The sequence below is a fragment of the Bos taurus genome, chromosome 11 (genome assembly GCF_002263795.3).
Source record: "Bos taurus isolate L1 Dominette 01449 registration number 42190680 breed Hereford chromosome 11, ARS-UCD2.0, whole genome shotgun sequence".
NCBI lineage: Eukaryota > Metazoa > Chordata > Mammalia > Artiodactyla > Bovidae > Bos > Bos taurus.
The window spans coordinates 48,975,841-49,047,760 of record NC_037338.1 but is presented as its reverse complement, the minus strand read 5'-3'; the positions used below and the strand labels follow the sequence as shown (position 1 = coordinate 49,047,760).

Below are 71,920 nucleotides of genomic sequence, written 5' to 3'. Positions count from 1 at the left end.
CTGGTGTGCTGCAGTCCATAGGATAGCAAAGAGTTGGACAGGACTGACTGAACAACAACCTCAGCACTGAACCCATGCGCCTAGAGCCTGTGCTCTGCAGCAAGAAGCCTGTACACCACAACTGGAGAGGAGCCCACACACAGCAACGAAGACCCAGGGCAACCAAACAAAAAAAATTTTTTTAATAAACACATTAATTTTAAAAATGTGCCTAAAATAAGAAATGATGATATCAGCATAACAGTATTGTTTCTTTTTTTCTTTATAATACAATGAGCATCCATGTACTTTAAATTTTTTAAAATTAACTAATGTATTTGACTGTGCTAGGTCGTAGCTGGGGCATGCTAGACATTCTACCTTCCTTGTGGCATGCTGGATCTTTAGTTGCAGCCTGTAAACTCTTAGTTGTGGCATGTGGGATCTAGTTTCCCAACCAGGGATTGAACCCAGGCCCCCTGCATGGGGAGTTAGCCACTAGACCACCAGGGAAGCCCCTCCAGGATTGTTTCTAGGTAACAGATAATTCAGGTCGGATTGCTGATTGAACTAGAAGAGAAATTAACGTTGCCCAGAGATGGAGGCAGTGACTAGGGGAAACTGGTTTCTAATATTTTGTGGACAGAGTGAGTGTGTCCACAAAAGTGTGATGATGGTTGCCTCCTGCTGTCAGGGTGTCATGATCACTGCCACTCAGAAGTTTAAATATGGGTTGTACTGGGCTTCCTTCATAGCTCTGTTGGTAAAGAATCTGCCTGCAATGCAGGAGATCCAGGTGTGATTTCTGGGTCAGGAAGATGCCCTAGAGAAGGAAATGGCAACCAACTCCAGTATTCTTGCCTGGGAAATTCCACAGATAGAGGAGCCTGGCAGGCTACAGTCCATGAACTCGCAAGAGTCGGACATGACTTAGCAACTAAATCAATCAATCATGGATGCTGAGGAGCAAAGAGGTGGGCTATGCTGGGTCACGTGCATTGTCTCCTGATTGCTTGTCAAGACCATCATCTCCACTGCAGGGTCTGGAAATCCAAAAACCGTAGTCCCTGACTCTCCTGCCTTTCTACCTGTGAGGTTCTGGTGATGACGGGAGGCGATGGAGGGAGACTAGAAGGGGAAGATGGGAAAAGCTTTTTGGTGGGGTGGGGGAGCTACTGGGAGCAGCTCTCCAGGGGGCAGTGGTGGTGGTTCTTGTAACACTGTTGCTCTTGCTTCCTGCAGGCATGAATCTGTAAGTAGCTTTAACCTCCACTTTGTTCCTATAGCAATCCAACCCCTTTATCACTAATGCTTTGTGTTCAAGCCCCTCTGTTTAAAATATTTCCAGTGCTTTCCATTTTGCCCATTGGATTGACAAAGGTCTCATTCTTTGCTTTTTGTGCTCAGCTCTTTGATTTGAAGTTAGATCCATCTTGTAGCATCTACATCAGGTCTGGTTGCCTCTAACTGCTATGTGGTACTTCGTGGGGTGTACATGGACCACACTGGACCCATCTGCTCCTCCAGGGTGGACACCTAGATTGCATCCACCAACATGCTATGATACATATTTTTATACATGTTTATAAATGATATACAAATGTATAAATGATATACATTTTTATACATGTTTCCTTTTTGGACCTGTGTGAGAATTTATCAGCAATTAAATTATATACCCAGGATTGAAATTGCTTTGTCATAGATCAAAGGTCTCTGCTACTTTTGACTAAGCATTATAAGATCATGATCTTGAGTAGCACACTTCCCTATTAGATAATATTAGATAATTAGAATATTAGATAATGCTACAGATGTTGCTGTTTAGTTGCTAAGTCGTGTCTGACTCCTGTGACCCCACGGACTGTAGCCCACCAGGCTCCTCTGTGCATGGAATTTCCCAGGCAAGAATACTGGAGTGGGTTGCCATTCCCTTCTCCAGGGGATTGTCCCGATCCAGGGATTGAACCCAGGTTTCCTGCATTGGAGGCAGATTCTTTACCATCGGAGCTGCCAGGAATTTGTTACCTGTGAGATGTTGCCTATCAGTTGCCTAAACTGAGTCGTTTAGTGGAAGAGCCCTGGAATTTTCTGCATTTGGAGTCTGAGATCCAGACTAGCTGGGGAGGAGGTAATATCCAGCAGGAGACAGACATGCTAGGCTGTGGCTCTGAAGACTTGATGGGGAGGCCCCACTGCAGACCTGGGTGTGGGAGAAAAGAGAGCCAGTGTGACCTGTGAGAGAGGATGATTTCTCAGGAAGAGATTACAATCGAAGGGGAAAAGAAGAGAAGATCAAGAGCAGAGACTTGGAAGGGGGAAGGTGAACCCAAGGAGAAGTGGTCAGAGATAGTGCAGGAAGGAGGGAAGTAACCCCAGCTGAAGAAGAGGCCTGACCTGCACAGGAAGGGGGCCAACCAGGAAGGAGGGAAGTAACCCCAGCTGAAGAAGAGGCCTGACCTGCACAGGAAAGGGGCCGACTCCCTGCTCTGGAAGCCCAGTGCTCTGAGAGCTGCCATACACCATATAGACACAAGGTGGCGAGGTGGCGCTGCGGCCCATTCTACCAGCCACTCCTTTTAGTGTTGGGATTTTCTCCCTGTTGGGCTTCCAAGGTGGTGCAATGGTAAAGAATCCGCCTGCCAAGGCAGGAGGAGACACAGGTTCAAGCCCTGGATTGAGAGGATCCCCTGGAGAAGGAAAATGGAAAGCCACTGCAGTATTCTTACCTGAAAAATTCCATGGACAGAGGAGCCTCGGAGGCTACCATCCATGGTGTCACAAAGAGTTGGACGCAACTGAGCAACCACCCACAATTTCTTCCAGGCTACAATCCGTGGAGTTGCAAAGCACTGAAAGTGACTGAGCGACTAACACTTTCAAAGGGAAATTAATGTGTGCTGCCCTCCCCACAACCCTCCCTCCCCATGCCCTCCCCACAACCCTCCCTCCCCATGCCCTCCCCACAACCCTCCCTCCCCATGCCCTCTTTTTTGTTGTTCAGTTGCTCAGTCATGTCCAACTGCAGCACGCCAGGCTTCCCTGTCCATCACTAGCTCCCGGAGCTTGCTCAAACTCGTGTCCATCAAGTCGGTGATGCCATCCAACCATCTCATCCTCTGTTGTCGCCTTCTCCTGCCTTCAATCATCCCCTGCATCAGGGTCTTTTCCAGGAGTCAGTTCTTTGCATCAGGTGACCAAAGTACTGGAGCTTCAGATTCAGCATCAGTCCTTCCAATGAATATTCAGGACTGACTTCCTTTAGGATTGACTGGTTTGATCTCCTTGCAGTCCAAGGATCTCTCAAGAGTCTCCTCCAATGCCACAGTTCAAAAGCATCCTTTCTTTGGCGCTCAGCCTTCTTTATGGTCCAACTCTCACATCCATACATGATGACTGGAAAAACCATAGGTTTGACTAGACGGACCTTTGTCAGCAATGTTTCTGCTTTTTAATATGCTGTCTAGCTTGGTCATAGCTTTTCTTCTAAGGAGCAAGCGTCTTTTGATTTCATGGCTGCAGTCACCATCTGCAGTGACTTTGGAGCCCAAGAGAATTAAGTCTGTCACTGTTTCCGTTGTTTCCCCATCTATTTGCCATGAAATGATGGGACCAGATTCCATGATTTTAGTTTTTTGAGTGTTGAGTTTTAAGCCAGATTTTTCACTCTCCTCTTTCACTCTCATCAAGAGGCTCTTCAGTTCCTCTTTGCTTTTTGCCTAAGGGTGGTGTCATCTGCATATCTGAAGTTATTGATATTTCTCCCACCAATCTTGATTCCAGCTTATGCTTCATCCAGGCTGACATTTCGCATGATGTACTCTGCATAGAAGTTAAATAAGCAGGGTGACAAGATGCAGCCTTGACATACTCCTTTCCCAATTTGGAACCAGTCCATTGTTCCATGTCTGGTTCTAACTGTTGGTTCTTGACCTGCATACAGGTTTCTCAGGAGGCAGGTAAAGTGGTCTGGTATTCCCATCTATTTAAGAATTTTCCACAGTGTGTTGTGATCCACAGTCAAAGTCTTTAGCATAGTCAATGAAGCAGAGGTAGACGTTTTTCTGATGTTCTCTTGCTTTTTCTATGATCCAATGGATGTTGGCAATTTGATCTCTGGCTCCTCTGCCTTTTCTAAATCCAGCCTGAACATATTTAACAGATGAGAAACCCAGAAAAGGATGTAGTTTGTCCCAAAGCATACAGGGGTGTCACGGCCAAAGTAGGGCCGAGTTACTCACCAGGCCCAACTCTCCAGCACCACTTACTTTTCAGTCTTACCAGCAGTGAAATCACCTTTCTCGGTTTTTCCCATCCTTTCTGTTTCAGGGTTCCCCACCCAACCCACCTCCATTATCCTTCTACCTGCAGCCAGCCTCTAAGATATGCTTCAGTATAAACTGAAGCAGGTTGAACACACCACGAATACCCTCTGGTGGTTCCATCTCACCCTGATATTCATCCTACCCTGGCCCACAGGGCTTCCTGCCTCTGGAAGCTTGAGCCTGAGTCTATCGATGCTTGCCTTTTGGCTTTGTTCTGATAAAGCTGGTCGTGCGGTGCCACCTCCATCAGTCTGTTTGCTCTGTTTCCTGGCTCTTCCCCTCTCCCCCACCGACCCCTTTGGTCTCAGGCTGACTCCCTGGGCATCCCCTACATTCTCCACAATGCCCTCTCCTCTGCTCTACTGCCTGTGTCGTCATGTTCGGGTCTTTAACGTTTCTTTCCCCTCTAGACTCAACAGTGGGGCGGGAGGCCAGGGTCCATTCTGCAGCCTGCCCGTCAGGGTCCAGTCATGGTGCTAGGAAGGCTGTTGCACTAAGGGTGACTGTGCTGGCAAAGCAGAGATGGCTGGCACCAGGTGTCACAGGACAGGATCGTCAGGGGCCAGCCCACTGAGTACTAAGATACAGCCAAGAGCATCTGTCTGGAACCATGAGCAGAGCATCAGCTGTTTTCAGCATTTGACCAAATGGTGTTCAGTACAGAACAGTCTGCCAGAGTGGTTAGCCAGAGCCACAGAATCAAGTCGGCAGAACGACCCCTCACTGTTGGTCTCACTTTTGTATTCTAGGAGCTGGTATATTTCAGTGTGTATGAAAAACAAACAAACAAACTGAAACTTGGTTTCAATCCCAAGTTTTGGAGAATTTGGGGCTGCATCTGGAGCAGGTAGGAGTCAACATGGCCTTTGTTCTGACTTGGTCAGACCCTCTCCCAGAGATGGAGACAACAGACCCTTGACCCAGACAATGACGATAATGTGAAAGCATGCCATTGCTTGTGGACACACCAACTTTGGTCTGTTGGCCCATAGGATCAACACTTCAAAATATTTCCCTCTTCTTCCTCTCATACAACAAGGCTGGGAACTTTCCTGGTGGTCCAATGGTTAAGAATCTGGCTTCCAATGCAGGGGATGCAGGTTTGATCCCTGGTCAGGGAACTAAGATCCCACATGCCTCGGCGCAATTAAGCCTGAATTGCACAGCTAGAGAAATCCCACACACTGCAACCAAGACCCAGTGCAGCATCGCCCCTCCCTCTGCCACCAAAAAATAAAAATAAAAGAGCTGTATCAATGTGTGTTAATAGAGGTTTTACATTTCCTTAGTGCATAAGCCAGACAGCTGCAGGGTTACCACAACACAAGTTTGTTATGCAAAGGTCATACACAGAGACTTCAAAAAGGCCAAGGAAATAAAAAATGATCTAAACTAGCTTTTCTTCTATTTCATATCTCAATGCTAAATGATATTTAACATTGTTTTTTTATTCTTCCAGAAGTATCCAAAATTGGACAACATAAATCAGACAGTCCTTTGTTTCTACAGGAAGTTTTGACATTTGACAAACAGAAACAAGTCTGTGGTTTTTAAATCTGGCTCCCCACTCCAGGCCAGAAACTCCTCAGTTGTCAGCCCAATTCTGCCAGCTTCCTGAAGAGGAAGGATTCTTTCTAGTTGGAGAGATGCTAAATCAATGTTCAGTACAGGATGTGAACAGGAGGTGGGGTGGGCAGAGGAAAGGGAAGACAGGAAGAAAATCAGGACGAGCTCTTTATAGAGAGAGGTTTGGGGAAAATTCTGGAAAGACTTTGAAGCAGCTGCAGGCTGAGATGCAAGGGTCAGGAGAACCCTCTCTGAAAGTTACTCCAAATGTCTTGGCATCAGTACTTTGTGTGTGTGTATGCTTAGTCACTCAGTTGTATCCAACTCTTTGCAACCCATGGACTCTTGCCCACCAGGCTCCTCTGTCCATGGAATTTTCCAGGTAAGCTACTAGAGCCAGTTGCTGTTTCCTATTCCAGGGGATCTTCCCAACCCAGGGATCAAACCCAAATCTCTTGCATCTCCTACACTGGCAGGCAGACTCTTAACCACTGCACCACTGGGAAGCCCCATAAATACTTTTTAAAAAACAAAAAATAGGTCACAAGGAATAAGTATATAAAACAATGAGTATGGTGATTATACTGTTTAAAGTCAAAATCAGGATATTTGATCTGCTAATTGGACAGTGTAATTGGAACTGAGACTGACCACCCCTTCCAGATGGGGGGCTCCAGGCTGGCATGCATGCATGAACCGGAAATGTTTGGCTGTAGAGCAAAAGGTCAACCAGATGGTTTCCTGTTCCTGATTAGGCTTCCAGATCATGCATGGTGGTGGTGGTGAGAGCAGGAGAGGTTAGTAAGAGGACAGAGGGTCTGTCCTGACTTCTCCTCAGCCCACCCGTCAGGACCACAGTGCACAGTGTCCCTAAATTTAGGTCAAATTTGCTAAGAAAAGTGACAAAAATGAGCCATGGGCGTGACAGTGAGGAAAAGACCGCTGCTGGGACATTCCTCTCAATCTTTTGTTTTGGGACAAGACTTTTGGTTTACACTGGAATCTACAGTTTTGCTTGTTTGGAGTATGTGTATGCATGTGTAATCTGAATCTCACTCACTCTTTATACTGAAAGAGGAAGCAGCTCCAGAACAAGACCTGAGTTAGAAAGCAGGTTTGTTTTTCTTTTTTTGGCTGCCCCTCATGACTTGTGGGATTTTAGTTTCCTGATCAGGGATTGAGCCTGGGCCCCAGCAGTAAAAGCGCTGAGTCCTAACCACTGGACAAACAGGGAATTCCTGTGTCCACCATTATTTTAAAGACTGCCCAGTTCAAAATGCGTCGTATCTTTCGCAATTTTCTTTTTTGTATATATTTATTCATTTGTCTGCCTCCAGTCTTACTTGTGACATGCCGGATCATCATTATGTCATGAAGGATCTTTCACTGCAGTGCAGGGACTCTCTAGTTGTGGTGTGTGGACTCAGTAATTGTTGCTTGCTGGTTTAGTTGCCCCATGGCATGTGGGATCTTAGTTCCCCAACCAGGAATCAAACCTAAGTCCCCTGCCTTCCAAGGCAGATTCTTAACCACTGGACCACCGGAAGTCACTATCATCTTTTAAAAATAATCTTTATCGAGTAAACCATATATAGTTTTTTTTTTTTTTAAGAGAAATGTGTAGGTAAAATAGAGATGTATTATCTTGGTTTCCAATTTCCATACAATAAACTCATTAAGATTGCCTTGACTGCAAATCATAGAACCTTTGATTCAGAAATTCCTGTTAAGAGTCAGAAACCCCAACCCACACTGTGATACATACCTCTCAGTGGGTCTTTGAAAAGATAAGTTACACAGATTAAACTTCTATTTTAGAAACTTCTGCAATAAATTGGTTTTCAAAAACATATGGACATGATACAGCCATTAAACAGACCTAATAAGCTTTTACATGTTCTTTAAAATATCATTTAAATCGTTAGGATAATTATATAAAGAAAAAGTGATATTATAGAACTCATGTCCAGCTGTTTGATGCTCAAAAATCAATATATGAGGACTTCCCTGGTGGTCCAGTGGAAAAGAATCTGCTCACCAATGCAGGGGACACGGGTTCAATTCCTGATCTGGGAAGATTCCACATGCCACAGGACAACTAACCTGTGCTCCACAACTACTGAGCCCATGCTCCAAAACAAGAGCAGCCACCACAGTGAGAAGTCTGAGCATCACAACAAAGAGCAGCCCTTGCTCACCGCAGCTAGAGAAAGTTCAAGAACAGCAACAAAGACCCAGCATAGCCAAAAATAGATATTTAAAAAAATCAATAGGCAAGACAGAGTCAAGTGTTGGTAGAAAGGAAAGTTACTTTTAGTTAGCGTGCCAGCCATCTGGGGAGATGTTGGACTCAATTCCACCCCCCAAACCATCTCCAAATGTTATGCTCGGCCCTGAAAGTTTTTAAAGGGAAAAAGGGAAAGTAATCTCAGTTAATCACTAAGATAGGGGGTCAGAGTCCTTGCCATCCCCCACGGTGTACAGCCTTGTTGACTTCTTGTGATTTTTCTTTAGGTGCTCTCTTGTTCACACAGTCTGTTCTCAAGATTTCTGCTTCTTTTATCAACAGAAAGAACCAACATGTTAGGTTGATCAAAAGAACTGAAAGGTGTGTGAGGGCTTGAGGTGAGAAGAGCACGGGTGGCGCCTGGTTTAAAGTTATTGCCAAGGCACCTCCTGCAGAGAGCTCTTTCCTGCCCAAAGCACTTACTGTGACCACATTTATTTCATTAATCACCTGTATTTCCCTTCTTTTCAGCATAAAAGACTTCCTTAACCCAGCTTATAGACCGAAGAGTTCACCGTTAACAATCTTAAACCATCAGCTGTCTTCAAATTCCATCAAAGATATCAAATAAAATCAAACGTATTTGGACTTCTCTGTGGCCACTTGACAGTGCAGGGGACATCGGTTCAATTCCTGGTCTGGGAAGGTTCCACGTGCCTCAGAACAACTAAGCCCGTGCCCAACAACTACTGTGCCTATGCTCTAGAGCCCTCGTGTTGCAACTGCTGAAGCCCATGTGCCTAGAACTCCACAAGAGAAGCCACCGCAATGAAAAGCCTGAGCATCACAACAAAGAGTAGCCTTTGCTAGCTGTAGCTAGAGAAAGCCCGTGTGCAGCAATGAAGATCCAGTGCAGCCATAAGAAAGAAAGAAAAATCTTAAAACATCAAACATATTTAATGCCTACAATAGGCAAGGTCTTCTTATGGGTGCTACGGTTTAGTCGCTAAGTCATGTCCAACTCTTGAGACCCCATGGACTGTAACTTGCCAGGCTCTTCTGCCCATGGGATTCTCCAGGCAAGAATACTGGAGTGGGTTGCCATTTCCTTCTCCAGGGAATCTTCCCAACCCAGGAATTGAACCCGGGTCTCTTGCATTGCAGGCAGATTCTTTACTGACTGAGCTATGAGGGAAGCCCATTGAGCTATGTGGGTGCTATAGATGGAATAAAGTATAAAATTCTGTCACTAGAGAGTTTATAACTTAGTTCCAGATGTACTCTCAAATTCTCATTGCTTTAGGACTGATAGTCAATTTCTTCCCACCCCAAATGAGTCATCCTGAGAGGATATCTGGATATGTTATAGGTAACAAAATGAAACTACTTTTGAGTTTGACTTTAGTCATTAATTGCTCTTATCTGCACATTCTATCTCTGCTAATTTGTTACCATCTGGTAGTTTAGAGAGGTATTTCATATCAAGGACCTAACCAACATTTTATGGGCTTCCCAGATGGCTCAGTGATAAAAAGAATCTGCCTTCCCATGCAGGAGACTTGGGTTCCATCCCTGGGTTGGGAAGATCCCCTGGAGAAGGAAATCGCAACCCACTCCAGTATTCTTGCCTGAGAAATTCCATGGACAGAAGAACCTGGCAGGCTACAGTCCATGGGGTCGCAAAAAGAGTCAGACAGGACTTAGCACACTAAACAACAACAAACCAATATTTTAAATGAACTCATTGTCTTTATTGTTTGTTTCGGCCATGCCTCAAGGCTTGCAGGATCTTAGTTTCCGACCAAGGATTGAACTATCACCCTTGGCAGTGAAAGTTCTGAGTCCTAACCACTGGACAGCTGGGGAATTCCCTCTTTGTCTTTAAAACCGATTTTCTTCGCTAAATATATACATTTATAAATTATATATATGTGTGTGTGTGTGTGTGTTTTGGTTGTAGGTAAATACAGATAAATTCCCTGTTCTGTGAACACAAAAACAGGCTAGCATGGCCTTGGGATGTAGGAAAGAAGAGAAATAGACTGAGAAATTTGGGTCAGGGTGTCTGGCCCTCCAGGGAAGGGCAAGAAGTGCATTGTGTCCTCAGTCCCTTCCCCTGGTGGTCTGTGCTTTAGTTCAAGAGCGGAGCATGTGGTCCTTCTTGAGGGTCAGCATCTGGGAAGCGGGTGTCGGTCCCACAAGCAGCTACCCAGGGACCTTCATTTGTTGTTGTTTGGTCACTAAGTCGTGTCTGACTCTTTGCGATCCCATATACTGCAGCTTGCCAGGCTTCTCTGTCCTTTACCATCACCCGGAGTTTGCTCAAACTCATGTCCATTGAGTCAGTGATGCCATCCAACAATCTCATTCTCTGTCGCCCCCTTCTCCTCCTGCCTTCAATCTTTCCCAGCATTAGGGTCTTTTCCAATGAGTCGGCTCTTTGCATCAGGTGGTCAAAGTATTGGAGCTTCAGCTTCAGCATCAGTCCTTCCAGTGAATATTCAGGGTTGATTTCCTTTAGGATTAACTGGTTTGATCTCCTAGCAGTCCAAGGGACTCTTAAGAAGTCCGTGGCTTGTCAGGAACTGGGCTGCACACAGGAGATGAGCAGCGGGTGGTTGAGCGAAGCTTCATCTATACTTATGGCTGCTCCCCATCACTTGCATCCCCCTGATCCGTAGAAAAACTGCCTTCCACGAAATCAGCCCCTGGTGCCTAAACGGTTGGGGACCACTGATTTAGAGCACGTACTGCCTGCTAGAAATGAAAAGTTGAGAGGCACAGACCCAGGGCTGACATTCGCTGAAATGAAAGCTGGAAAGTGCTGGACAGACTGCTTCCCAACGCTGGTGCAAGGCAGGGGCACAGGAGATCACACACACCCATAAGGTGGTGCACACAATACTTGGAAAGCTGTCCGAGTGTTAGGCCCTAGCTGCTTCTTGTCTTCTTATATAAACATCTGGGCTGCTTTAGTTTCCCAGCTGGCTCAGAGGTAAAGAATCACTTGCCATTGCAGCAGACACAGGAGATGCGGGTTCAATCCCTGGGTTGGGAAGATTCCCTGGAGAAATGGCAACCCACTCCAGTATTCTTGCCTGGAGAATTCCACGGATAGAGGAGCCTGGTGGCTACAGTCCATGGGGTCTTCTCTAAGTAGCCCCTGAGGATGATGGGGTGGAGATGCATGGTGCAGGCCTGGACCGATCTGAATCACAGGACAGATGCTGAGTCTCAATATTCAAAGCTAAGTCTCACCATTAAATAAATATATATATATATATATATATATGTATGTATATATATGTATATATTTTGTGTGTGTGTGTGTGGCTGTTGCTGAGTCTTTGCAGTATCGCAGGCTTTTCTCTAGCTGAGGCGAGTGGGGGCTACCCCATAATTGCAGTGCTCAGGCTTCTCATTGCAGTAGCTTCGCTTATGGGCTCTAGGCGTGCGGGTTTCAGTACTTGCAGTGCTCTGGGCTCTAGAGTGCAGACTCAATAGTTGTGGCACATGGGCTTAGTTGCTCCAAGGCATGTGGCATCTTCCCAGACCCGGGATCAAACCTATGTCTCTTTCATTGGCAGGTGCATTCTTAACCATGGAGCCACCAGGGAAGCACTTAAGTCTCACCATCTAAGGGGTGAGATGTGTCTTAAAGAGTAGAAAGCAAAATCCATAGAAAAATTTTAAGACACAAAATCAGAGAAATGCTATTTTGCTACTCAGGCCCTTCTGAGCTTGGCCCCAGGACCCTGGAGATCTGAGGGACTTGTTCAGGGCTATGATCCAGCTCTTTGCCTGGCCCAGGCTGAGGAGCTGGCAGATGTGGGAGCCACTGGCCTTGGCTGGGGGTCAGAGCTGCACCAGGGCTGTGGGTGACATGAGAATTGCAGGGGGAGGGGGCAGCAGTACCCAGGGAGCTGGAGAAGAGAGAGACGCAGGGGTAGCGGGAGGTCCCTTCCTCCCCTCTCCTCTGTCCCTATGGTGAGGTCCTGCCCGGCAGCAGCATCCAAGAAGGACATTTTACTACACTTATAAACTTCTTTTCTTAAAAAAAAATTCAAATTAACTAGCTCGTAAGAGTTCCTCAAAAGCTTTTATTCTTTTTTTTGACCGGCACACTGCCTGGTACACACTGCCAAATAGGCATTCAAGAAAAAATTTTTTTTAAATAGGCAACTTATAACACTGGGAAGACTTCATTTCAGTGTTTCGGAAAACATTCCTAGAAAGAGTGTATTCCCCTATGACTCTGGAGAACAGAGGTTTTGTCCTAATTTTTATAAGCCACCTCAGAGAAGACTGTGGAATAATTTGGATGAACACTTAAGTGTTTGGAAGGGCAAGTTAAAAACTCCCAGAAATCTAAGAGTTATCTTAATTGCAGGGAAGATCGTGGCTTCTGCCACCCAAGGCAGCTTTGCAGAACTCAAAGGACACTGAGAGTGTCTCAGTGTCCCTCCCTGACCAGGGGCCTCCAGTATATTTCTCCTGCTTGCTTCCTCTAAGACTTCTGGCGGAAGGCAGATCAAGAGAGAGGGACCATGAATTCTCCAAGTGGCCCAGGCCTCACGCACTAGCTTGGCCCAACCAGTGGTTTAACTACCGAGCATGTCACCCTGAAAGTGCGTCCGACATTCGTCCCACCAAATAGACTAACAGAGAACCAGAATCAGGCATTCGGGACTGTCATCAAAGGAGTCACCTCCCTTCTTCCACTTAATGACCTGGGATTCTGTGTGCAGTAGACAGGAACAGAGCTTTTACAAATTAAATAACTTCCTTACCATACAATAAAACATCATGACATACAATTCTCTTTGGAAAGTCTTTCCCATTCTCAAAATTAACTTACAAAATTTTGTGCAAAAACACTGGCCTCAAATAAATAGGGGGAGAAAGTGGGAAAAGCAGAACTTTTGTGGTTGCTTTTGTTTTTTAAATTAAAAGTTAAAAAACACTGGCTGCACTTCAAAGTACTTGCAGGATGAGATTCATCAAGAAGGCTGTGAAAAACAGCCTTCTGGGTCAGAGCTGCATTTTTTTCTTTTTTGGCTGTGCCTCACAGTATGCGGGATCTTAGTTCCCAGAATGGGGACTGAACCCGGGCCCCCAGCATTGGAAGCACAGAGTCTTAACCACTGGATGGCCAGGGAAGTCCCCCGGAGCTGCATTTTCAAGTGAGGTTTTTTGGGTTCAAAATTCACTATGGATGCCTCCGCTGAGATCTCTCACCACGCCCTCTCGGACCAGCTTCAGAAGGAAATTGGTCTCTGTGGTCACATTGTGCATGGTCTGAAAGTTCATGGCAGCCATGCAGAGATTGTCAAAGTAGTGCAAAGGGGTTCTGGGTTGGTTGAGGGCGTAGCTGAAGCCCGCCAAACTGACTTCATCACACAGATGTGTGGCTAAGACGACGGCAATGACACCAATCGTGGGGACATTCTGCAAAGGAGAAGAGACAAAGAAAAAAGGTCTTAGCACAAGTCATTGCTTTCCAGGTTCGCTACATGCTATGCAAAGTAATGAAAATATGTACTCAGGACTGCAACTTTATATATCACACCATTTTACAGATCACCCAATTCTAAAGTCTGACCTGCCATCCAAGTCAGGAATCTGGACTCTAAAACATGGTCTGTGATGTGAATTCTTCTTTTCTAAAGTATTTATTTATTTGGCTGCACTAGGTCTTAGTTGCAGCATGTAGGATCTAGTTCCCTGACCAGGGATTGAACCTGGGTCCCTGCATGGACTTCCATGGTGGCTTAGATGGTAAAACATCTGTCTACAATGCGGGAGACCTGGGTTCGATCCCTGGGTTGGGAAGATCCCCTGGAGAAGGAAATGGCAATCCACTCCAGTACTATTGCCTGGAAAATCCCATGGACAGAGGAGCCTGGTGGGCTACAGTCCATGGGGTCACAAAGAGTCGGACACGACTGAGCGACTTCACTTTCCCCTGCATTAGGAGCATGGAGTCTTAACCACTGGACCCCCCAAGGAAGTCCCGATGTAAATTCTTTGAACATATCAGCGAAAGGCAGCCTGGCAGGTCCTTTAAGCACCAAGCTAAAAGGTATTCTTTCTAAAACCTTCACCCACCAGCCCTACAAAGGATGACCATAATGGCGAATCAACCTCATGTCCTCTCTTACATGAGAAAAGTCCACATGGGCTGCTCTGGGATAAGTAGCCATAGCCCTTCTTGGGACATGGATTTTGGAGCCCATCCTGTCCTGACTGGCTCCTGGCTCCATACAGCCTCTGCCTGAGAACAGAGGGGACTCAGAACCTGCCCTGTGAAGACTGTGTTCACCCCTTACCTGCAGGTTAAGGCCCCCATCTGTTTTCCCGGCAAATAACGTCCCTAGGTCATTTTCACATGTCCTGTTGCTCAGTCAATTTCTGCTTACTCTCTGATCAAGCAAGTACATTTTTAACCTCAAATTATGGGCTTTCACATTTGGGTTTTTTCCCCCTCAAATGTACCCTTACTGGCTTTGGGCTAGAATGCCAAATGTCCAATTCTGAATTCTGACTGTATCACAGTTCCCTCTTCATGTCCGACATCTTGCCGCTAGTACACCTGGAAGCGTGCTCTCTGAATTTCCAATGCAGTTTGTAGATAAAGGTAACACACAGGGTGGCAGACAGGAATACAGAGAGCCCTCCTGGAGGCTACTGCCCATCTACTATTTGATATTCTTTTGCATCTACTAACATATTCATCTGAGCGGAGTCTGTGGCTTCTACAAGCAACTGTCCTTTTCTGTCAACCAGGACAACAGGGAACCCTTCAGAGTTCACAGATGAAGGTGGGATTCGGAAACATCCAGGGAGCCCACCATTCGGTAAAAACCGCTTCCTGGTCCCCAGTGTGCCGTGTCGACCTCTCAAGTCAGCCTCCCTTATTATAAAGGAACTCAACAGTCATTTTGCAGGTTTGCAAACAGAAACCAAGGGAAATTGATCCATAGAAAGCCTGCCTCTGGCTTGGGCTTAGGACTCTCAGGTAGTGTCCTGTCCTCTCCAACTGCAGCCAGCGCACACCCAGCAGGTCAAGAATTTGTTGTTGTTCGGTCACAGTCGCTAAGTTGTGTCCAGCTCTTTCGACCCCATGGACTGCAGCACACCGTGCTCCTCTATTCACTATCTCCTGGAGTTTGCCAAATTCAAGTCTACTGAGTCAGTGATGCTATCTTAACTATCTCATTCTCTACTGTCCCCTTCTCCTCCTGTCTTCATTCTTTTCCAGCATCAGTTATCTTTTCCAATGAGTCAGCTCTTTGCCATCAGGTGGCAAAAGTATTGGAACTTCAGCGTTAGTCCTTCCAATGAATATTCAGTGTTGATTTCCTTTAGGATTGACTGGTTTGATCTCCTTGCAGTCCAAGGGACTCTCAAGAGTCCTCTCTAGCGCTACAATTAGAAAGCATCAATTTCAATAGGCTATATTAATCCTTGGCTATTTGACCTTGGCTATGATGAACCACCTAGAATAGCCTTGCAGATTATCTCTAATTTCCTTATAATAAAAATTTTAGAGTCCTTCCTAATTTCCCTATTCATATTTTAAATTGATACATACATTGCCAAACTACCCTCCAGAAAAAGTGCCAACTTAAATTCTACCTACATTCCTGCCAAACAAGGACATTATCAAGCGTTTAAATCTCTGCTAAGAAAACATGCAAAAAATGTCATTGTAGCTTTAATTCCCTTTTATTTGATTACTGGTGAAATTGAACACTTTATCATCTATTCCTTGGCTAAATTAATTTCTTTTGTGAATGTCTGTTCAAATTCCTTTCCCATTTCTTTTTTGGCTCATTGTTCTCTTTTTGATTTAATAAAATCTTCCCTGGTGGCTCAGATGGTAAAGCGTCTGCCTGTAATGTGGGAGACCCAGGTTTGATTGCTGGGTCAGGAAGATCCCCTGGAGAAGGAAATGGCAACCCATTCCAGTACTCTTGCCTGGAAAATTCCATGGATGGTGGAGCCTGGTAGGCTACAGCCAATGGGGTTGCAAAGAGTTGGACACGACTGAGCAACTTCACTTTCACTTAATGTTTTGAGAGTATTTATTCCATTGTTTTTATGATAAATTTCCCCCCACTAACTTTGTTTCTGATACCCCTTTCTATTAGCAATTTCATATTTTATGTAACTAAATTTTTAAAGGTTATTTTTTAAATAAAATCGACCTGAAAACCAACAAATGAGCATTTGCCTGTGCTTAAAAAATACTATGGAGTAAAATAAAGTAAAAATACTCTATTAATACTATCTAATAAAGAAACCAGGCCATTTAAAAGATACAGAAATCTAGGTATATTTATAGTGAAATCTCTTATAACTTAGTTTAAGAGTCTTGCTGCAGTATGTTATCTTTTTTTAGAATAATTGTTTTGTTAAAAGTGATGCCAACAGGTTAAAAATTATAAGCCCACATTCTGGGGGACCGCACGTGCTCTGCATAGGGGAAGCCAGCTAGAGCCAGAGACCTGACAGTCACTGGTAGGGGATGGGGCTGCTTTCCTCTGAGAGGGAAAAGGCACCACGGATCTTGACCATGTTTCTGCAATGGCAGGAATCACATGGCCCTCCTGGGCTCCCCGTGGATGGAGGGCACAGCCCCCGAGGAAAACGGCGGCCTGTGAAGGGAACCACTTCCACCACGTGAACTGTTTCACCTGAGCTGGGTACCCAAGCCCGAGGCTGGAGCCAGAGTCAGATTCAGCTCTTACTGAAGATCCCCCCGAGAAGGAAATGGCTCCCCACTCCAGTATTCTCTCCTGGGAAATCCCATGGACAAAGGGAGGCTGTAGGCTACAGTCCATGAGATCACAAAGAATCAAACACAACTTAGCAACTAAACAACAACATTCAGATACTTACTTTCCTTAACAACCACAGAATTCTTAATTTAAAATTTACAAAGTTGTGTTAAATCATCTTTTTATTTAGAATTTGCTTCAAAGGGCAAATGAAAGCTGCTCATCTGTCTATTGGATGAGGACCCTCCGGGTCCAGTTCAGTGTTGCAAATTCCCTCCTGGATCAGTCCCAGCTCCTAGGAGGTATCTCAGGCCCCTGGTGTGGGTAGCAGAACCTCACATTAAAAAATTCCTTGCTCTCCCTTATATATAAATGCTTTGCTTAAAATTCTATTTAAAAATGATTTCCACTGCTTTTACAAAAGTTTTCTTTAGAGACACAGGAGGTGGCCCTAGTGGTAAAGAACCCACCTGCCAGTACAGGAAACCTAAGAGATGCAGGTTCGATCCTTGGGTTGGGAAGATCCTCTGGACAAGGAAATGGCAACCCATGCCAGTATTCTTGCCTGGAGAATCCCATGGACAGAGGAGCCTGGTGGGCTACAGTCCCTGGGGTCGCAAAGAGTGGGACATGACTGAGGCTACTTAGGACGGATAGTTCTTTAGATTATGAAGAAACAGGTGATAAAGGCATCTCTGACCAGAGCCACACAAGCTGACTGCAGGTAAAGAATCTACTGCAGTGAACCATCTGCAGCACAAAGGTTCTCAGAGTGGGCTGCAAAACAAAACTACCCAGGGAACTTTGAAAATCCCAGTGTACAGACGACAGCACAGACAGATGAATCGGAATGTTTGGGGTGTGGGACTCAGGCAGCAATGGAAAAGCACTGCTCGAGAGCAGGGTTCCCCAAGCTTTTTGGCACCAGGGACCGGTTTTGTGGAAGACAGTTTTTCTATGAACCTGGGGGCTGGGGATGGTTTCGGGATGATTCAAGCATGTTACATTTATTGTGCACTTTATTTCTATTATTATTATACTGGCTCTACCTCAGATCATCAGGCATTAGATTCTGGAGGTTGTGGACCCCTGATCTACAGAAATTGCCTATTTGCCATCACCTATGTATGTGTGCATGTGCATGCTGTCGTGTCCAACTCTTTGTGACCCTACAGACTGCAGCCCATGAGGGTCCTCGAGAGTGATGATAAACGTCAATTTTCTCTTAAGTGGCCTGTAGTGCTAAAATGTAGACAACTTTTCTGGAGTCTTGGAGTAACTTTTTATGGATTCCTGGAATAAGAATACCTTAAATAACATCTCAGTGATCAAAGTGCTAACTATACTAAAGAGATGAACCACTGGGGGTGAAAGGATTAAACAATGGGGAGCCTCTAAGGTCAAGATGTCGAGAGGTAAACATACACGGAACACAATGAGGTGTCATTTCTGGAAGATCCTCCTGGGTCTACAGCTGAGCCTAACTGAAAGGCGTATAGGCGGCTCCTTCCCAACACAAAGAGGAACAGTTAGGTATCAGCAGTGACAAAAATACCTTATCGCGGCCCCAGAACCTCGACTGAGGCTCTGAGTATTGAAGGATATCAAAGGCAGTCTCTTTGATAATAACTGGATTCAAAATCCTGAACTGTTTCGGCTGTAGTGGGATTTTTTCCGCCACCTGCTTCCAAAAGAAGAGCCGCACCCAAAATGGCTAAGGAAAGAGAGCAAGCAATCATTAGGGGGAGTTAATCAAGTTATCAGAGGAGGGGGAGAATGTGGCCCCTGCTAATGAGGGCAAAGCTGTGGGTGTGGCCCCACATGGGTTTGTGTTCTGCATTCTGTGGCAAAATCACAGAGCCATGCAATGGTAAGGATCTGATTCAGGAAGGTGGCACTGGACAAGGAAAGGAACTGCAGAAGCAACTCATCAGTTTGGGGAAAGAAGTTCTTAAGGTAATAGCCTCAGATGGTAGGTCTTTTCAGGATCCAAAGCCATCATTTCGTCCAGGGAAGATCAAGCAAATAGATTCAGTTTGAGGCCCACTTGTGCTCAGGCCCCACCACGCCCCTGCCCCCAGCCACTTACTCCACTTCCTGTCTGGTGATATCTCTTGTCTGACTATAAATCATTTCATATGTGCTCCATCTTTCAACTAGAAAAACTACCCAGAGGAAATCCAGAGGACCCCAATAAATTTTGGAGACACAAATTCTCCATCATGTGAAGCTTCTCTAAAGAGTTTGATATGTCCTATTAATTTTACAGTCAGCCAGATTGTACAAGTGCATATAAATGCACACACACTCCTTAAAAGTTGACCTCTAAAATTTATTTCAACATAATGGAGGGGGCCTCATAAAGTAGGGTGATAAATTACTGTAAAGAAAAACAAAAGGAATACGGAGCCAGGGCCATCTCATCCACATCTGCCCTTTTGAAACGCTGTGAATTGACTCCAACAAGAGAACCACCAATCAAAGCACTTTTGGAGACTCTCTTTGAAAAGACCCCTCAGAGAATTTATGGATATTCTTCTGAGCAGCCTTGATAATAATTTATACTCATGCACATAAGTCTAATTTCTGACAACAGCCAGAAGCCATGTAAATTCAAGTCTGGTAAATCAGCTGGGTGGTCAACCTCAATCATAGCAATTTTGGTCCCATGCTTTTCATTTCCACTAAGTAATGATACCGGTTTCCATGTGTGACTTGGGTTCTGAAAGCAATTTCCCAAGGGGAGTTCTGAGGGGCTTCAACAAAAGGAGTAGCTATTTGAAAGACAACACAAAAGCATGAATGTTAACTTAAAATCATTTTAAGTTAAACAAAAAACAAAAAAACAAAAAACCCTATAATTCCAGTTAGAGAGTCCTTCACTTTTTACAAAGGCACATCCAATGGATGAATTTCTAGTGCTTACCAGGGTTTCATTTTTGACCATTGCCTGAAGCCAGTTGAAGTCAACACTCTTAAATAAAACAGTAACAAACAAGTCACTGGAATAATATTCAAGGTCAGACAGAGGTGCACCTTCTGGATAAGTCATCCTTATAGTGGTTTTATTGCCAACATGCTCTGAATATCCTTCAACTGGTGCGTTGTTTAACCTATTAAAGTAAAAAGGACAAAGATAAACTGACATTAACCGCTTAATCACGTGCAAAATTCCTGCAGCATGTTTTCCACATTTTTCAAGGACTGGGAATGAGGGTATGGCTGGGGGTAGGGTGCCTCCCCTCCAGCAGCCCCATCACAGCCCCATCATCCCTCAGCTCTACCCTTTCCAGGTGTTGATGAGCGAAGTCTTCAGTCTGTGAACTAGCAACATCTGCCCGGATCCAATCTATGAATGACAAGCAATTCCATCCAGTCCTGCCATGTTAAGCCAACCTAAACACATTACACCGTGTGTGTTCTCTGGGCACTAGTAATGTTTCCTTGAAAGCTTTCCATTGTGCTTGGATATTAGTGGTCCTTGCCAGAATTTCAAAAAGATAATCAGAAAAGAAAACCTAGAAACCGCAGCAAAGCAGACACAAACCATAGTTACACAGACAGGGCTGGGCCCAAGGAGGGCACTGGGCCCAAGTGCAAAGTGAAGTGAAAGTCGTTCAGTTGTGTCCAACTCTTTGCAACCCCATGGACTATAGCCTATCAGGCTCCTCTGTCCAGGGTATTCTCCAAGCAAGAATACTGGAGTGGGTTGCCATTCCCTTCTCCAGGGGATCTTCCTAACCGAGAGATTGAACTTGGGTCTCCTGCATGACAGGCAGATTCTTTACTGGCTAAGCTACCAGGGTGCAACCTGGTCTTAAATTAAAGCAGGAGTTTGGGGTACTGACCACTGTTACATCGATGGAGGCTTTGCCAGTGTGGACGGTCTGGGGGAAACATTAAGAATTCTTTTTAAAGCAGTATCACTCACCCAGGTACATAGTTTTGAAATCTCAAGAAAAGTCTGTTTGGTCTTTTCCCTGTATTATCACATCTGTATAAGCTTTCTTTTCCATTCTACTTCTACTTCCTCTTCTAGATCTCAGATACCTAAGTCCTGGATTATTAAAAGATATTATTAGACATGACAACTAAATGCAGAGTATGATCCTGGACCAGTTATATTCTTTTTCTTTTCCTTTATTTAAAAAAAATTTTTGGCTGTACTGTGAGGCATGTGGGATCTTAGTTCCCCAACCTGGGACTGAACCCGTGTCCCCTGCAGTGGAAGTGTAGAGTCTTAACAACTGGACTGCCAGGGAAACCCCTCCTTTCTTTTTAAATAATGGACACTACTGGAATAACTGGTGAAATCTGAATAAGGATTGTAAATAAGTCTCTCCTGCATCAGTGTTAATCTCCTTATTCTGAATATCATCTTGTAGTTCTATAACAGAATGTCCTTGTTCTCAGGAAATGCACACTGAAGTATTTAGGTGTAAAGAAGGAGCTTGAAATTTGCAACTAACTCTCAAAGGGTTCAGAAAAGAATAACAAAATATAAAGAGAGAAAATTATAAAGCCAGTGTGATCAAGTGTTATCAGCTGGGGAATCTGGGAAAAGGGGAGTTCTTTGTATGACTCTGGCAACTTTTCTGTTAATTGTAGAACTGCTTTAAACCTGAAAGTTACCCACCAAACATTTGTCAACTGATTTCCGTTACAATCGGCTAAGTCTCCATCCTTAGTCCCCAGCGCTCCATGGCTTCCAGTGCCTACGCATGACGTCCATGCCTCCCAGTCTGGCCCCACCACCACTGGTCATCGAGCCAGCCCCTGTCCCCTCTTGCACTCTCCTCCTGCCAGGCAGGGCTCCTCACCCAGATTTCCCTGCCCCCCTTTCTTCAAGGTCAAATCCCATCTTTCTTTTAGGGGCTGTGAACAATGTTGGGGTGAGAGGCGATGAAACTGCTGTTTCTGGGTGCTTCCTGTGAGCCAGACACTGTCACATGCTCTGAATATTCTCATTTTTTGTTTCTTTTTAAAAATTTTTAATTAATTAATTTTTACTTATTTATTGGGCTGCGCCAGGTCTTAGCTGCGACATGTAGGATCTAGTTCCCTGACCAGGGAGCAAACCTGGGACCCCCGGATTCGAAGTGCAGAGTCTCAGCCACTGGACCACCAGGGAAGTCCCTGAAGAGTCTCATTCTTTGCTGAAGCCGTCTCATTAGCCAAATCCCACCTTTCCTCAAGGTCAGCTCAAGGCCGCCCTTCTCTTTCACAGTATCTCTCCCCTGGCCAGAGAGTATACCCCAGTTTCTCACTTTGTCTCCTCCCATATCCCACTCGTGTACCGTTAAGATGGGCACAGGGTCCCGTCTACCTCCTCCAGTGCTGCCTGTGCACATCGCTCAGCTGCTCACACAGAGCTGGGGCTGAGGTTCTGGAAGCCTCAACACTCTGTGTTTGGAGTGTCAGGGTCTGGTCCGAACTCCATGCCCTGTGGTGCCTCCGTGTCCTCATCTCTGACACTAGCTAACAGGATGGCTTCTCCAAGGCTTGAGACACACCAGAGCCCGTGACAGCATCTGGCACACAGGAAGCCCTCACAGGAAGGAAGCAGTTACACCCTGCTTCACCTCAACAACTTCCCCACCCGTGAAGCCCTGACCCCACTCCCATACTTCATACATTTTGCCTTAAAACTTGTTCTTTGTTTCTTCTCTCTCTTGGCCCTTACAAAAAAGTCTGGTTCTTTCCTAGAAACCTCTTATACCCCCTCCCCTTTCTTCCATAGCTCCTCCTCCTTCCTATACATTTTCCAAACATCACTCCTAACAGCACTCTAGTGTTCTTGTTTGGAGAAGGAGGGGCTTCCCTGGCAGTCCAGTGGTTAAGACTCTACACTTCCACTCCATGGACAGAGTAGCCTGGCGGGCTACCGTCCATGTGGTCTCAACGAGTCGGACATGACTGTGTAACTAACACTTTCATTTTTCACTGAGCATCTACTATAAGTCTGACACTGTTCCACATGCTTTACACCTGTTAACTCATTTTGTCTTCACAGTAACCCTATGAGCTCTGTGCCATTATGGCCTCCATTTACAGATGAGGAAATCAAGGCACAGGACAGAAAGGAAACTTGCCCAAAATCACAGCTATTGGTGACAAAGGCATTATGTGGACATATCACCACTTTCAGGCTCAAAATGTCTGAGATGGATCTTGTCATCCTTCGTCACTAGCTAGAGATTTTCCTCAACTATCCCAGTGGTTCCACTAATACCTTAGACCTCAGACTGGAAATCCTGGTGTTTCCTAACATGACTGTCAAACTATCAGCAATGTAATTGCTATCACCCTGTAATTCAGGGTGACTGCCTATTGCCTGTAGTGAGCGTGATTAGTTGCTTCAGCCATAGTTGATTCTTTGCAACCCTATGGATTATTGTCCACCAGGCTCCTCTGTCCATGGGATTCTCCAGGTAAGAATACTGGAGTGGGCTGCCAAGCCCTCCTCCAGGGGTCTGGTGTTTAAATGCTTCTGTGTGTTTTCTGGTCCCAGCCAGGGCCACCTCCCAGGTCCACCCACCCCAAGTCCCACTCCTAGAAGCCAGGTGTCCCCTGACTCAAGTATGTCCCCCTTCCCCACACCCTCCTCCGGGCCCTGCCTAGCACAGCCTTCCTCCTTTGCTGGCTTATCTGAATCTACCCATCTTTCCAACCCTCAACTCCACTGAAAAGGTTTTTACCAAAATGAGGGTCAGTACTGCACAGTTTGGAGCATCCAATCATTTCATGTCTTTGTTTCAACTTCTCAAAACATGAGTCCCCGGAAAGCAGGGACATGTGGGGTTGTTCTGGGTGCTTCCCGTTTGTGGTGCTGCCCTGACCCACGGCAGTGAGCTACAGCCTAGAGGACAGAGGCTGGTCTTCAAGCCACCGTACCGTATCACGACATCAAACTGGTTCAGGGCATGGCCCAGCTCCAGTCCGTGGAGGATCCCGCCACTTCCGATGACCACACAATGCTTGCAGCTCTTGGCTCTCAAGTGTTCAGGAAAGTCATGCTCTGGCAAGAGTTCCAAGAGGGTCTGGACTTTCCCAGAGAACTTGCGGAATCCGAAAGGAGGGTCGTACTTGTACTCGGCCTCACTCTCTGCGGGGACCTTCGTCACGAACGGTGGCAGGTCCAAGCTGTACCTGCTCCCAAAGAGCTGTGCCATCGACCTCTTGGCAAACTGGGGCCGGCACTCCTTCTGCAGGACTTGCTGGGCGTACTGCTGGGCTCTCTGGAATGAAGCACACAGACCTGCGTGTCAAAGGCTTCAGGCATTAGAAGTGCACTCTGACAGTGACACTGAGCCCCCTGCTGTTGGACATGGCTCCCTTGTGGATGACTGACTTGTAACACAAAACAACTGTATTTAAGAGTTAATTGATGGGCCTTTCCTGGTGGCCCAGTGGTTAAGAATCCTCCTGCCAATGCAGGAGATGAGGGTTTGATCCCTAGTCCAGGAAAATTTCACTTGTCAAGGGGCAATGAAGCATGTGAGCCACGACTACTGAGCCCATGCTCTAGAGCCCATGAGCTACAACTATGGAGCCTAAGCGCTGTAACTACTGAAGCCCATGTGCCTAGAGCCTGTGCTCTGTAACGAGAGAAACCACCGCAATGAGAAGCTCTCGCATGGCAACTAGAGAGAAGTCCCCACTCTCTATGGTAGAGAGAGCCCATGTGCAGCAACAAAGATCCAGCAAAGCCAAAAATAAATAAACTTTTAAAAATACTTAAAAAAGAGTCAATTTATGCTAGATGTTTGAGAGGAAAATCTAGGAGAACCACATGAAAAGGAGATAAACTCAATTAAGATGTTTCATTGCATGAGTGAAACAGGAAGGCCCTCACCTCCCACCCTTCCGGCCTAGATCATTTAAATAAATCCGGGTTTCAAAAAGGTGTTTAAGATATCATTTTTAAAAAATCTTCTCAGAAGATTTCATGGTTCATAACATCCTGACACATGCTATATAACACAGATGAAACTCAAAGATATACTCATCTAAATAAGCCAGTTACAAAAAGACAAGTACTGTAGAACTCCACTTATAGAGAGTATCTAATGTAGTCAAATTCACAGAAATAGAACAGACCGGTGATTACTATGGGCTGGGGGGGGTGGATAGTTTCAGTTTAGCAAGATGGAAATGTTCCAGTGTGAATATATTTAACAGGACTAAACTACATTTAAAAATAATAAATACGGTAAATTTTAAATTAAATTTAAATTTTATGGTGTTTTTTTAAACCACAGTTTAAAAGAAAAAAGATTCCCAGAGACTTCTCTGGTGGTCCAGTGGTTAAGACTCCACGCTCCCAGTGCAGGGGGCCCGGGTTTAGTTTCTGGTTGGGGAACTAAGATCCCACATGCTGTATAGCATAGCCAAAAGAGAGAGAGAGAGAAAAAAAAAAAAGATTTCCTATTTCAGGTTCCTGTCTAGTGGGATGAAAACAGGATTATCAGTTAGGGTAACGATCTTCACAGCCTGGAATGGAAACTAGGTGTAACCTGCAACTTTGTCCTGTCAACAAAAAACTGCCTTGGTTTTGTATACAATTTTCACTGCAATGTTAATGTTTTGCATCAACAAGAAATGACTGCTGAAGGCCAAGTTCACTAGCCTGGCTGAAGGCAGCGGGACACGGACAAACATGGAATAAATGGCCACTCACCCCACAGTCTGCCCTTTGGCTCAGTCTGGCCAAATGCTGCCTTGGGACCGTCTGGCAGGAAGTTCTCCTTCATTGCTGTGCTCTACGTCCTCATCACTACATGCCACAGCCTTGGCCTTGCCTTATCCCTCCTTCCATCAAACTGTATGTGCGTGTGTGTGTGTATGTGTGTGTGTGTGGGTGTGTGGTCCTCTATTTGCTGGGATATTTATTTTTAGTATTGAACATGTCTTTTGAACCGTGTCAGTACTATTACGAGGATTATTATTGCTGTATACAGTTCTAACAGAGAAGGCAATGGCACCCCACTCCAGTACTCTTACCTGGAAAATCCCATGGACGGAGGAGCCTGGTAGGCTGCAGTCTATGGGGTCGCACAGAGTCAGACACGACTAAAGTGACTTAGCAGCAGCAGCAGCATACAGTTCTAAATATTTGCCTCAATTATGTTTTTTTCTCAAAGTCCTGTCTGATTTTTACATGATAAAATTTTTGTAGAAACAACAATTCTCTGAATATAGCAGAACCCCCTCCCTATTTTTAAAATCACAGTTTCAAAAAGTTATTAGTACTGGAAAGAGCACATCATTTATATCTTTTATGTCTTGAGGATCTGGCCCCACGCCTGGAGAAGGGAAGTGATGTTCTTGGAGCCTCGGACAACGCTGCAGATATGGTCACAGTCTCAGGTCACCAGCATGACATCTAGGACAGCTGGCAAGACTGTCCTATCTTCACTTTGTGGGCTCAGGGTGGTTCACCCAGAAGGACACAACTGAGCTGGCAGGTCACCTAGTCTGATCGCCTCCCAGGCTCCTAAGATCCTAGCCTCTGCCCACAGAGAGCAGCTGACAATCACCATTGAGAGCAAGAGTTTGAACTGGCATCTTTGCAAGGAATCAGTGAGAAAGCCAAGCAAGAAGCCAGCTGTGACCCAAGAAGACCCTGAATGGAGGCTTCACCATGACCAGGCCTCCAAGTTCAGTGACACTCTGCAACCACTGGCACTTAACACCGGACTGCACGGGCAGGGCACGCACAGGGACCACATGTGCTGTACACACTTGTCTCTAGACCCCAGGCCTGAGGGTTATTAATAACAGTTTTTAGAGGACAAAAGGTCTAACTCCTCACTACGGAAGCATATCCCGAGCATCTTGTTTTACAAATCTCCTGGGATTAAAAAGAACATCGGAAAAGTACTAGGAGACGGAAGCCTTATGACTGACTCAGGACCGGAAAGAGAGGTTAGGTGATGGAGTCGGAGACCGGAGCATGACTCTTCTGGCCGCCAGATTTTCTCTTTAATTTGAAAGGAGTGAAATTTCCATTCTGGCAGAGAGTCCCATCTCAGGCTTCAAAGTGAATTTTCTAGACCTTGAGGAGAGCACCTTCTGATGGTGACCCCTCCTGTTCCTCATTCATAGCAGGTGCAATAAATCCATCCCAGTGACAGTGTTCTCAGTGCCACTGGAAATAGCCAAACAACAGCAATCCCTTTTCCTTTTTTGTTTCAATTTGTTGAAACGTGTTGTAAAATACCCCATGTTACACGTGTCATTGAACCGTGTCAGTACTATTTCGAGGATTATTATTGCTGCATACAGTTCTAAATGTTTGCCTCAACTATGTTTTTTTCTCAAAGTCCTGTCTCGTTTCTGCATGATAATACTTTTGTAGAAACAACAATTCTCTGAATATAGCAGAACCCCCTCCCTATTTTTAAAATCACAGTTTCAAAAAGTTATTAGTACTGGAAAGAGCACATCATTTATATCTTTTATATCTTATGATGGTGACGCTTCCTGTCCCTCATTCATAGCAGGTGCAATGAATCCATCCCAGTGACACGGTTAGCCTCCCTCCTTCCTCTTCCCGGCTTGAAACCTCAGAAGAAAAATGCCCGGGGAGGACAGCTTGCCTTGCAGAGCTGTAGTCCAGACCGGAAGCATCACAACCTTCCTCTTCTCTGCTGCAGACAGTGCCAAAGCTGGGAGCCAGAGCAGGCTGGTGAGGAAGGACACGGTGAGTCTGGCTGACATCCATTCTGAGTGAGGACCACCGCCAAACAGAGGACTATGGACTCTCTCAAAGACAGAGGAAGCCCCTTTGCTCCTGAATCGACACAGGGACACAGGAGATTCAGTTTCTGAAAGACTTCCAGGCTGAGTTTGATGACTGCCCATGACTGAGAATAAATAGACATCAGGCAGCTTCAGTTGTCAATGACATAGCCATTTGCCATGGAAAACCACAAAGTGAGAATCCACAGAGGGGTATTAAAAAATGAATTTTCTTCAGTAGAATCTCCATGTTCAGTTCTACCCCATAATTTTTTGGACAGTCCTTCTCAGAGATGTAGGTAAGTGGCATAATTCTGAGTAAAAGGCAATGTTTTATTTATCGATTTAAACCCAGGACAGGGAACAGCATTTGGGTTGGAGGGGGGTCTGAGGTCTGGAGCTGACCGGAAATGTGTAGGAACCCAACTCGGCCACAGACAACATGAACCAAAGGTATGGGTTACGTTATGAAACTTTCACTTCCATGTTTGTAAACTCTGGCTTAACTCCCATGGGTAAGCTGTCTATAGCTTTTACCTGGTTAAAGGCAGAAAAATCTGAATAACCAAGTCACAGAGAGAGTAGCATGATAAAATCTCAACCACCCAGTGGTTGCCTGGGGCTGGTAGTTGAGGGTAGGGACTGGCCACAGAAGGGGTGAGAGGCAATTAACATGTGATGAAATGTTCTCAATGGGATTGTGGTGATGGAGGTATAACTATAAACTTACTAGATGCTCCTTCTAGAACTAACACTCAGAAAAGATGCCCTTTTCATCATATGGACTGGAATGCAAAAGTAGGAAGTCAAGAGACACCTGGAGTAACAGGCAAATTTGGCCTTGGAGTACAAAATGAAGCAGGGCAAAGGCTAATAGAGTTTTGCCAAGAGAATGCACTGGTCATAGCAAACACCCTCTTCCAACAAAACAAGAGAAGACTCTACACATGGACATCACCAGATGGTCAATACTGAAATCAGATTACATTCTTTGTAGCCAAAGATGGAGAAGCTCTACACAGTCAGCAAAAACAAGACTGGGAGCTGACTGTGGCTCAGATCATGAACTCCTTATTGCAAAATTCAGACTTAAATTGAAGAAAATAGGGAAAATCACTAGACCATTCAGGTATGACCTAAATCAAATCCCTTACAATCATACAGTGACAGTGACAAATAGATTCAAGGGATTAGGTCTGACAGACAGAGTGCCTGAAGAACTATGGATAGAGGTTTGTGGCATTGTACAGGACCATTCCCAAGAAAAAGAAATGCAAAAAGGCAAAATGGTTGTGTGAGGAGGCCTTACAAATAGCTGAGAAAAGAAGAGAAGTGAAAAGCAAAGGAGAAAAGAAAAAATAGACCCATTTGAATGCAGAGTTCCAAAAAATAACAAGGAGAGATAAGAAAGCCTTCCTCAGCGATCAATGCAAAGAAATATAGAAAAACAACAGAATGGGAAAGACTAGAGATCTCTTCAAAAAAATTAGAGATACCAAGGGAACATTTCATGCAAAGATGGGTACAATAAAGGACAGAAATGGTACGGACCTAACAGAAGCAGAAGATATTAACGAATCACCAGTCCAGGTTCGATGCAGGATACAGGATGCTTGGCGCTGGTGCACTGGGATGACCCAGAGGGATGGTACGGGGAGGGGGGTGGGAGGGGGGTTCAGGATTGGGACACGTGTACACCTGTGGCGGATTCATGTTGATGTATGGCAAAACCAATACAATATTGTAAAGTAATTAGCCTCCAATTAAAATAAATAAATTTAAATTAAAAAAAAAAGAAGAGGTGGCAAGAATACACAGAAGAACTATACAAAAAAGACCTTCAGTTCAGTTCAGTTGCTCAGTCGTGTCTGATTCTTTGTGACTCCATGAATCGCAGCACGCCAGGCCTCCCTGTCCATCACCAACTCCCGGAGTTTACCCAAACTCACGTCCATCGAGTCGGTGATACCATCCAGCCATCTCAGCCTCTGTCATCCCCTTCTCCTCCTGCCTCCAATCCCTCCCGGCATCAGGGAGTCAACTTTAATGACTCAGATTACCACGATGGTGTGATCACTTACCTAGAGCCAGACATCCTGGAATGTGAAGTCAGGTGGGCCTTAGCATCACTACGAATAAAGCTAGCGGAGGTGATGGAATTCCAGTTGAGCTATTTCAAATCCTAAGAGATGATGCTGTGAAAGTGCTACACTCAATATGCCAGCAAATTTGGAAAACTCAGCAGTGGCCACAGGACTGGAAAAGGTCAGTTTTCATTCCAATGTTAAAGAACATTCAAACTACCACACAAGTGCACTCATTTCACATGCTAGCAAAGTAATGCTCAAAATTCTCCAAGCTAGGCTTCAACAGTACATAAACTGTGAACTTCCAGATGTTCAAGCTGGATTTAGAAAAGGCAGAGGAACCAGAGATCAAATTGCCAACATCCACTGGATCATTGAAAAAGCACAGAATTCCATAAAAATATCTACTTCTGCTTTATTGACTATGTCAAAGCCTTTGTATGGGTCACAACAAACTGTGGAAAATTCTTCAAGAGATGGGAATACCAGACCTGCCTCCTAAGAAATCTGTACACAGGTCAAGAAGCAACAGTTAGAACCAGACATGGAACAATGAACTGGTTCCAAATTGGGAAAGGAGTACGTGAAGGCTGTATATTGTCACCCTGCTTATTTAACTTATATGCAGAGTACATCATGAGAAATGCTGGGCTGAATGAAGCACAAGCTGGAATCAAGACTGCCGGGAGAAATATCCAATATCAGTAACACTCCTCCAACTGGGTGCTTAAAAGGAGAAGGAGTAAGTCTTATGGCATGTATACTTTACCAAAAGACACTGTTAGGAAGAAAACAATCAGACAATCTGGATCTAGACCCAGCTCCAGATCTCTTTATCACAGTGTTGTTGCTCAGTTGCTGAGTTGTGTTCGACTCTTTGAAGCATGCCAGGCTTCCCTGTCCTTTACCATCTCCCTGAATTTGCTCAAACTCATGTAAGTGATGCCATCCAACCATTTCATCCTCTGTCGCCCCCTTCTCTTGATCTCAGTCTTCCCCAGCATCAGGGTCTTTTCCAGTGAGTTAGCTCTTCACATCAGGTGGCCAAAGAATTGGAGCTTCAGCTTCAGCATCAGTCCTTCCAATGAATATTCAGGACTGATTTCCTTTAGGATTGACTGGTTGGATCTCCCTGCTATCGTAGTGTAAACTTGGTTAAAGCATTAGCCCAAGGTCTAGGCTTCAGTTTCCTCACCTCTATGAAACTACTGAAGGATGGTCAAGGGAAAAATAAGGACGCCAGGGAGAGAAGGATCAGTTTGGAGGTGTGAATGCCTGGACTGATTCAAAACTCAGCCCAGGGTTACTCTGCTTACTTCATTTTTTATTTATTTTTTGGCTGCACTGTGTGGCATTTAAGATCTTAGTTTCCTGTCAAGGGATCAAACCCAGGCCCTCTGCAGTGGAATCATGGAGTCCTAACCACTGGACCACCAGGGAATACTCTGCTTACTTTAGATATGTGAGTGTGGGTCTATGGAGTCAGAGCAAAGATATAAACTTGGCCTTGATGAACAGCCCAGAATGCAGCCCTCAGGGTGATGATGTGTGGTCTTTAGTTCCCAAGAGAAGGCCAAGCTCAAAATGGTGCTACCATGTGGCCCCAACCTAAATTGATGTGACTATGACCTTGTCTCTCTTCAAATATCTCTTAAGCGCGACTTGGCACCTGCACTACACTCAAACTGTCGTAGCAACCCTGCAGAGACCACCGTCAGTCTTTTTGCACAAGCTGCATATTAAGGGACATCTTTAAATAGAAAATACAAAACCCACAGCAAACACTTGGCCAGATGTTTTTACACACTTCTGCTGTACTCACACTGGCAGAATGTAACCGGATGTTCAGAGTCCAACAGGGCTGCTGGCCTTGCAAGCTGCTGAATGTCGTCAACAAAGCTAACAGGGCCCCACCCACATGACTCTGAGATCTTCTGCTGATATACAACCATAATCATCAGATTCTTCCAAGGGCTCTTGGTAGGATGGGTCAGTCTCCACCAAAGCCTGGACACAGAGATTTCTCTGTAGGGAGCTCATACTGAATACTACCTCCCAGCCGTTCACACCACCTCCCAGCCATTCACAACACCTCCCAGCCATTCACACCAGCCAGTTTCCCATCCACTTCCTCTGTAATGGGGACTTAGAGGGTTTCTCTTCCTGCTTAGTGATGTGGGACCAGATATTAAATTTAGGAGCTGCTCAGAGTCTAGTCAAAGCTATGGTTTTTCCCATAGTCATGCATGGATGTGAGAGTTGGACCATAAAGAAGACTGAGGGCTGAAGAATGGGTGTTTTCGAACTGTGGTGCTGGAGAAGACTCGTGAGAGTCCCTTGGACAGCAAGGAGATCAAACCAATCAATCCTAAAGGAAATCAACCTGAATATTCATTGGAAAGACTGATGGCTGAAGCTGAAGCTCTAATACTTTGGCCACCTGAGGTGAAGAGCCAGCTCACTGGAAAAGACCCTGATGTTGGGAAAGATTGAGGGCAGGAGAATAAGGGGGCAACAGAGGATGAGATAGTTGGCTGGCATCATCAACGCAATGGACATGAGTTTGAGCAAACACTGGGAAATACTGACGGTCAGGGAAGCCTGGCACACTGAAGTCCATGGGGTCACAAAGAGTCAGACAGGACTGAGAGACTGAACAACAAGAATGGAATTCAAGGTTTTTCATGCTCTGGTCCTGTCTCCTTTCAGTCTCATATTCTGCTATTCCCCACCCGACATCCTTAGCAGCATGTAACTCTTGCTATTTCTCTCCTTGGCCATACTCACTGAGACACATGCTTTGTGGTACAGTCATGACCACCGTGAGAAGTAGGGCATTTTGACAGAGTCAACAGCGCTAACGTTTTTAAAAGTGTCAAGTAATAGAATAAAAGACACCCCTCATCTCACCATGATTAGAGCAGGTTTTCACTTTCTTACTTTATTAATTTCCAAACTGAGACTTGAACAAACCCATTTGACTTACACAACCACATCCCCATTCCTTCTCCTTTCCACACAATTATGGGGCACTTTCTAATTGGAAAAGATAATGATCTTTTAGAAGTCTTTCAGAACTGGGTTGATGTGGCTGGCCCCTTGGGCTGCCTCCTGCGTCTCCATTTCCTGTCCCTTCTTCATCGGTGTCATCATCCCTTCTCCAGCAGGCAGTGGGGCTTGGGAAGCTGACCCTGCCCATTAGGTACCCCGCCCCCTCCACCTCTGCTCAAGGACTAGTCAGGAATCCTTACTGAAGCCAACTGGGGCAGGGCATTAGCAACCATGAGAGGCTGTTACTGGTTCAACAGTGAACTTCAGTTTAAAACTGGCCCCACCAGCCTAAAGGGGGAATTCATGTTGCATGGCTTAGAGGGAAGAGGAGGGAGAGCTTTTTTCCTGTCTACTGGGAATTATGAAGTCAAAGAGGAGGCATCTGTCTTATTCCTCAAAGGAATATTAAATATAATGTATATTACTGTAGGGGCTTCCTAGGTGGCGATAGTGGTAAATGACCTGCCCACCAATGCCTGAGACGTTAAAGATGCGATTTCTGGGTTGGGAAGATCCCCTGGAGGAGAACATGGCAATCCATTCCAGTATCCTTGCCTGGATAATCCCATGGACAGAGGAACCTGGCAGGATACAGTCCATAGGGTCGTAGAGTCGGACACGACTGAAGAGACTTGGCACACACACACACGCATATTACTGTTAAGTCCTCAAAGAATTGCCTGTTAAAACTTAACCATGGATTTTCTGTACAATCTGGAGTTCAAAGAGGAGACGTTGCACTGTGGTTCATGTAACCTCTCTCCTTCCTCTGGAATTTAACACAGCTCAGTAATAAAAAGACAAATAACCCAGATAAAAACCGGGTGGGGAATTTGAATACGCTTTTCTCCTTAGAAGATCTACAACTTAATTGTGGATTAAAGGGTTTTTTTGTGCCTGATACAGGCAGGGCTGACACAGGGGCTGAAGAGACTGGCAGGAACCAAGTCATGCTGCCGGGATGAATGGAGTCGGCAAATGTCTGAGGACAGAAACAGCAGGAAAGAAAGGCCCCGTGATTAGCAAGACTCCTGAGACACAAGGGTTCTCCACAAGCCATGTGTGCATTTATTAACTACGCTCTTTTCACGTATGTGTTTATACCTGTTTGTCCCACAAAAAAATATGAGGCATTTCCAAGCATATACAGATTAGAAACACATGAGTAAAAACCAGAACTGGAAAAGGGGCTCTGTGCCTGTTATCTTACTAGACTCTGATTACTCCATTTCACAGATGATGTTATCAGTGCCCCACAGCTGAGAAAATGGGGACTCTGGGGTTCAATCTCTGGGTTGGGAAGATCCCCTGGAGGAGGGCATGGCAGCCGATTCCCATATTCTTGCCTGGAGAATCCCATGGACAGAGAAGCCTGGCGGGCTGCAATGGTCCAAGGGGTCACAAAGAGTTGGACATGACTGAAGCAACTTAGCAGGCATGCACACCAAACAATTAAGTCACTTGCCCAAGGTCTACTGTAATTGAGTGGCATTTAGATTTGAAACCAGGTCAAAGTTGAAGCTCTATGCTCTCTGCATCACACTACCTATAACTTCTGGCTTCTTCTTTGTGGACACTCTACCCAGGCAAGGAGCAGAGTCATCAGGAGTCTGCACTCTGAAAACACACTGCTGGGTCCAAGCCCTGACTTGAGCACTCAGGTAACCTTAGACTTCATCTGTAAGATGCAAAGAACACTGCATGACAATTAAATATAATTTAATTTATAAAGATAATATATGTAAAGCACCCATATGTGTCAGTCATCATTAATACCATGCTACTTTACTTAAAATCATCTCATCTTTTGTCCAGGGCTGAACATTATCAGATAATTTGCAACTCAATCAGTGGAATTACCATTTAATATGACAACTGATTAAAAAATTAAATACACATTGAAGGAAAAATCCTGAAATACAATGTGAAATCATTAAAACAAAAAAATTAAACACAGAAATGACAAACAATAGGAAAAGAATTTCTTTCTGATCTGCTTTAAGAACATTTATGTTGATAGGATCACAGCATATTAACTTCACGAACCCCCAGGCCATAGGCCAATACCAGTCCATGATCTGTTAGAACTGGGCCACACTGCCAGAGGTAAGCAGCTGGCAAGCAAACAAAGCTTCATTTCTATTTACAGACGCTTCCCACGGCTCGCCTTACTGCTTGAGCTCCGCCTCTGTCAGATCAGCAGTGATATTATAAATGTAATATGCTTGAATCATCCCAAAACTATCCCCATTCCCACCCCAGGCCATGGAAAAACTGTCTTCCACAAAACCCATCCCTGGTGCTCAAAACCTCACCCCATGACTTCAGTGAATGAAGGAAGAACAATGAGGGCAAGGTGGGTGCTTTGAAGTGCAAAGGTTAAATGATTTCCCTTCTGCTTATAACTTTCATGAACATTTACTTATAACACTTTAGAGACGATATTACTATTTCAGTATACACTTGGAAATATTCTAATTTAAACCACACTGATAGAATAGCTAACCTTTATGCGATCAGGATCCATGTAAGGCATTCTTTTCATGTCACATTCTTCAGTAGTATGATTTAGCTTGAGGATATAAAAAAGGATCCACACTCCAAAAAGAAGCAGGGTACACCTAGAAAAAAGATTAATGAGGCACAATGATGCTGTCATGGAATAATCAAGAGAGAACATGTGAAATAACTGAAAACCTAATCCAAATTGAGTTTGTCTGACGCGTGGCAAGAAAGTACAGCCTTTATGATGACCTCGTAGGGCGGCATTTCTTATTTTCCTAACAAGATAAATGAGTCACTTATGACTGTCTTTGTTATAAACAAGTAAAAAATTTTCTTCTGCAAAGGCACCACAGTAAAATCTGAATCACAATAAAGATTATTGGACTTCAAAGAAAATACTGAATTTTGAGCTACAGAATCTCAGCTTTGTTTGCTACTCTAAAATAGCCCTTCAAATTCTGTAAGATTCCACTTACATGAGATGCACCTAGTCAAAATTACAGAAACAGAACCTAAAATGTTGGTTGCCAGGGGCTAGAGGAAGCGGAGGAGGGGGTAGTGTTTAATGCGTACAAAGGATCCAGAGTTGTGGAGGTGGACAGTGCGATGTCTAACAGTGTGAATGTGTTCAATGCCGATGAAACTGTACACTTAGAAATGGTTAGGACCGTAATTCTAAGATATTTTACCATAATAAAAAAAACTGGGAGAAAATACTGTGAGCTCTTCCATACAAAAAGAAAACAAAATAAATAATCTACTTATTATTCTTCTAAAAAATTATACCCAGAAACGAGACAGAATGAACTAAGGCAGTATCACCAGTCACCTTGAAGACCACCTGTGAAAACAATTTTTAAAACTCTGATAAATTTTTTTTTAAAGACTGATAAATTAAAACTATTCCACAGTTTAAAACACACACACACACACACACACACACACTGGGAGAAAAGAACTGAGTTTAGTCCTGGTTCTAGAAATCTCATTCTTTTTGGCCAGGCCATGAGGCTTATGAGATTTTAGTTCCCCAGCCAGGGACTGAACTTGGGGCCAGGCCGTGAAATGACGAGTCCTAACTGCTGGACTGCCAGGGAAGTCCTAAGAAATCTCGTTTTACTAAGCTCCCCAAGGGTTACTGACAAAGTAAAGGTTAAAAAAATTTAAATCAAGTTTAAGAAACACTCCTTTAAATAATTTGTGCTATTGAAAAAACAAAGTGAAGGAATAACCTTAAGGGGAAAATAATCTATTTTTTAAAGAAAGGGACAGTTTAAAAAATACAGCATCTAGCATAGTATACTGTACACAATAGTGTGAAGTATTTCCTAGTATCTGAGGATTATGATGCAAGAAAGTATCACTAGGAAGTGGGAGGTGATATACGTATAATTATGGCTGATTTGCACTATTGTATGGCAGAAACCAACACGACATTGTAAAGCAATTTTCCTCCAATTTAAAAACAAATTAAAAAAAAGACTTCTTGATTCTCATTTCAACAGAGTCCACCATGAAACTTGAACAAGTATCTTAATTCTTCTGTGGGATCAAATACAGAAGTGAGTGGGATGCAACCATTTGTGTAAAAGTGAGCGGGGTGACTCATTTGTGTAAAAATGAGTGAGTGGGACGCACCCATTTGTGTAAAGAGGGGTAAGTGAGTGGGATGCAACCATTTGTGTAAAAAACTGAAGGTGTGGGGAGGGAAATACACACACAGAGTATCTGTTGCACACACAAGACTGGTGATAGCAGTCATCCTCAAGTGGAAAGAGGAAGTGTGGGCAGCAGAGATTCAGATCGGTTTCGAATCTTGTGAAGGCAGTTATTACCTATTCCTTTCTTCAGCCCTCAGTAAAGATATTATATTGAGTGCATTAATAATTCCCTTATTTTGATTAGAAAAGAAAAAAAGGGGGGAATTTCCTAGCAGTCCAGTGGTTAGGACTTGAAGCTTCCAATGCAGGGGATCAGGGGAACTAAGATCCCGTAAGTCATGCAGCATGGACAAAAAAAAAAAAGGAAAGAAGAAAAGGTTAATAGCAGGTTCAGTGTCTACAGCACTGATTTTGCTGCACTGTAATTCCTGGCTGTGAGTCTGTCCCATCCACATTGTATGGGGTTCTGGTCCTAGGTCTATCTCCCACTTGGCCAGTACCCAGCACAGGGCCAGGCATGTGGAAGCCTTGATAATCATGGTGACTGCAGCCATGAAATTAAAAGATGCTTACTCCTTGGAAGGAAAGTTATGACCAACCTAGATAGCATATTCAAAAGCAGAGACATTACTTTGCCAACAAAGGTCCGTCTAGTCAAGGCTATGGTTTTTCCTGTGGTCATGTATGGATGTGAGAGTTGGAATGTGAAGAAAGCTGAGTGCCAAAGAATTGATGCTTTTGAACTGTGGTGTTGGAGAAGACTTTTTAGAGTCCCTTGGACTACAAGGAGATCCAACCAGTCCATTCTGAAGGAGATCAGCCCTGGGATTTCTTTGGAAGGACTGATGCTAAAGCTGAAACTCCAGTACTTTGGCCACCTCATGCGAAGAGTTGACTCATTGGAAAAGACTCTGATGCTGGGAGGGATTGGGGGCAGGAGGAGAAGGGGACGACAGAGGATGAGATGGCTGGATGGCATCACGGACTCGATGGACGTGAGTCTGAGTGAACTCCAGGAGTTGGTGATGGACAGGGAGGCCTGGCGTGCTGCGATTCATGGGGTCGCAAAGAGTCGGACACGACTGAGCGACTGAACAGAACTGATGATAAAAGGAGATGTTTATTGATATAAACTTTCTTTTCTACCCATCTCCTTCCCAAATTAGTAAAATGAGGTGAGAGACTAGATTTCAGGGTTGGATTTCTACCCAGAGACATGAAAAAAAAAGGGTAATTTACCACCTGGTTTCGCTGCTATCAAATAAAACCAACAAGATCCCCCCTTTAACAATTCTTTCTCTTATTAATGACTTCCCAGGTGCCTCAGTGGTAAAGAATCTTCCTGCAGGCAGGAGCCCTGGGTTCAATTCCTGGGTTGGGAAGATCCCCTGGAAGAGGGAATGGCAACCCACTCCAGTACTCTTGCCAAGAAAATCCCAAGGACAGAGGAGCCTGAAGGGCTACAGTCCATGGGTTTGCAAAGAGTCAGTCACATGACTGAATGCGCATGCTCACACTCACATCTCTTATTAGGATGGAAGGGTAACCTGGCTGGAACATACTTCTCATGCTTTTTAGTGTTTAATGTTAAATGTTATTCAAATGCCTGTAGGGAATTTTAATTAACCGCATTTTTAGACTCACTGGAAATGGCGAAGGGGAAGCCCTCTTTTGTTGGACAGCAGTGGGAAGGGCTGTGACCTGGAAGCTGCAGGGCCTGGAGACCCCTAGGCCAGCACTGCACTGCCACCAAGGACGACCTGATGCAGGCACCTGGGGCACATGTGCTCTGAACCCTGACTCAGACATGCCTTTAAACGACCGTGACCAAGTGTGGCCAAGGGGCTCTCACTGAATTTTTCTCCCAGTTCTGCCCAAATCAGAGGCATCTTGTGGCCCGAGGCCCCAGTCTTACTTGAGGATGTCTTTTAGCAACAAGTTGGGTCTTCGCATCTTGTTCTGAGCTCTGGTGTACCATTGCAGGGAGGGCCGTGAGCAATCCCTTCTCAGTTTCATGCGGCTGTGGTCACTTGGCATTGCTGTGAAGAGAGGAGAGGGAGGAGGAGGGGAAGAGGCAAGTAAGTTTGGTAGATGATGCTTTTAAAGAAACTTTTTTCACAGGGGTGGGGTTGGGAGGCACATTGTGTGGCTTGCAGAATTTTAGTTCCCTGACCAGGGATTGAACCTGGGGCCTCAGCAGTGAAAGCACAGAGTCCTAACCACTGGACCACCAGGAATTCCCTAAGGAGCCTTGATGTTGTACGGCCATACCATGTAATACTACTCAGCCAGAAAGAGGAGTGACGGATTGATAGACACAGTAACTGGACGAATCTCGAGCTGAGCCAACACTAAAAGGTACGCACTATAGGATTCGATTTACATAATGTTCTTGAAATGACAAAATTACAGAAATGTAAACGGATCAGTAGTGGTCAGGAGTACGGGAAGGAAAGGTGGAAGTGGCTGTGGGAAGGCAACATGAGGGGTCCATGTGGGGATAGAAATATTCTGTTTCTTGACTATATGCCTGCCAATATCCCAGCTTCAATAGCCTACAGTTTTGCTGCCGTTAGGGGGAAGGGCTTCCCAGGTGGCTCTCTGGTAAAGAATATGCCCGCCAATGCAGGGGATGCAGGAGACATGGGTCTGATTCCTGGATTGGGAAGATCTCCAGGAGCAGCAAGTGGCAACACGCTCCAATCCATTCTTGCTTGGGAAATCCCATGGACAGAGGAGCCTGGAGGGCTACCGTCCATAGGGTCAGAAAGAGTTGGACACGACTGAGCACACACAGACACACACCACTACGGGGGAAAGGAGTAATCTGAGTTATATCTTACAACTGCATGTGACTCTACAACTATCCCCAAATTAGGTCTAATTTTTTTTTTTTTGAGCCTTTACCTTTTAGAGATACATATGGAACTATTTACAGACAAACAGGAGACCTGAAAACCGCTTCAAAAAACAGGAAGGGGATAAGTGTGTGTGGGAATAGCTGAAACAAGATGAACCTTAAATTGCTATTGAATCTAGGCAATGGGTACACAGGGTTCACTGTACAATTCTCAATGATATTTGAAATTTTCTACCATAAAAATTTAAAAAGAAAGTGTACATAAAAAAGAAAAGGAATGTACACAGAGGAAGAGGGTTACACTAAGGAAAAAAGAAAACATGCTAATTTTAAAAGAAGTTTTTCTTTAAAAAATATATATGTTCTCGGGCACATAATTTTTTGAATTAATTTTATTCTCAGATTCTCGATTTTTAAGTAATATTCTAACGGGTATTGTAGTAGACATCAAAACATCTCCCCCATATCAGTTTCCCCCCTCCTCTCAGTTGAACAGAACTCTGGATTTTTAGCTGGGCACATGGCCTCCCAGAATAAAGACTACATTTCCCAGCCTCCCTAGGGGCTCAGTACAGTCTCATGGCTAAGTTCTAGTCAGTGGGAAACAAGCAGAAGTGACTTGTACAACTTGAGGGTGCATCTCTTGGTGTACTCCCCTCTCTCTTTTATCCCTCTTCCTGATGGCTGAAATACTGACACCTGATGAGCCGCTCTGGACCACACAGCACATCACCCAAGAGATGGAGGAGCAATGAGAGAGAAGAGACCTGGGTCTTTGGACCACCCCTACGGACAGAGCCACCAATCCACCTTGGACCACCTGTCTCTGGACTCTTGCATGACAGAAATAAACTTCTGTCTCATTTAAGCAACTGTTACTTAAATCTCAACTAGTACAGGCACCTATAGCATTATGGTATGTTTATATATTAATTTAGGAAATCATATCTTTACTATACTTAGTCTTGTAGCAGGAAGAAGTAACATCTCATTATTCATTTCCCCCATTAGTGTTGTGACATTTTCTTTGAAAAAAAACTTCTGAAACTGACATTCAAGTATTGATGTTTTGCTACCATTAACACTCTCCCCAATTCTAACCGTGCAGCACTAGAATGTAAGAATTTTCATAGACCTGCTTCACTCCATTTGAATATTTAAAAAAAAAAAAAACATGCCAAGGGCTTCATGAGCAAACTTCTGCTGAAGAATCTATTGAATTCTTTTTAAAGGAGAAATGAGATCAACTGAGACCGTGAAAGGTTTTCAACCACCATAACTCTGTGATTACTTGGACACACAGTCAGCCAAGCAGAGGGTCCCAAGGGGCTGCTTATGATCAAGACATTTATAAAGTGGAAGTTTCTATGATGCCTGTGTTTTTATGACCAGAATGACACTTCACGCCTGAGTGGACCCCTCGAGAACAAAGCAGACAGCGCTATTAGAATCTGGATTCTGCCCTTGCCTTTGGCTGGCACCCTGGACAGGGCTGTGGGCTCTGGCCTCTACTCTCCCACTCCTCTTTCTCATCCTCTCTGCAACTGAGACTGAAACCTGCAAACTGCATTCCCAGACTCTCCACTGTGCCACCCGGCTTCCTGCTGAGTCGTGACTGTGGACCATCTAGGTGGAAGCTTGGAAGGCAAGGACCGGGGGCGGCAGCCCTTTCTTTTCCCTGACTCCATGACATAGGAGCAGAAGAGATGGAGTTGCCCAAAGGTAACTCCAGCAGCAGCTGGGGCTGCCAGCATCCTAGGTTTCTACCCAACAGAGGGGATGGCACCTCTAGTTCTGTGACAAGTACAAGCTTCGGCACAGGGTGACAGTGGCCCCCTGGTCGCTGGCCCCTGCCCTTGCCTTCCAGGCTTCCACCCCAGTGGTTGAGGGTTTAGGTAACCTGCATCCTTTAGGCACTCTGGTTTCTGGCCACAGCTTTCCAATCCAACCCCATCAGAAGCCTTTCTTAAATCCTGTCCATGTTCCTTCCTGGGGTCTCTGGACAGGCAGCATCTTCTGGAAGCCCCTTCTGTGCTTGCCCTGTCAGTTTCTGGTCAGGCTCTCTCTCCTGAAAGTGAAAGTGAAGTCGCTCAGTCATGTCCTACTCTTTGCGACCCCATGGACTGTAGGCTCCTCTGTCCATGGGATTCTCCAGGTAAGAATACTGGAGTGAGTTGCCATTTCCTTCTCCAGGGGATCTTCCCAACCCAGGGTTCGAACCCAGGTCTCCTGCATTGCAGGCAGACGCTTTATCCTCTGAGCCAAATGCCCAGCTTCCTTCATAGGTCTCTCCTCCCCACCGTGACGGCCCAGCTACTCCTTCACTCAGTCTGCAGACCACATTGGGTGCCTTGGAATCACACCTCCATTCCCACCTCTGCAATCATCAACTCCCCCATGCAAGGCACAGGACTCCAGGGTCCCGGTCCCCATTCTCTGCACCATTTTCTCCTTGCAAAAGTGGAAGTGCTACTCACTCAGTCATGTCCGACTCTGCAACCCTGTGGACTGCTGCCCACCAGGCACTTCTGTCCATGGGATTCTCCAGGCAAGAATACTGGAGTGGGTTGCCATTCCCTTCTTCAGTGGATCTTCCCGAATCAGGGATCGAACCTGGATCTTCCACATTGCAGGCAGATTCTTTATTGTCTGAGCCACCAGGGAAGCTCCTTCATCCTTAAACCCTCTCCTTCTCTGTGAAGCTCGTTTTAAATACCATAATCACCCCTGGGCACTCCCCTATCTCTGTTTACCATTATGAACTGAAATTTCCTGTGTACATTTTAGGTTTCCTCTACCCTTTTGCCTGGATGACTGAGGTGCAGGGGTAGGACCTGGCACAGAATAGGACCTTAAGAAACATTCCAGGGATATCCCTGGAGGTCCAGTGGTCAAGAATCTGGCTTCCAACAGAGGGGATGCGGGTTTGATCCTTGGTTTGGGAAGTGATACCCCACATGACGTGGAGCAACTAGGCCCATGTGCCACAACTAGAAAACCTGAATGCTGAAATTTGAAAAGCCTGCATGCCACAACAAAGATCCAGCACAGCCAAAAAAGAAAGAAAGAAACATTCCACATGGAATGAATGTGTTATATGCCTACAGTCTGTCATCAAACATGATAAATTCCCCACCACCAAAATGTACTTTCCCAATGATATTTAAGATTCAAACTAAAACTGAATGTGAACAGGAATTATAAGAGCAAAGAGTAAATTGTAATTTCTACTGAACTATCTAACATGCCTGCATGCATCCATCCAAGTCACTTCAGTAGTGTCCAACTCTTTGTGACCCCATGGACTGTAGCCCACCAGTCTCCTCTGTCCATGGGATTCTTCAGGCAAGAATATTGAAGTGAGTTGCCATTTCCTTCTCCAGGGGATCTTCCAACCCAGGGATCGAATCTGTGTCTTTTAGGTCTCCTGCATTGGCAAACAGGTTCTTTACCTTTTAGTAAAGCACCACCTGGGAAGCCCTTCTAACATGCCTCAGTTCAGTTCAATTCAGTTCAGTCGCTCAGTCGTGTCCAACTCTTTGCGACCCCATGAATCGCAGCACGCCAGGCCTCCCTGTCCATCACCAACTCCCGGAGTTCACTCAGACTCACGTCCATTGAGTCAGTGATGCCATCCAGCCATCTCATCCTCTGTCGTCTCCTTCTCCTCCTGCCCCCAATCCCTCCCAGCATCAGGGTCTTTTCCAATGAGTCGTTCTTTGCATGAGGTGGCCAAAGTACTGGAGTTTCAGCTTTAGCATCAGTCCTTCCAAAGAAATCCCAGGGCTAATCTCATTCAGAATGGACTGGTTGGATCTCCTTGCAGTCCAAGGGATTCTCAAGAGTCTTCTCCAACACCACAGTTCAGAAGCATCACTTCTTTGGCACTCAGCTTTCTTCACAGTCCAGCTCTCGCATCCATACATGACCACTGGAAAAACCATAGCCTTGACTAGATGGACCTTTGTTGGCAAAGTAATGTCTCTGCTTTTGAATATGCTATCTAGGTTGGTCATAACTTTCCTTCCAAGGAGTAAGCGTCTTTTAATTTCATGGCCTAGCAACAGGTAATTTGTTGGTAACTTGTGGTATAAATCATATGGAACATTCCCCGTGGCTGTTAAAGCCTTGATATATGAAGCAGAATCTGTGACCACAGCCTCTGCTGAGAAGAAGTTAGACACGTGAAATCTCGGAACTCCTCACCACCCCACACTCCTGTTAAAGCCTTGATATATGAAGCAGAATCTGTGACCACAGCCTCTGCTGAGAAGAGGTTAGACATGTGAAATCTCAGAACTGCTCACCACCCCACACTCCTGCTGAATCATGGGATTCATATAAACATTTAGTTTGAGAAGCTCTCGCTTAAAGTATTCAGTGCCTACATTTATTGACACAGAAAGATACTGTAAGAAAAAAAGCTGGTTTGTAAAATCATATGTATATATACGTGTAGTCATGTTCTGGGGTATATGCATTCAAACCAGGAGAATTTGATTTCCCATATGAAGTTTCACTTGGGCTGGAATATCTTCTTTCAACTTAGAAGGGACCATTTGGATTCCATGTTCCTCCACACAACAAAAGGAGGGCCAACCTACCCGAGTTGTCTTCACACACTTACAGCTGACATACAGCTAAGTGGGGCTAAGGTGCTCCTTTGGAGAACCCAGGAGTTTATAGTCATGCTCATCTCTATACCATCTGCACCGTGTCCACTCAATTCCTTTGTCTTTAATGTTCTATTTGGGACTTCCCCGTGATCCAGTGGGTTAATAATTCCACATGTTGTGAGGCAACTAAGTTGTGTGCACCACAACTACTGAGCCCACGTGCCACAACTACTGAAGCCTGTGCACCCTAGAGTGTGTGCAACCAGAAAAGCCACTGCAACGAGAAGCTCATGAACTGCAAGTAGAGAGGAGCCTCTGCTCTCTGCAACTAGAGAAAAGCCTGCGCGTGGCAACAAAGACATATAAATGAATTTCTAAAAATGTTCTCTTTGGCGGAAGATGGCAAGCAATTGAAGGTTCCATTAGAACACTTACCATGAGACAAGTTACTCATAATTTTTTCTTTTGAATAGACATTTCTCTCTTGTCTTCCCCACTAGAATACAGATTCCAAGAAAGTGTGTGTCTTTGCTCACCACTGAGTTCACAGTGCCTAGGATGGTAAGAGGCACATAATAGGCAACTAATACCTATTTACTGAATAAATATTCCATTTCTTACGAGGTTTCAGAGGTGATGGTAGGTTTAGGCATTCCTCCAAGGACGTAGGTTGGCAGGCCACCACCATCTGCCCTGTGGCACTTTCCTGGTTCCCAACTTGTCCATCTCCTTCACGGGCAGCTTCTCCCACTCCTTCCAAGTGCTAAGATCCCAGGACTGATGAATATCTCCCTTCTTTCATTCAGACTGCCAGGGTAAGAGCCTCCACTAATCCCTTCTATGCAGAAAAGACCTGGCTTTCAAAATTACATATTTCCAGTCACATATAAAAATATAATAGCTGCTTCTCAAATGTTTATATATTTGATGAGCAAATCACTCTTATTAAGGCCCCGATGAAGAAACATTAGGGCAAGGTCCAGGCTTTCAGTCCGCTTGTAGATCTGGCACTAACGGTTTCAAATTAAGAATTAACCAACCAAAAGATAAGAGTACAACATATGCTGCAAAGCAGTATGTGAAAAATTGTTGATAAACTATACAGGCAATTGCTGTATAGGGCAATTTAGTGCCCTAAAAGAATAGGGCACTAATTTTATTGGGGGGAATAATCCTACACAAAATATCACTAAATCCTAAATCACTAAAACACCTACTTCATTGAACTGCTATCTGCATTTAACCTGATAAATTTAATCTGTTGAAAGTCACACATGGAGAAGTAGGGGGCTGAGAATTCCAACCGTCTTTATCCATGGCCTTCCACGTGGGGGTTGCTTAGGGAGGGTAGGTATCGGAATAGGTGGGTAGACCTGTATGTGAAGGGTTTTTTGGGTTTTTGTTTATTTTTTAACAATAAAGGCAGGCTTTCCGGGTGGCTCAGTGGTAAAGAATCTGCCTGCAAGTAGGACATCCAGAAGACACCAGTTTGACCCATGGGTTGGGAAGATCTCCTGGAGAAGGGCATGGCAACCCACTTCAGTATTCTGGCCTGGAGAATCCCTTGAACAGAGGAGCCTGGCAAGCTATAGCCCATGGGGTCGCAAGGGGTAGGACATGACTGGAGCGACTGAACACGCACACACAAGCAAGATTATTAAAAACAAAAACTCGAAGCTGACGAAGCAGTAAATAAAAAGGACATGGTTGGTCTGGGAAGATGAGCAGGTACAGCTTAGATATTAACATGGCAGCCAAAAGAGCATGCCCTTCTAGGTGGGAGGTGTCTGAGAAGGACTGTACAGCAGGACAGAAGGAAGCCTCACCAGACTGCCGGTGGACAGCAGGGCAGGATGCTGGGTGCTTGAGGGGAAGGGTAGCCTGAGGCACATCCGGGTGAGAAAGAAGACAGGACGAGGACAGACATGGATCAAGAAATCACGAAGACCCGCACCGAAAAGACGCAGGCCAAGACCAATTTGGGTCCCAGTTACGGAAAGAAACAGGAATGGAAGTCAACTTTAGTAGTTTAGTGATGATGGCCACAGGACTGGAAAAGGTCAGTTTTCATTTCAATCCCAAAGAAAGTCAATGCCAAAGAATACTCAAACTATTGCACAAGTGCACTCATCTCACACGCTAGTAAAGTAATGCTCAAACTTCTTCAAGCCAGGCTTCAACAGTACGTGAACCGTGAACTTTCAGATGTTCAAGCTGGATTTAGAAAAGGCAGAGGAACCAGAGATCAAATTGCCAACATCCTTTGGATCACTGATAAAGCAAGAGAGTTCCAGAAAAACATCTGTTTCTGCTTTATTGACTATGTCAAAACCTTTGAATGTGTGGATCACAATAAACTATGGAAAATTCTTAAAGAGATGGGAATACCAGACCACCTGACCTGACTCCTGAGAAATCAGTATGCAGGTCAGGAAGCAACAATTAGAACTAGACATACAACAACAGACTGGTTCCAAATCAGGAAAGGACTATGTCAAGGCTGTATACTGTCAGCCTGCTTATTTAACTTATATCCAGAATACATCATGAGAAATGCTGGACTGGATGAAGCACAAGCTGGAATCAAGATTTCCAGGAGAAATATCAATAACCTCAGATATGCAGATGACACCACCCTTATGGCAGAAAGCAAAGAACAACTAAAGAGCCTCTTGATGAAAGTGAAAGAGGAGAGTGAAAAAGTTGGCTTAAAACTCAACATTCAGAGAACTAAGATCACGGCATCTGGTCCCATCACTTCATGGCAAATAGATGGGGAAACAGTGGAAACAGTGACAGATTTTATTTTGGGGGGCTCCAAAATCACTACAGATGGTGACTGCAGCCATGAAATTAAAAAACACTTGCTCCTTGGAAGAAAAGTTATGACCAACCTAGACAGCATATAAAAAGCAGAGACATTACTTTGCTAAAAAGGTCTGTCTAGTTAAAGCTATGGCTTTTCCAGTAGTCATGCATGGATGTGAGAGTTAAGACTATGAAGAAAGCTGAGTGCCATAGAATTGATGTTTTTGAACTGTGGTGTTAAAGAAGACTCTTGAGAGTCCCTTGGACTGCAAGGAGATCCAACCAGTCCATTCTAAAGGAAATCAGTCCTGAATATTCATTGGAAGGACTGATGCTGAAGCTGAAACTCCAATACTTTGGCCACCTGATTTGAAGAACTGACTCATTTCAAAAGATGCTGATGCTGGGAAAGATTGAAGGTGGGAAGAAGAGACAACAGAGGATAAGACGGTTGGATAGCATCACTGACTCAATGGTCATGAGTTTGAGTCAACTCCTGGAGTTTGTGATGGACAGGGAGGCCTGGTGTGCTGCAGTCCATGGGATTGCAAAGAGTCAGACACAACCGAGCGACTGAACTGAACTGAACTCATGATGATATGAGGAACTTGAGATGATAAATAACTAGAGCAAGACATCCCAGAGGCAGCTGGAAATGCCCACACACCCCGCCCCGCCCGGTGCCCCCAGGCTCCACAGAATACCCACCCTTCCAGCCAGCCTTTCTCAGCAGGTCTGAGAGTGACACCCTGAGCCACTTCATCAACAAGATGAAGTCAATTCACGTCTTTCCTGTGAACCTCAACTGGTACAAGTCACCCCCATCCACAGGAAAGCAGAGAAGATAATTACTTGAATTGTGCTTGGGGTTTGTGTTTTAGATACTTGATAAAAGAGGACAGGAGGCAAGATAGAAAGCCTGCACCAGGAGGACACGGCTGCTCTGAAGTGTGAAGAGATTAAACATCCCCTGGTGCTAAGGACAACAAACCCAGCTATAGCAGGAGCAGGGGCAGCTGGGTGAGGAGGGGAGACCCACCCTGTGGGCAGAAGGAGCAAAGCAGAAGTCTGGGGAGCTTGGGGAGCAAGTAAGCTAGGTGCAGCTGAGAAAGTATGGCCTGGGTACGGGCACAGGCAGGAGTTAAGGGCAATACTGTGGGTTTGCTGGACATCCCAGGGCTGGCGCCACATCTCAGCTGCAAGTATTGACACAGAGCACAACCACCGGCTTCTCCATGGATGTGCGCTCTGTCCCCAGGCAATGACTAACGGAGTACAAAAGGCCTGGGATCACTCTGAGCAAGCAATTCAAGCTCCTTGGGGGGACAGCAGAGACCACGATTCCTATTTCAGGCTCTGTTTCTAGGGAACCATGACTCATACAGTAAAGAATCTGCCTGCAGCACAGGATACCAGGGTTTGATCCCTGGGTGGAGAAGATCCCCTTGGAGGAAGACATGGCAACCCACTCCAGTATTCCTGCCTGGAGAATCCCCATGTACAGAGAAGCCTGGAAGGCTATATAGTCCATGAGGTTGCAGAGTCAGACACGACTGAGCAACTAACAGTTTCACTTTCTAGAGAACCTGACCTAAGATAGGCCATTATGTCTGCAGGGTCAATGTATGGATGATGGCAGATGGTCATGGATGATCACGAGAAGAAACCTTGAAGATTTTATTCGGGTGTGGTGGTAGGGGGTCATGATATGTGCACGAGCATCACTGGGGAGGCAGCAGGGATGTGATGGAGGTGGCGAGCCTGAGGCAGGGCTGGCCTCAGCAGCAGACCTTGTGCCCTGGCCGCCATGCTGGTGGCCAGATGGTCAGGAAGGGCTTCCAGCTGCAGAAGAGATGGGCTTGAGGTAGGTCAGATGCGGTGAGCAGGCAGGATGGAAGAGAACTCGAGTGTCAGGGACATCACAAGAAGGACATGTGAGTCCCCAGGGCCTGTGGGCCATCAGGCTGATGGACTCCATGCTTGGAGCCCTGGGGAGGGATCTGAGCTGGAGTTTCAGCCAAGGCTTTCAGCTAAAAGAGTTTATCTTTTTTCTTTTGTTTTTTAGTTGCACCTTGAGGCGTATGGGATCTTAGTTCCCTGACTAGGGATCGAACCTGTGCCCTTGCAGTGGAAGCCCACAACCCTAACCACTGAACCCCCAGGGAAGTCCCCGGGGGTGTCTTCTTCTCACAGAATGGGAAGTCCAGGGGCTTCCCAAACAGAGCGGGGCTGGAGCATGGCCTCTCAAAGCCGTTGGTGTTCCTGGCTCCCACAAGTATCTGCTCCAAACTCCAGGCTGGAGGGAGATGAGGGATGAACCAGAGAAGAAGGGAAGGCACCTCCATCAGGGGAGGAAAAACTTCCCTGGAAATCCCTGACAGGCTGCCAGTTCTGTCCCTTTAGCCAGAACTGCCTCATGTGACCACCCCCAGCTGCCAGGAAGGTTCCACATGCTGCTCAGGCTGCTTCCTGCATGGAATGAGAATCCTGCCCGTGAGGAGGGTGGAGACAAGGAATATTTCCGAGTCAGCAGTAGGGCCATCGATGCCTTGATAAGGGCACGGAACTGTTTGGATAAAGGGACAATTAAGGCTGCTCTAAAGAGATTAGATCCTCAAGAGGAAGAACAAAGGGCAGAGCCTTCCAGGGATTGGAGAGAAGAGGAAAATGCTGCTGGAAATCAGACAAGGATACCTTCAGTAAAATCTGTGACTCTGTGTGACAATTTCAAGTCCATAACACTCCAGAAAGTCAAGCATTTAAGAAAGGAGTACAACAGTTCCTAAACAAAATGCATTTTGAATTGCTTTAACCCTGACGGAGGAGCTTGGTAGGCTGCAGTCCATGGGGTTGCTAAGAGTCGGACACGACTGAGTGACTTCACTTTCACTTTTCATTTTCATGCATTGGAGAAGGAAATGGCAACCCACTCCAGTGTTCTTGCCTGGAGAATCCCAGGGACTGTGGAGCCTGGTGGGCTGCCATCTATGGGGTTGCACAGAGTCGAACATGACTGAAGCGACTTAGCAGCAGTAGCAGCAACCTAAAAAAGTAATACAAGTGTCCCCACTAAGCTGACTTAAAACTCAACATTCAAAAAACGAACATCATGGCATCCAGTCCCATCACTTCATCACAAATAGATGGGGAAAAAATGGAAACAGTGACAGACTTTATTTTCTTGGGCTCCAAAATCATTTCAGATGGTGACTGCAGCCATGACATTAAAAGACCCTTGCTCCATAGAAGAAAAGTTATGACAAATCTAGACAGCATATTTAAAAGCAGGGACATTGCTTTGCTGTCAAAGTTCCATATAGTCAAACCTATAGTTTTTCCAGTAGTCATGTATGGATGTGAGAGCTGGACCATAAAGAAGGCTGAGTGCTGAAGAATTGATGCTTTCGAACTGTAGTGTTGGAGAAGACTCTGGAGAGTCCCTTGGATAGCAAGGAGATCAAACCAGTCAATCTTAAAAGGAAATCAACCCTGAATATTCATTGTAAGGACTGCTGCTGAAGTTGAAGATCCAATACTTTGGCACCTGATGTGAAGAGTCGACTCATTGGAAAATATCACGATGCTGAGAAACATTGAAGGCAGGAGAAGGGGCTGATAGAGGATGAGACAGTTGGATGGCATCACCAACTCAATGGATATGAGTTTGAGTAAGCTCTGGGAGATGGTGAAGGACAAAGGAAGCCTGGTGTGCTGCAGTCCATGGGGTCACAAAGAGTCGGATGTGACTGAGTGACTGAACAATGACAACCACCACTGTACACACAAAAAGGATGACTTCTAATTTCATCAATGCCTCCAATGTGCTCTGGTGGGAGACTGAGATGAAATGAAGGATTGAGGGACTTCCCTGGTGGTCTGGTGGTTAAGACTCTGCTTTCCACTGCAGGGTGCACAGCCTCCATCTCTAACCTGAGAACTAAGATCCCATATTCTGTGCAGTTTTGCCAAAAAAAAAAAAAAATGAGAGAGAAATGAAGGATTGAGACCCCGCTTTGCAGAAACCCAAGGTCCAGGGAAATGACAAGAATGTGACTAAATGGTGTGGGGAAAGTAGTGGGAAGGAGGCTGTTGAGAGGTGTGGTGCCTGACACACAGCACAGACACAGACATGGTGTGGTCTTACCCAAGCCCACCCACGGGCACTGTCACAAAAGCCACGGGGCTGGGATCCAGAAGCTGAGAAGCAGTAGGTGAGAATGAAGCTCTAAACTAAACTTCCTTCTATCCTGACCCGACTGGGAGGGGAAGCTGTGGGAGGAGGGGTAGGTTAAGTTGGAAAAGCTCAAGAGCACACCAGCCAGTGTCTTCGCTGGGGCTCATGGAGTCTTGGTGACTTGTGCCCCTTGTCCAACCAAGCAGAATGCCATCTTCATACAAGCTAGGAGGCTAATTCCAAACAAGTTTCAGTTGTGGAATTTTTTTTTTTTTTTTAAACAGGAATGCTCATTTTGAACCCTAACATATAACACAGATAAGACACTGAGTTGATCTTTTGCAGAGTTTCTCTGGCTCAGCACTGCTGACATTTGAGGCCGGGTAATTCTTTGCTGTCGGCTTCCCTGGTGGCTCAGTCAGTAAAGAATCTGCCGGCAATGTAGGAGACACGGATTCGATCCTTGGATTGGGAAGATCCCCTGGAAAAGGAAATGGTAACCCACTCCAGTATTCTTGCCTGGGAAATTATGGACAGAGGACAGAGAAGCCTGGTGGGACAGTCCATGGGGTCGAAAGAATCGGACACGACTTAACAACTAAACCACCAATTCTTGCTTTAGGTGGCAGGAGGTTGTCTTGTGCACTGTGGGCTGTTTCATAGCATCCCTGGCCTCTACCCACTAGAAGCTGCTAGCATCTCTGGTCCTCCCCTCTCTCCCAGCTGTGACAATCAAAAGTGTTTCCATTGTCTGCTGACTACCCATTGGGATAAAGTCTCTCTATATATTAAAACCTCAACACTGCTGTATTTGTTATTGTTGTTGTTTGTACTTATTTGTTTTTCGGCTGCTCTGGGTCTTCAGTGCTGCACTCAGGCTTTAGCTAGTTGTGTTGAGTGGGGGCTACTCTCCATTGCCCTGCTCGAGCTTTTCATTGCGGTGGCTTCTCTCGTTGTGGAGCACAGGCTCCAGGCACATGGGCTCCAGTAGTTTCAACATGAGGACTCAGAAGTTGCAGCCCGCAGACTCTAGAGCATGGGCCCAGTAGTTGTGGAGCATGGGCTTAGATGCTCCACATGCATGTGGGATCTTCCTGGACCAGGGATTGAAACCGTGTCCCCTGCACTGGCAGGCAGATTCCTATCCACTGTGCCACCAGGGAAGTCCCAAAACTGCTGTATGTTTGAAGTATTTCAGGTAATGAAGCAATGCAAAATCTGAAGATCAGTATCTAATCGTTTTCTAGATTTGGTTTGGGTTGCATAATCTCAAGAAATCTTAACTCATCAAGGTATGGGGTGCTGTTCTCAGCTGTCTCATGGGACAGGAACCAACTGGCAGGCACAGACAGGCCTGTATTCAGATACCAGCCTGTAGAAGTGGGGTTCACAGGTGTGCGTGGGTTGGTGGGGAGAAGGACTGCTTTCACTCCTGGATCCATGCAACTTAATCATCTCACTGCACTCCCACCAGCAAAGGTGGGAATGGGAAACCTCTGTTTTATGGGACTTTCCTATTTCTGTTGGGTAGGCAGTGGCTCAGTTCTATTTTAGGAATGTGAAACTTAACTCATGAGGTCAAAACCACAACAAACCTGCTGGTGAGAGCATGGATGCTGCAATCATGCTCAATCATCATCCCATATCTTCTAGTCTTCGTTCAATTTAAATGTTCAGTGCCTCCACCCATCTCAGCCTGTGATCCTCCAACCGACCAGTGCAGGAGAACCACTCACCGCTATAACACACACAGATTCCCAGACCTCATCCCCAGACCCTCCTGCCTGGCAGGACCAGGTGAGAATACCAAATGTGCTTTTTAAGCAAGATCCCTCCAGGGTATGAGGATGGGTGCGGCTGTTTGGGAAACTGCTCACCAGCAAGTCTGCACAGCTGTGAATAACAATAGAGTTTAGCCTAAAGAATTTCCAATCTGCCTGCAAACTGTGTAAAAATTATGAGGACCTGTCTTCTAAATAGAAAATAAAAGTGTTGCTCTGTGAATAAGTAGTCTGCGTGCATGTGTGCTCATTCGCTTCAGTCATGTCCAACTCTTTGCAACTCTTTGCAATCCACAGGATTCTCCGGGCAAGAATACTGGAATGGGTTGCCATGCCATCCTCCAGGGGATCTTCCAGACCCAAAGATCAAACCTGAGTCTCTTATGTCTGCTGCATTGGCAGGTGGGTTCTTTATCACTAGCGCCACCTGGGAAGCCCGAATATGTAGTCTATACACTCTAATTTTGACCACCTACCAAGATGTAAACACTCGCAAGATGATTGAGGTATGCTTTGTAATCTACTTCTAATTAACTGGCATACTTGAATGATGAGAATACATGATGACTATCATTTAATTGCCTGCTTTTTATAGGTTTAAAAGCATTAAAGGAAGTTAAGTCTGAGCCCTTGGACTACATAAACATTTTCCAAAATGAGAACATGCCTGGAAACTTCAGATGTTGTTCCTTCAAGGTTTCACTGAAGTGACAAAGATGTTAAGAAGACAGCAACTCTTGCAGGGACAAATCCATGGCCCTCCTGCACCATCTTTATCCTGGTTTTTATTCAAAAGTTGCCTCCTTGATCACCCTCTGTAGCACTGCATTCCCACCCTAAGCCCATTGATTCACTTTTCTGCTTCATAAACTCATCACAACTCATCCATATTTGCCTACTTTCTGCTTTCCCCACTAAAACATAAGATTCCTAGAGAAGGGACTGTCAATGTTGTTCATTGCTGTAACCTCAGATTCTAAAACAGTGCCTAGCATCACTTTTCACTTTCATGCATTGGAGAAGGAAATGGCAACCCACTCCAGTGTTCTTGCCTGGAGAATCCCAAGGATGGGGGAGCCTGGTAGGTTGCTGTCTATGGGGTCGCACAGAGTCAGACATGACTGAAATGACTTAGCAGCAGCATGTAAAAGGCACTTACTCACTGAATTGATGAATACTTCATACACTTATCAGGATTCATCCGTGTTCGCCTACTTTCTGCTTTCCCCACTGAAGCACAAAATTCCAAGGGACTGTCAATGTTGTTCACTGCAGTCATCTCAAATCCTGAAACAGTACCTAGCATGTAAAAGGCCCTTAAATATTTGTTGAACCAATGAGCCACTGAATACCTGAATGTGCTGATCAGCGGCCTGCAGCCAGATCTAAACAGAAAAACTAACCCAAACTCAGCAAGATCCTAACAAGAGGCAGACATGAAGACCAGATCCTTCCATGAGGTTGGCTGTGCAGTGTCCAGAGCACATGGAGAACACTGATGGGAATTCTTTTTCCATCAAGAATCTCTGTGTGTGTATGGTGAGGAAGAGGGATACACATAACCCAATGACTGTCACACCCACCAACATGGAAATAAAAGAGCAACTGGAATCCCACATACAGGTGAACTCTAAAAAAGCAGGATTCACAGAAACAGAGAGTAGAGTGGATGTTACCGGGGCTGGGGAGTGGCAGCAATGTGGAGGTGTCAGCCCCCAGTTGTAAGTTCTGGGGATCTATTGCACAGCATGATGGTTATAGTTAGTAACAGTGTATTGCACACTTGAAAGTTGCTAAGAGAATAAATTTTAAGTGTTTTAACCCCCGCCCCCTCCCACACACAAAAGATGATAATTATGTGATATAATGGAGGTTTAAGCTAAGGCTATGGTGGTAATTATTTTGCAGCAAATAACTGTATCAAGTCAATATGTACACCTTCGATTTATACATGTTACATGTCAATTCTATCCCAATAAAGCTGAGGGGGAAAAGCAACTTAAAAAAAAAAAAAGCAACTGGTTCTGTTTTTCAAGAAAAAAGAGAGAAAATACCTAACTGTTTGGCTGTTGCCTGTTACATGGTGGCCAAGTCACCTCTCTGAAGACGTTTGCTAGTATGTTCAAAGCAGGTTGGGTGATAAAGTGAAGTTACACTCTGCCTAGGAAGTCTCCTTGGCAGGAACAGCTGTAGATCTAGTCTCAACCAGGCAAATGTGTGGATTGGAGCTGGCTGACCAGATACACAGGGGAGAACAGCAGGCATGATGCCTTCTGGGACAGCAGTGGTGATGAAAGCAACAGGAAGTGAGGGAAAGAACTTCCTGTCAGGTGAAGCCACACTGAGTGGTCTCCAACCCATCTTCTACAAAACCAGTTCTGAAGAGAGCTCAGTGTTGCTGGAAATGGTTTCAGCAGTGACCCTGGAAAGGACAGCCACCGAGAGCCCTGGCCTCTGATGCTACAGTGGCTGCAACACCACGACCCGGAGGTTTTCAAGCTTTTAAACTTTATTTTTTGACATAACCTCAAACACACAAACAGACTGCAAAAAGAGTACAAAGAATTTGCCTCGCTCAGACAACCTGCTTGTTACCATTCTACCACATTGGTTTGGTGATTCTATTTTATGATATCCATACTACATTTTTTAACCACGTGAAAGTAAGCTGAGGACACAGTGACATGCACCCCTAAATATTTTAGTATTTCCTAAAAAGGACACTCCAAGACACACCGAAGTATGATGATAAAAATCAGGAAATTATTATTGTTTTAATACTATTCTCTACTCTGAAGACGTCAGACAAATCTCTTTAGCAGTCCCAATAATGGCTTCAGAGCAAAAACAGGAACACACGTCCAGAACCGCATGTGACATTCAGCTGTCATATCTTTTTAGCCTCCTTTAATCAGAAACAGTTCCTTTATCTTTCGTGACCTTGGCATTTTTTGAAAAGTACAGCCTTGTTGTTTTGAAGAATGTCCCTCAGTGCAGATCTGTCCATTTCTTCATGATTAGATTCAAGGTACACATTTCAGGCAGGAATTTCCCAGAAGTGGTGCTGGTCCATCCAGGTGTGTTTTCTCAGGAGACCCCTGACATTGCTTTGTCCCAATACTATTGATGTTAAATCAGTTGGTCAAAGTTGTGTAAGGCAAGTTTATCCACTATCAAGTTACTATTTTCTCTTTGTAGTTAATAAGTAACTTGATGGGAGATACTTAGAGACTAAGTAATTACCCTGTTCCTCATCCCATCTACTGGTTTCAGCACCCAGCATATGGATAAAATTCTGTGTGAGGTCAAGTAAGGTCAAACTTCAGAGAGAAAAACAAAAAAACAAAAAAACAGAGCTGGTTGAAGCAACAGCTGATGAGCCAGAACAAGCATTGAGACTCTTGTCTCAGACTTAATTTGAATAACACCAGGGTATGTTCAGTCCTAAAGGAAATCAACCCTGAACATTCACTGGAAGGACTGAAGCTGAAGCTCCAATACTTTGGCCATCTGATTTGAAGAGATGACTCATTGAAAAAGACCCTGATGATGGGAAAGACTGAAGGCAAAAGGAGAAAGGGGTGGTAAAGGATAAGATGGTTAGATAGCATCACCAACTCAATGGACATGAATCTGAACAAATTTCGGAAAGTACTGAAGGACAGAAGAGCCTGGGGTGCTATAGTCCATGAGGTCATGAAGAGTCAGACACAATTTAGTGACTGAACAGCAACTAATGTTCACTCTTAGCTGTTAAGAAAAATTAGCTCTAGATTTGCTTTTAAAAGTATTCTATAAGTACCCATTACTATGCTAGTTTCTCTTACGGCGAATCATGCCTGCTTGACACGGCCCTTCATTTACAAAGTGCATAGTGGCAACACCCAAGTTCAGAGGTCTGACAGCTAGTCACCCTCACTCAGAGGCCTGGCTCTCCAGGGACATGGCTAAAGGGTCAGTTCAGGGATCCACTATTGGTGGATTGGTTCACTACTGGTGCGTGTGTGCTAAGTCGCTTCAGTTGTGTCTGACTCTGTGCAACGCTATGGACTGTAGTCCACCAGGCTCCTCTGTCCATGGGGATTCTCCAGGCAAGAATACTGGAATGGGTTGTGAATAAGCCAAACTGGAGCTCCTAAACCTGGCCATGCCTTACTACAAGGCAAGGCAAACTCGGGATTTTGTTTTTAAATGTAGTTCCCATAGTGGACCTATATTTAAAAACAAAGCCCTAACTCTCCATTAAGCTGAAGCTCTAATACTTTGACCACCTGATGCGAAGAACTGACTCATTGGAATAGATGCTGGGAAAGATTAAAGGCAGGAGAAGGGGACAACAGAGGATGAGATGGTTGGATGGCATCACCGACTCAATGGACATGAGTTTGAGTAAGCTCCAGGAGTTGGTGATGGACAGGGAAGCCTGGTGTGCTACAGCCCATGGGGTCCAAAAGAGTGGGACATAACTGAGCGACTGAACTGAACTCTCCATTGCCTTATAGTAAGGCACGGCCAGGTTTAGGACCTCCAATTTGGCTTATTCAAAAAACCTTTTTTAAACTCTGTTACCATAAAGTTAAACACTTCAGAAAGAACATATTGAAATCACACACTGGTTGTTACACTACAACACAGTGATGTCCACCTCTAACACTATGCTCTATATTGCATCTGCCTTTCCTCTTGGCATATGTCTATTTTATCAGGATTGGGATCATATTACTTATACTAGACATCTTTAGGCTGGGTTCCACTAGAGATTAAGCCCTACAGAAAAGGATTTATGTGTCTATTTTCCTTTTTTAAAAAATTTTAATCTTATATTGGAGTATAGCCAATTAACAATGTTTCGATAGTTTCAGGTGAACAGCAAAGGGCCTCAGTCACACATACACATGTATTCATTTTCCCTTAAACTCCTCTCCCATTCAGCTGCCACACAACATTGAGCAGAGTTCTCCATGCTATACAATAGGATTGAGTGTCTATTTTAATTTTCTCAAGGATGGTCTATAATTCAAATCACTCCAGAAGCATGGGAGAGAAGTTAATTCATAATATATTGGGGTTGGCCAAAAAGTTTGTTTGGGCTTTTCTGTAAGATATAATTGGAAATCCCAAATGAACTTTTTGGTCAACCCAATATCATGGTGGCCTTAGAGCATTCGGGCTTAATCCTCTTGTACAGCCCCAGCTGAGGAGGGCTGGTCTGTACTGTTGTATAATTTGCTTTGTTCACCTAATGATCCTTAAAACAGACATGTAATAAGCATATATCAGGCACTGGGAATATAAAGAAAACTAAGACATAGCCTTTCTCTTGAAACGAAAAATCCAGCCAGGGAAAACAAAAATACCTAAATATTCAAAATGCCAAAAAGCAGAGGCGTGGCAGTGACATTAGATGAAATGTCACTGCCTGGGGTGTCCCAGGCAACGGAACACTAGTGACATTAGATGAAATCAGGGAAGCCTCCTTGAGGAGACAAAGTGTAAATGGGTCCTTTAAGGATAGACTGGACCTCAGAGCCACAAAGGAGAGAGACAGCAGGTATTCCGGATGGGAGGACGGGCATGCCAAGATGCCCAGGGATGGCTGCTCCAGCCAGGTCACAGGGGATCTGGGGGAAAGTGGGAGAAGATGTAGCAAAGAAGGAATCATTAGACTTCCATGGTGGTCCAGGGGCTAAGACTCTGTGCTCCCAATGCAGGAGGCCCAGGGTCAATCCCTGGTCAGGGAACTAGATCCCACGTGCTGCAACTAAGAGTTCACATGCCAGCTAAATATCCTTCGTGCTGCACCTGAGACCTGGCACAGTCAAATAAATAAATAAATAAACATCAAAAATTTTAGAAAAGAAGATATGAGGGCCTCCAAACTGGCCCCAGAGGAGGAGGTGACCCTAAGTGGTCCTTAGGCAGGAGGGATGTAAGAGGCCACCGGAGGGATGGTCAAGGGGCTCTGATGACCACCGCAGCCAGGGCTGATGGAGCAGGGGAGACGGAGAGGGACAGAGACACGGGGGCCGACAAGAGTGGTGAAGGAAGAGGCCACAGAACTTGGTGACTGAGCTGGCAGCGGCTGTTCTTTTAGCACCCAGCCTGCTGAGATCCAACCTGCATAACAAATTCAGGCTGCTAATAGGAAAAAAAAAAAGCAAAGCATGCAAGAAGGCCCCACCAGCTGCCACCGTTCCACTATGCACTGAGATGATTTCACGGCCGAGGTAGGGGTAACAAAGGGGGATAAGAGGAGGAGGCCAGAAGGGATAAGACAGGACACTGGAGTAAACTGAGGTAACTGCCTGGAGAACTGCCCAGGTTCCCTCCAAGCTCTAACAAAACATCTTATGTAATATCTCTTGGGCAGTGGGCCCCCATGTGACAGCAAATTAGACATGCAGAAGATGCTACAGCAGAACACATCTGTGGCACTCTCCTGAATGCCACAAATAAAGCAAAATCTAAAAGCTTCCTTTTCAGTGGAGGATCTCCCTCTTCATCTAAAGGGAATACAAGTAGTCAGGCTGCATAAATAATACTTAATAGGAAAAAGTGAAAGTCAGTAGAATGAACAGTTAACAACAGCAACTCTGGGACTCAATATGAACAAGCTCCAACATGGGGATCTTTCCCTAAACTGGAGTATAATGGGCGAGTGAGTGTGCAAATTCTAAAATAACCAAGATCCCACCTCCCAAAGGAAGAGTCAGGGTATGGGTTCTTATGCTTTGAGATTATGAAGAGACGTCACCAAATAGGACCTTAGCAATATTCCTCAGGGAGCAGATAGCTGCTAAGGGGGGAAGGGAAGGTGGAGGATTCGGTAAGCAGTTTATGTAGTAATCTGGTATAGTGGTCCCTTGATATCTACAGGAAATTGGTTCCAGGACCACCACCACTTCTTGGATACCAAAATCCATGGATGCTCAAGTCTTGTATATTAAATGATGCAGTATTTGCATATAATCTACGTACATCTTCCCGTATACATTTTAAATCAGCTCTAGATTACTTTTAATACCTAATACAACATAAATGCTATGTACATAGCTGCTGGCACGCAGAAAACTCAAGTTTTGTTTTCTGGAACTTTCAGGAAATGTTCCTTTTTGAATATTTTTGATCTGCAGTTGGTCAACATGGAGGGCTGACTATATTCAATAACACTTTTTGTCCTTAGGAACAGAAGAACCAAAATAGTCATATAAAATGACAAATCAGAAAGTGATAACGACCCCAGAAAAGGAACTGGAGGAAAAGTGACTGGGAACAACCCAAAGGTTGACAGGCCCTGGCTGTTGAGAGCCTGAAAGAGAGGGAAAAACCATAGGAGACAAAGGAAAGTTTTGTTTGAGTCGTTTTAAGCTCAGAACAAGTTAAACGTGTTTGAAAACCGACAACATGTATTCAGGTCTGTGAGAGGCATCACTAAAACATACAATTTCCTTTTATGCCTAAATCACACGTCCCTTTTACTCTCTGCTCCAAAAATTTGGAAAACCAGCTCCTGGGCAGAATCCCAAACAGGCATACTGTCATTCACATAACCTCATTTTTAATTAGGCAGGGAGTATGTGCCTGGGGGTACAGCAAGAAGCAACACAGATATAGCCTCTTCTTCAAAGAGCTCTCATCTCATTTTTAAAATTAGATGAGTAGATCCATCACCAATGTTAATATTTTCCTCATTTTTCTTGTTAACTTATTCTACATTGGATATGAGGGCAGTGTTAGGAGATATTTTACATTTGGGGGACATGGGTGTACTGTGTGTTTGGGAAGGAGCTTAGAAAAGCCTCCCCCCACTTCTGGAAGGAATAATGGATAGGACTTGGTGGGGGTTGGGAAAGCAGGTGCCCCTGAGCAGGGACACTTGGCACTGAAGTGAGTGTTTGAAGGTCCAGCCCTGGAGGGAACAACATACCAAGAGGCTGCAAAAGGAAGCAGACCATGCCATGGTGGGTTGGCATTTCATCCTAAGACAAAAGAAGCCAACTGTGGGAGGGAGATTTAAACTGGAACTGGATTTTGGAGAGACCTCTCTTGAGGTAGGACTGGAGATGGGGAAGTCCTATTGTGAGGCAGGACCAGTGAGGAAGTTGCCATGGAGACCCGGCAGAGTGAGGATACTGTGCCTAGAAATGCAGGAACTTGGACCAGGGACCACCTCAGATCATTCTCTCAGGAATTTTGATGGGAGCTCTTCTGATGGGTGGGGTGTGAACGTGCAGAGTGCTACAAAGACAGAGATGCATTTGTCTCATCCACCACCTCCAGGTCAGTTTGCCTGAGTCTGAATCCCTGCTCTGTCCCCTACAGTTTCTTGACCTCCCTGAGCCTCAATGTCCTAAAAACATATTTGAAAAGTTAAATTTGAAAGTATTTAGATTTGAATGATCAACAAGTAAGAGCAATGAAAAAAGATATGTCAAAATTTGTAGAATGAATTGTACACCTGAAGCTTGCGGGTTGCAACTAAATTAGGTAAGGGAAATATGTGGTCTTAAGAGCTTCACGACCCAGATAATCACGATGGTGTGATCACTCACCTAGAGCCAGACATCCTGGAATGTGAAGTCAAGTGGGCCTTAGAAAGCATCACTATGAACAAAGCTAGTGGAGGTGATGGAATTCCAGTGGAGCTATTTCAAATCCTGAAAGATGATGCTGTTAAAGTGCTGCACTCAATATGCCAGCAAATTTGGAAAACTCAGCAGTGGCCACAGGACTGGAAAAGGTCAGTTTTCATTCCAATCCCAAAGAAAGGCAATGCCAAAGAATGCTCAAACTACCACACAATTGCACTCATCTCACACGCCAGTAAAGTAATGCTCAAAATTCTCCAAGCCAGGCTTCAGCAATATGTGAACCATGAACTTCCTGATGTTCAAGCTGGTTTTAGAAAAGGCAGAGGAACCAGAGATCAAATTGCCAACATCCGCTGGATCATGGAAAAAGCAAGAGAGTTCCAGAAAAACATCTATTTCTGCTTTATTGACTATGCCAAAGCCTTTGACTGTGTGGATCACAGGAAACTGTGGAAAATTCTGAAAGAGATGGAAATACCAGACCACCTGATCTGCCTCTTGAGAAATTTGTATGCAGGTCAGGAAGCAACAGTTAGAACTGGACATGGAACAACAGACTGGTTCCAAATAGGAAAAGGAGTACGTCGAGGCTGTATATTGTCACCCTGCTTATTTAACTTATATGCAGAGGACATCATGAGAAATGCTGGACTGGAAGAAACACAAGCTGGAATCAAGATTTCCGGGAGAAATATCAATCACCTCAGATATGCAGATGACACCATCCTTATGGCAGAAAGTGAAGAGGAACTAAAAAGCCTCTTGATGAAAGTGAAAGTGGAGAGTGAAAAAGTTGGCTTAAAGCTCAACATTCAGAAAACGAAGATCATGGCATCCGGTCCCATCACTTCATGGCAAATAGATGGGGAAACAGTGGAAACAGTGTCAGACTTTATTTTTCTGGGCTCCAAAATCACTACAGATGGTGACTGCAGCCATGAAATTAAAAGACGCTTACTCCTTGGAAGGAAAGTTATGACCAACCTAGATAGCATATTCAAAAGCAGAGACATTACTTTGCCAACAAAGGTCCGTCTAGTCAAGGCTATGGTTTTTCCTGTGGTCATGTATGGATGTGAAAGTTGGACTGTGAAGAAGGCTGAGCGCCAAAAAATTGATGCTTTTGAACTGTGGTGTTGGAGAAGACTCTTGAGAGTCCCTTGGACTGCAAGGAGATCCAACCAGTCCATTCTGAAGGAGATTAGCCCTGGGATTTCTTTGGAAGGAATGATGCTAGAGCTGAAACTCCAGTACTTTGGCCACCTCATGCGAAGAGTTGACTCATTGGAAAAGACTCTGATGCTGGGAGGGATTGGGGGCAGGAGGAGAAGGGGACGACAGAGGATGAGATGGCTGGATGGCATCACGGACTCGATGGACGTGAGTCCGAGATAAACTCATATGGGTCTGTGAACATTAAAAGACATACATACATATATGTCGATATACACATAATATAACATGTATGTGCCTGGGGGCATAGAAAGCAGCAACTCATGACCTATACTTATACATATATAACATGTATATAACATGGTCTATACATATATATATATAATATGTCTAAAACAGGTAAGGATATAGTGAGTCAGTACATCATTTATCTTTATTTCTGTCCTATATTTTATAGTATGTGGGTTTGTTGTAGAGAGTAGTATATAAGATTTTCAAAAAGAGTCACCCTCTGCAAACCACAAAACACTCTTAGATTCTCATGAATCTCGATTCTCTTGGCAGATAATTGAACCCCTTTACTGTTAGCTCTGAATGCCCTCTTTATCACCATAAATACCTTCAATGTTTATAGGAGGCAAAGATACCATGAGCCACATGTGGCTGCTGAGTAATTCAAATATGGCCCGTCCAAACTGAGATATGTTCTCATGTAAGATACACACAAGGCTTTGAAGAATTAAGTTTGACCAGAAGAATGTAAAATAGCTCAAAAACAACTTTTATATTAATTTAATAATATTTTATACATATTGGTTTAATGAAAATAAATTATTAAAATTAATTCACCTGTCTAAAAAAAAAATCCTTCTAATCTCTTGGGTTTAATTGCTAAGTTCCTAACTTCTTAATTTAGTTGACTGGGTTATTAATTTTTGCCTGTTTTCTTGCAAATATGAGTCATTAAGACCACATATTTCCCCTACCTTATTTAGTTGCAACCCACAAGCTTTAGGTGTACAATTCATTCTACAAATTTTGACATATCTTTTTTCATTGCTATTACTTCTTGATCATTCAAATCTAAATACTTTCAAATTTAACTTTTTAAATATGCTTTTAAATTATATTTTAAAACTGATACATAATTTAGCTTCACTGCATTCAGAGAACTTGGTCAATATGATACTCGTTATTTTAAATATGTTAGAACTTACTTTATGACCTGGTGTATGTTCAATTTTTGTAAAAGTATACTCTTTACTTGCTGGAACTATGTATTCTATTTAATTGGTTTGATCAAGCTTATTAATTGCTTTGCTTCTTAATCCCTTACTGGTTTTTTGTTAGCTTGTTCCATCAGTTACTGAAATAGATATGCTAAAATCTCTCATTATGTTGTCACATTTGTCAACTTTTTTTTGTCATTCTGTCACTTTTTACTTTGTATAGTTTGGAGCTGTATTTTTAGGTGCATACAAGTTTAGTTTAGTCCTGTTTTGTTTTGTTTTAATTTTCCTGGGAAACCAAAACTTTGATATTATATATATATGGCTTGGGTTATAGTTCTACTGGACTGAGCCACTCCAAAGGAAGAATAAACAAGAAAACCAGATACCAAATCCTGGGTGACTAAGGACTGGATTGCAGAAAATGACAAGCAAAGCACAGAGAGTATTGGTAGCCCTATTTGAAAAAAAAATAAGTACCACTACTCTGGCTTCCTCTTTTGTTGCTGGAGTCTAGATTGGAAATGAAAACAAGATGTTTGTGAAAAGCAGAAATGATATAGAGAACAAGATAGAAGAGAATATAAAAGTAGAAGCTGAGGGGAGAGAAAGGACTAGAGAAGAAGGAACACTACATGAATAACAGAAAAACTGCTTCTGCTTTGAACTCAACACATGTAAGCCTTTAATTATGAAAATGACACCTCGTCTTAAAGGCAGACTTCATGTTCAAAAGACAACGTCCTATTCCATCAAAACAGACTTTTCAAATGTGTTATTTGTATCAATTTTTTCCTCTTTAATCATATCACATCACATGAAACAGAACCATTAATTCCAGATATTTAAAACTTGAAAAGGGGAAGAATTCATGGGTATAAGGAGGTGATGAACCATCCAATATTACTTAATTCTGTATATTTTTCCACACGCTAAAGGGGAACAAAAATGTCTTGCATGGCCTCTAAAGATCAAACAAGAAATAAGCTTTTCCTCTAGGACGTGGGGGAATTCTTCAGTAGAAACCCAGAGGTACAGGGAACACAAGTCACATAACTAAAAACAAAGCAGAGAAAGTGCAGTGTTAGAAAAGGTAAGGAGACGTTCCCAGGGGTGTCTGTGGCAGTCTGGAAGAGACAACCACTCCCTGACCACAGAGGCTCATGGAGCTGAAGTGCTCCTCAGGGTCAGCCTGTCCTGCTGCCTGACCTGGGGCGGCCGTGGCCTAGAGGTGACCGCACTAGCTGAGAATCTATAGCGCACAGCCACGTGGTAACTCATCGTGGCTCCTGGCACAAGTCCTTCCTCGGTCTCCCCGGTTCAAAGCCATTGTTGAGCTAATCAGTTAGTAGTAAGGAACTACCCATGCAAAGCTGAACATACACATACCCATGACCCAGCAATCTCACCCCTACCTAGACTGTCATCAGAAATGCACATACAGGGGCTTCCCAGGTGGCATTAGTGGTAAAGAATCTGTATGCCAACATAGGGGATACAAGAGACACAGGTTCGATCTCTGGGTCTGAAGATACCCTGGAGTAGGAAGTGGCAACCCACTCTAGAATTCTTTCCTGGAGAATTCTATGGATAGAGGAGCCTGGTGGGCTACAGTCTATAGGGCCATAAAGAGTTGGACACGACTGAGTGACTGAGCGACTGAGCACACAGATGGTCCAGTGGTCAAGACTCCATGCTCCCAATGCAGGGGCCCTGGATTCAATCCCTGGCCAGGGAACCAGAACCCAAATGCCATAATAAATTAAAAAATTAAATAAATATAATATTTTAAAAAGCTGTTAAAAAGAGAAATATGCGTGCACCCACACACACACACACAAGCCAGGTATGAAAACAGTCATGGCATCACTAACTGTAATAGCCAAACCTGCCACCTGCCCAAGTGTCCATCAACAGTGCACAGACAAAGATATAGTATATTTTTCACCCACAGGCCCAATCAGCAATGAGTGAGCACCCTACAGCGAGAGGCAGCATCTGGAGTGAGTCTCAGAAACCCAAGTCCGAAGGAAAGAAGACAGACACTGCAGAATTCCAGTGATACAAGCTCGAGAGTCAGCAGGGGTTCTCTTCCAGGATGCAGTGACTCAAAGGGGACCCACGGGTGCTCCTGCTTCTTGATCTGAGAGCATGGTATGCTGAATTTGTAAAATCTGTTGGACAGTAATCCACTTATGCCTACTTTCCTAGCATGTATGCTATACTTAGAAAAACAAGATAACGCTCTTCTAAGTAAGACAAGCCTGGTCATGTCCTTGTACCTCTCTAACCTCATTTTTCTTCTGCTCGCTACATCTTCCTTGCTCCCCCTCTGCACGTGTGCTCAAGCTGGGTCTCTCTTCCTGCTGCTGCTGCTGCTAAGTCGCTTCAGTCGTGTCCGACTCTGTGCGACCCCATAGACAGCAGCCCACTAGGCTCCTCTGTCCCTGGGATTCTCCAGGCAAGAATACTGGAGTGGGTTGCCATTTCCTTCTCCAATGTATGAAAGGGAAAAGTGAAAGTGAAGTCGCTCAGTCGTGCCCGACTCTTAGCAACCCCATGGACTGCAGCCTACCAGGCTCCTCTGTCCATGGGATTTTCCAAGCAAGAGTACTGGAGTGGGGTACCATTGCCTTCTCCAGGGTCTCTCTCCCTAATGGCCTGCATGTCACCATCCACAGTGATGGTTTCCTCCCACAATAAGCCAGTGATTCACCCACTTCTGGATGCCTTTGCTAACACCCCTCATACTGATCCAGCACCTTGCTGCTGCTTCTCGGCAGTTAGGGAGTGCGTACCATTGTTAATGTGTGTATACTTCCAGTTGCTTTAATTCTGCCAAGGCTTCCCAGATGAACCAAAAACACAGAGCATGCCCTCTGGGAGCGTCTCCACAGGCAATTCAGATTAAATTGATTAAACCGCTTCTCAGGAACTAGAAGAGTGTGCAAAGGGAGCCGTGACCCTTCTTCCAAGACTCTCCCTTCTGCCCCCAGCACCTGGATGAACTCCCATAGAGGACTTGAAACCTCTTCTATTGTCTCTTTCACCTCCCAAGAGCCAACCTGCTAGACAAACTCCTGCCAAACAGACCAGCAGGGCAAATAGGGGAGGACTGGAGGAGACACATCAAAGAACAAAGGGTTTTTTCTTATCCTGCCTTGAACATAGTCTTAAAATTCAACACTATTACTCAGCCAGAAAAAACCAAAATAATGCCATTTACAGCAACATAAATGGACCTAGAGATTGTAATACTGAGTGAAGCAAGTCAAAGACAAATATCATAGGATATCGCTTTTATGTGGAATCTAAAAAAATAGTACAAATGAACTTATTTACAAAACAGAAATAGAATCACAGATGTAGAAAATAAACTTATGGTTACCAAGGGGGAAAGAAGAGGGAAGGGTTACTTGGGAGACTGGGATTGACATAGACACACTACTATATATAAAACAGATAAACAAGAAGAACTACTGTATAGCACAGGGAACTCTGTTCAGTACTGTATAATGAATGGCCTATATGGAAAAAGAATCTAAAAAAAAATAAAATAAAATATATATATATATATATATATATATATATATATGGCTTCCCCAGTGGCTCCACGGTAAAGAATCTGCCTGCAATGCAGGAGATGTAAGTTCAGTCCCTCGGTTGGGAAGATCCCTTGGAGAAGGAAATGGCAACCCACTCCAGTATTCTTGCCTGGGAAATCCCATGGACAGAGGACCCTGGCAGTCTACAGTCTAGCATGTATGCAAAAGAGTCAAACACGACTTAGTGACTAAACAACAACAAATACATATTTATATATAACTGATTCACTTGGCTGTACAGCAGAAACTAACACGACATTGTAAACCAACTATATTCAAATAAAAACTAATAAATTAATTCCAAAAAATTCAATACTAACCTATCATGGTAATATGAAACAATCTGGCAGTTTAAGCCAAAATTATAAGCATTTTCAAAATAGGCAGTCATTAATGTGCATGTTTATCATTGATGCCTGTCAGCCCTCTCCCTCTCTCTTCCACAAACACCTTCATGCCTTCCCACCTCACCCATTTTTTTTCTCACCTAGAGAAAGACCCAACAACTAATCATAACCAAGATTCATTTTATCTCACAGAAATAGCGGCCCTCAGACAACAGACAGACCTATGAAGAGGTTCACTATACTCTGGTCACAGGGCTCTGCCAGTTTACATCAGTCTCTCCTCGTCCAAGCCCTGGCTGGAATTCAGGTGATTCCTGGCTCTACGACTAGAAATGTAAGACATTCTGCTAACCCGTCAAGCTTTCAGAATTAGGTGAATGAAACCACAACCCATCCTGACAGTTTCTGCCTCTGTGCCCCTTCACTCAGCAGACAGGATTCCTCCCCAAGGTTCCTCTCTTCTGTGGAAGCAGATTACCAACAGCAGGGCTCAGCTTAACACCAGAGGGCAGGAGCCACATCTCCTTCCTCTTTGTAATCCCAAAGTCAGATCCATGCTTGGCCTGATGAGCAGGTAAACCAAAGGGGCTGGCAGGTAAAAACCATTTTCCCTTTTAAACAGACTGATACTTAATGAAGCAAAGGCCACAGACATGAACTAAGATATGAGGACATAAAATGTCTTTCCAGTGAGTTAGTGATTCTGCAGGACCCTCTTCATTGGTGAACACATTTGCCATCAGAACCACAGAACCAGGGGCCTGAAAGGGATCTTGGCCATCTGCAGGTCAAGCCTCCCACTACAGATCAGGAGATGGAGTCTTACAGGGGGATCAGCGTTGGCCAAGGTCACCCACCTCTTGTGGGGTTGGGCAGGACCTAGCTTCTTTCTATTCGAAGATGCTCTCAGAAAATCTTGTATTACTTAACACACTAAAGGAGCATATAAAATCCATGCCCATGTCAAGCCACTCCTTACAACTCAGGAAACACCAAAGGTCACCACAAAACGTGTCTCTTCCGCAGGGCTGGCCGCACAGAGTGGGCACGAAAGGTCACTGGCGAATTTCTACCTGCAGACACTGCACATCACGCCTTCCCGATGGATGCGAAAGACAGCCGCCGGAGCTGCTAGTCACCGAGGGTCCTTCCATCCTGTCCCGGGGAAATGAGTTAACTGGGCTCTTCTGGCTCGGAAGCTTCGAGCAATGAATTAAACCCCAAGTCGCTGCGGAACACATAAGGGAAAGGGACACCGCGCCTGGAGCGCACATCCCGGCCGTTCACCCCTCCGTCTCCACCGCGTCCACACTTGCGCGGGCCGCGGCGTACCCAGCCGGTCCGCTGCGCGCGAGGCCACGACTCCCAGCCCGCGCCCCCGCCAGGCGCATCTGGGGGAGCCGTGCCCTGGGCGCTGCCCGTAGGAAGCTGGGGCGGAGCCGCCGGGCCCAGCCACGCGGGGGCAGGGACCGATCGCCGCCGCCGCCCCCGGCCAGCGGCCCCGTTACGCCGAGGAGGGGGCTGCGCCACGTACCTCGGCCGGCAGGTGCCGCCGCCGCCGCCTCGGTTCGCGGCTTCAGGGGACGCCGCTCCGCGCCACCCGCCGCCTTCTTTCGCATATTAGGGAGCGGGCGCCAGCCTGCCTCTAGTCCCGGGCCCCGCGCCCCGGCCCGCCCCCAGCGCTGCGCTAGCGCCCATTCAGTCCCGGACCGAGCGCTCCCCGGCTCGGATGCGGAGGAGGGGCGTGGGGCGGGGCCTGGAGTCACGAGGACACGAGAACCAATCAGAGCGCGCGAGGGCTCCCGAGGCTGCCTCGCTCCCTGGACTCGCAACCCTCCCCACCCAGCGGGCCTAGGGGAGCCGGGCGCCCCCAGCTGGACGCGCGTCGTACTGTGTGCTGGCGCTGGCGGGGTCTGGGGCACTCACAGCCCTCTAGATCCCTGCGCGCGGTTAGATGGTGAAGGAACAAAAGGTGTTTGGACTGAGTATAGGACTTTACTGCGCAGAGGACTCGTAGACGCGGAGCTGCTGAATGAAGGGGCTTTATGGAGTCACGTGCTTTATTCTCTAGGATGGACCCGCAGACAACACTGGATTGGAGTTCCTGGGGCCCTGGAGACAACAACGAGAGCTGCCTGAGTGTATCTGGAAATTTGCTGAACAGTTTTATGTTGTTCCAAGTATTGGAGAAAAGTGAGAGAGCACTAATTTCGCGGATGGGTTATTGAGACTCAGCAGAAGTGAGTTACACTAAATCTTTTAGTGGCAGAGTATGAATGCGAACCTGCGTTTGGAGCGCTCATTTCCGTATCTCTGGAGTCCCCCTTGAATCTGGAGAGGAAATGGCATACAGTTTTTAAAAGCGTGAATATTCGTGAATCCCCAAGTTCAGGAATTAAAAGACTTGAAAGCACGGATATGTTGTTTCTTTAATACAGCCAGGTGTGCGGTAGGACTTGTTGACTCTTCAGTAAGGTCGGTGAAGTTGTTCTGGTTTCAGAATATCCTTTGGGGTTGGCGAACACAGGGCATCGCAGTCATGTTCCTGTGATGTAGGTTTCGGTTCCACTTTGAAAAGCAGGATCCTAGACAGGGAGCCAAATATATTTGCCTAAACGGAAAATCTTGTCACTTTTTTTTGTTTGTTTTTTGCAACAGTTTGCACACGGTTTGCACAGTTACAAACAAGACTTGGAGTTTTCTGTCCTCTTCCCCAGCTGGGGGCAAGGGGACTGGGGGGAAAATGTGGGGTCTTGGGTAACAAAGATCAAGAGGGAAAACTTGGAAAGGAAAGCGTGGAAAGACTGCCTTCACACCTTTCAAAAGGATTTTGTCCTAAAAGTGTTTCTCGATTATTTAAAGTTGAGGACATGTAAGCATTTTTAAAATATTGGAGGAAAAGTTATCACTGCTGCTACTGCTGCTAAGTCGCTTCAGTAGTGTCCTACTCTCTGCGACCCCATAGACCGCAGCCCACCAGGCTCCCCCGTCCCTGGGATTCTCCAGGCAAGAACAATGGAGTGGGTTGCCATTTCCTCCTCCAATGCATGAAAGTGAAAAGTGAAAGTGAAGTCGCTCAGTCCCCACGGACTGCAGCCTACCAGGCTATTCTGTCCGGAGATCTGAATCCTGAGTGTTGGCCAAGGCTGGCTAGCAGAGCCGAGGCCTAGCTCTCTGGGGTCAGTGACAGCTGCAAGGAGAATACTAAGTACCTCAGCCCCTCTCTCTTGGAGATAAGCAGAGGCCTGCCTTATCAGACACTCTACTTTCATCTGCCTCAGCTGCTCTTCCACTTTTCTCCCAGATATTCTTTATTCATAAAGCCAGACCTCATTTAAAAGTATTTTTTAAAACGGGTACAGCTGGTCTTCCAGTCAGTCCACCACTAGCATTATCATTGTTGTTGTTTAGTCATTCAGTCACTCAGTTGTATCAGACCGTGACCCCATGGGCTGTAGACATCCAGGCTCCTGTGTCCATGGGATTTCCCAGGCAAGAATACTGGAGTGGGTTGCCATTCCTGTATCCTGCATTGGTTGGCAGATTCTCTATCACTGAGTCACCAGGGAGCCCAGCAGAACCATGGTGAGGCCTTATCACCCCCATTCTCCTCTCCTGTGCAGGGACCTCATCCACCCACCTCCACATTTCAGCTGCCCCGAGGCAGGCAAGAACCAGATACCCTTTATGGCTGGCATGAGGCTCAGCAGTACCCTGGCTTGGAAGGCTGTGAGAGAGACTGACTTTCTGTGCAACAATACAAGCCGTGCTCTTAGTACTCCTTCCACTAAGCTGCAGGGCCACCTTTA

The 71,920-nt window shown here is 45.1% G+C and overlaps 1 protein-coding gene, 1 long non-coding RNA gene and 1 other non-coding gene across 7 annotated transcripts; 1 reads left to right on the top strand and 2 right to left on the bottom strand.

Annotated features, from left to right (window-relative positions):
• Positions 1-12,177: 12,177 nt before the first annotated feature.
• Positions 12,178-69,817, bottom strand: ST3GAL5 (ST3 beta-galactoside alpha-2,3-sialyltransferase 5). Of its 5 annotated transcripts, XM_005212746.5 has the most exons (8): positions 69,646-69,733; positions 69,185-69,339; positions 38,843-38,966; positions 35,268-35,382; positions 23,775-24,118; positions 19,807-19,993; positions 18,436-18,594; positions 12,178-13,545 (listed from the first exon to the last, which is right to left on the bottom strand). In XM_005212746.5, the coding sequence occupies exons 3-8, from the start codon at positions 38,962-38,964 to the stop codon at positions 13,297-13,299; spliced, it is 1,176 nt and encodes a 391-aa protein (XP_005212803.1). In that variant the 5' UTR covers positions 38,965-38,966; positions 69,185-69,339; positions 69,646-69,733; the 3' UTR covers positions 12,178-13,296.
• TRNAE-UUC (transfer RNA glutamic acid (anticodon UUC)) lies at positions 39,092-39,164 on the bottom strand. The gene has a single exon. It is a non-coding gene; the product is annotated as a tRNA-Glu (tRNA).
• Positions 60,814-70,734, top strand: LOC112448789 (uncharacterized). The gene is made up of 4 exons (XR_003037188.2): positions 60,814-61,446; positions 66,114-66,313; positions 68,304-68,445; positions 69,138-70,734. It is a non-coding gene; the product is annotated as an uncharacterized lncRNA (long non-coding RNA).
• The last annotated feature ends 1,186 nt before the right edge of the window (positions 70,735-71,920 follow it).

Excerpts from the sequence above, each read along its gene's own strand:
- ST3GAL5 (XM_005212746.5), bottom strand. The coding sequence starts at position 38,964 with ATGCCAAGTGACCACAGCCGCATGAAACTGAGAAGGGATTGCTCACGG. Across the intron at positions 35,383-38,842 it reads TTGCTAAAAGACATCCTCAA|GTGTACCCTGCTTCTTTTTG; the intron begins GTAAGACTGGGG and ends TCTTTTTTCTAG. Across the intron at positions 13,546-18,435 it reads GGTTCTGGGGCCGCGATAAG|AATGTCCCCACGATTGGTGT; the intron begins GTATTTTTGTCA and ends TCTCCTTTGCAG.